This window comes from Triturus cristatus, chromosome 6, assembly GCF_964204655.1.
Source record: "Triturus cristatus chromosome 6, aTriCri1.1, whole genome shotgun sequence".
In the NCBI taxonomy this organism is placed as follows: domain Eukaryota; kingdom Metazoa; phylum Chordata; class Amphibia; order Caudata; family Salamandridae; genus Triturus; species Triturus cristatus.
In genome coordinates this window covers 1,146,699,636-1,146,771,724 of record NC_140589.1, presented here as the reverse complement: position 1 = coordinate 1,146,771,724, position 72,089 = coordinate 1,146,699,636, and positions in this window count along the sequence as shown.

Genomic DNA, 72,089 nt, shown 5'->3' with positions numbered 1-72,089 from the left:
GAATCGGTAAATACCGAATCCTGAATGTAGGGAGTACTCTAAAGAGTGCAAATTAGAATTAAGTATTCGTTATTTACCACCAAATACAGGTTGGTGATAAATAACGAATACCTTGCAAAACGCAATATTTTGCAGATGTAAGAGTGCCATGTGGCAGACATACATGCCCTTAGGGCATGTATGTGCGCCACATGTGCACACATGCAAGAATCAGGGGTGCAACAGGGTGTCAATGTGACACCCTGCCACCCTTGTATATGCTCCCCCCATTACCGAATCGGTATTTACCGAATCGGTAATGGTGACTGGCCTCCAGGCCCATAGGAATCAATGGGAAGGTATGCCCCATTACCGAATCGGTAAATACCGATTCATATTTACCGATTTTTTCCGAATCGGTAAAATTTACCGATTCATTACCTACATCACATTTACCGATTCATAAATACCGAATCGGTAAAATTCGGTATTTATGAATCGTAAATGTGTTGCTACCTACATATGGCCCTAAGTGTTATGACTGTTACAAGTCAGGGCACAAACAGGAGGAATCTGCCTCCCCAGCAAACCACCCACAAATGAGCATCCCTCACGGGAACAAGGTTGGCCCAGTAGGAGAGGTCTTGGTGTCCCTTAAATGGGAGGTGGACCTAGAAGGTTAGCTGGTGAATATAGAGTTAGAGTTATCCATTCCACAAGACCCCAGTGAATGGGGTCCTTATCGCTGCTCGGAAGGATGCCTATGCTAGTCAGACCATGGTAGTAGCCAGCTGGTTTCTCTAGAGCAATGTCTCCAAGGACAAATATGGAAAGTAAGTAAGGTCCATGGGCAGGACCTTTTACACCCCCATGGCCCTAGTGTCCCCGAAATGCGGAGGGGTAATGGCTTAGTGAGGAGTCATTGTAAGCCCTCAGATGTCCATCAACTTTATCCTTGGCAATGAACTTCAACCCATGAGAACAGAGGGGCAGCTGTCCGGGGTATCCACAAAATACAGATTTCTGAGGGTGCTTCTCCCAAGCAGAGAGTACAGAGGCTTACATTTAGAGTAAAGGGGAGGAGGTAGACGCCATCCTCGGTGGGAGGATTAGTGGGTCAGGGGTTACCTTCTCTGAGAGAAGAGGACCCCACGGCTGACAATGATGAGGCCACCTCTGACCCGGAGGTGCGCTCGGTGCAGTCACAGAGATAGAGATCAGGAGACCTGCACCAGGCAAACCCCTACATGAAAAATACACTGTGTTACTTTATAGGGGGATAATTGCCTCCCTGGAAGTCCTGAACTGCTAGGCACCTGTTCATTCTGAAGGTACAGAACCTGAATGAGAAACCAGTCTCAGGGTACCACCCCTGTGGTTGCAGAAACCATGGCTGAAGGAGGGTGCCCATCTTCTGAGAATATAACCTCCTATTCTAAAAAACCTAAGTGGCCACTGAGACCTCACAAGCAAGTAGAGCACTCTTTACCAGCCCTACGACAGGAAGTGAGGCCCACATCTAGCAGTGGATGACAGTGAACAATGGGCTATAGAAAATAGGGGTCCTGAAGAAAGCCCAATGACCCAGATGTGCAATGAGTCGGGCTGAAACATGTCAAACGATGATGTTTAAGTCATAATACACCCTAACAATGTCACCTTTTAAACCTGTTTTTAATCTTGCCAAAAGTACTCCTAATAATGAATAGATTAGAGGAACCCACAGGCAATTTTAATTATAGATCCCTTAGATTAAGTGTTTCTCTTACAAACTTCTTTGAGTCCACCCACTTACATTAGTTGCCTTGGGTTAGGATCCAACGATAAAGCATGCCACAGGTGGTACCTGTGGGTCAGGATCCTTAAAAAATATATATATATTCCTAGGGTCTCTCATACAACCACCCATCAGGGCAGGTACAAGGTAGGATAACCCCATAATTTTGATAAGAACTATATAGATTGTGAAGCCAAATGCATCCTTGTTTATACTGTTTTTTCTCCCTCTTAGTGAAAACTAACCTACACATAGAGGCAACCCAAAAGATGAGTAGTTCCACCATGACTAACAAAGTCAGGTGGCCCAGCTTGCCTCCCAGGTCATACAGTGGTCCCCAAAAGAGGGTCAGTGCTTCCCCAGAAGCAAGCAACCTACAAAGGCCACTGACAGTTGTCAGTGTTTGTAACAAGACCCCTAGTTTCCCAGAACAAGTGGAAGTGCTAGTCTTGGTCAATAAATAGGCCTTACTTTTATCCCAGGGGCTGGCAAGGAGTCACATATGTGCTCCTGAGGTTCCTTGTATCTCTTTGAATATTTGTAGTGGGTATACACCACCTCAGATGGTAGACAGCCTACTTCCACATTCTCTTCTGTCAGCTCAAGGGTGAAGCCCTGGGGCTAACCAGAGGCCTGGCAGTCCAGGGCATCTAGGTAGGACAAACAGTCCCCCTTAAGAGTGACACTATCTTGGGGATTCTTGGAGGAGACTGTCTAGGTAAGTTCTCCTGTCTCCTGTTGCTGTGACAGGGCAGGTGATACTCCAGGTTTAGCATTGGCCTCTCAGCTCCAGTCTTGGGGCCCTCTCCTACCTGAAAGCTTTATTCATCTCACTTAAACATAGTGCAGGAGTTTTTACATAGTAAAATCTCCTAACTAACTTAAGTATTTCAGAATGATGGACAGCTAAAATTCTTAAATGATAAAGCTTGATCTGGAGCAGTTTCCTTGATAAAAAAAAGCCAGAGAATGTCCCTGTAACTTGGTATATTCACTTATTTTTCATGGATCTAATCCTTACAATGTGTTAATCTTTTGTTTAAGACTTCTATTTGTATATTGCTGTCAAAAATCCTAATATATCAATAGATGCCTATTGAATACAGCAAATATTAGTACAATTCAATTTAAATACAGGAGCCTGTGTACACCTTCCTTGAACTTCTTCAGCTATTACTTCTTCTACATTCCTAGGAACATTTCTCTTTTGGAATGGGTGAACCATCTTTAACCTCATGACTTCAGCTACTAGTTGCAATTGCATGTAGTAATATGTTCCCTTGAAAATAGCTTTCTTCATTAAAGAAAGGCTCAGTGCTGGAAGTGTGTTTCCATTCACCAGTAAACGTTTTACAAAAGTTACTTCTATTAACCAGTCTTTTTTCCATACTTTTTCCCTTCAGGAACACCACTGTTTTATCCAGTGTTCTCAATCTGTTCAATATTAAGATAAATATTTTTTGTTTCACCTCAAAAGCTTTATCTACTACGCTTTTAATCTGTTGCATTTGCTTATAAGCTGCTGATCTTCTCTTATACTGTTTTAAATTCTTTAATACATTTTGAATTACTCTACTTCTAAACATTATTTTCCTTATATCTTTATACTGATTCTGCATTCTTGTCAGATGAGTTGGTCATTTTACAGCTTGAAGTTCTTTCAACATGACTAATCCTTTTTGATTTCTGACTTGTTGTTAAAGTTTTCTTTTTCTTTTGAACATTTTCCACAGTTTTCAATCTTCTTAATACTGTGTTAAGTAACAGTTTAGTTCTCTTACCAGAATATTTTTTTCTCTATAGAATTCTGTGCATCATCAAATTTCTTCTTTTCACTCTTCTTTAAAGTAGTGCTGTTTTTGTGCTCTTTTCTGTTCATGTTTTCTTTCCATCTTTAAGTGTTTTGCGTTGAGTAAAGTAAATATCTAAAAAAGAAAGAACAGTTTTAATAGTTTGTTACATAACTTAATAATTAAGATTGTTCTTATAACTTTATTCATGACAATCACTGCCCTTTTTTTTATTTTCTTTAAAAAGAGGAGGGGGATGGATGGCCCCCTCCACAGGCCGATTTCGCCCCAAGTGACCCCATCCCCAGGCACCAGGCCATAACATTTTTTTTAAAAGGCGTGGCTGCGCGACCCTCCTCATGTGTCATTATCGACACCAGGAGTCCCATCCCCTGAGGCATGGCCACCTCATTGGCACCACAGGGGCCTAAACTTCCCTGCAGTGCCCTGCTGGTTCCTGCCTCCTCCGGGAGCCAGCATTGCTTTTACACAGAGTGAGCAGCTGACATGCAGCTCTCTGTGTGTAAAAGCAAACTGTGCTCCGCTTTGAGCAAGCAAGAACAAAATGTTCTCGCATGCTCAAAGTGGAGAACACTGTTTGCTATGGCATGGTGGGTGCTCCCACCAAGCCATAGCAAACTGCAATGTCCTGGGGGTTGGCCCTGGAACATTGCTGGAGCTGGCCCTGGGGGGTGGCAGTCCCCAGGGCAATCTATGGCTCCATGAGGGAGGGCACGCACCCCCCAACATTAATTAAGCCTCTGGAAGGTGGTGGGCTCCAGGGCTGCAGGGGCCACATGGCCTGTATGTAATTCAATATAAAGTTGCCCTGAAGAGGTGACCCCTGGGGCTGAGTGGGGGATCAGAGCCCCTCACGCATTATTTTTTAATATAGCTCCAGGGAGGTGGCGGTCCCTGGGGCTGAGGGAGCAGCATGGCCTCACGCATTTGAGTGAATTAGCCCGGGGAGGTGGTGGTCCCCTGGGCTGCAAGGGGGGCTGGAGCCCCCTATACATTATTATTTGATATATACCCAGGGAGGTGATGGTCACCAGCGCTGTGGGGGCCTATGTGGGCCCCCATCATTGTTCTATTAATGCCCGATGATCTGGCCCACCCGGGGCCTAATAAAAATGAAATGCGGGAGCCCCTGCTTCATTTATTTTCCATTTTCAGCGGCCAGGGGAGTCCCTGTGGGACCCAACCAAGAGGCCTAGGTGTTGAGAAGTGCTTATTTATCCACCCACAGAAGTAATTAATAGAGAGACGACAGAGTTGTAGCAACGGAGTAGTTTATTCACAGTCCTTACTCCACGAGTGCATCTTATCAATGCCCTCAACTGATTCCAACGTTTTCCTCACCAACCCTCCATTCTTGAATCAATACAACCCCGCGTGATCTCCACGAGCACAAACAACACGCTCGTGAAGGTCACGCTACACTAACAATGCAATTCATACATATACAACACATCTTCCCCCTTTTTTTTTTTTTTTTTTAGCACATAACATAGTCCTTGAATCTCCCTGGGTAATGATGTTCACGTTTCCCCCTTGATTCACCACCCCATTTTGAACAGTGGGGTTGCTGTTCATTGTGATCTTCAATTGAACTTGGACTCACCTCAACACTTTTTTCTAAATGAGCAATCCCTTTAAATAATGAAATCCTGTTCAAATTCCAAACACTTCCTCCCTCAACACGTACAGCATTACTTAACACTTCTATTACCCTCTTAGGATCCGACCAGCACTGTGAACCTTTGGGAACACATTCCTTCCTCTTCACCCGAACAAGATCACCAACACTAATCCTTACTTTGCTACAAGTACCTCTTTTCTTGTCCATTATAGATTTCATTTTCCCCTTCTGCTCACTAACTCTTTGCTTAACAACATCATAATCAACTGCATTAAATTCCTTATCACTCCAATTTTTCTTTAACCACCATGGTACCAAACTAGTACTTGGTTTACGTCCCCTCAACAACTCAAAAGGACTGACAAGAGTTACTGAATTTGGTGACGTCCTATAAGATAAAAGCATAGACTGTAATGCGTTGCTCCAATTCAATCCCCCTTTAAGGGACAACTGTATAGCTTCCTTCACGACACGATTGAATCGTTCCACCTGACCATTTGCCTCTGGATGGAAAACAGCAATCCTTCTGTGTTTTACATTACATTTCTGTAAAAATGCTTCCATCTCTTTACTAATAAATTGTGGTCCATTATCTGTGACTATTTCCTGCGGAATTCCTTCCCTACAAAATGTCTCATCTAAGAATTCAATGACACTTTGTGAAGTAACTTCCTTAACCATCTTAACTTCTGGCCACTTAGAAAAATAATCAATGAGTACAATACCAAAACATTTATCCTTTGGCAACACTTGAAAAGGCCCAATGATATCAATACCCAATTTCCTCCACGGATCACTGGGATAAGGAACAGGATGAGACTCTACCCGTAACGGTACAGCAGATTTATCACTGCTAGCACACATACTACATTTACTCACATATTGCTCAATTGCAGAGTCTATTCCAGGCCACCAAAATGCTTCCCTAACCCTTCTTCTAGTGAATGAAATTCCGAGATGTCCCTCATGAGCAATCTCCATAATTGCATTCCTGAGGCCAAAAGGAGGAACTATTTTGTCACCCCTCATAACTAAACCGTTTTCAAGCGCTAGGTCTTCTTGAATTTTAGCAAAACTCATCATATCACCCGACACCTTCCTTATCTCTGGCCAACCTTGTACAATGTATTCCTTTAAAACCTTCAATTCGTTATCTTTCCCCATTTCCATCATCCAATCTTCCTCTCTTAAATGTTTCCCCGTACCGTGTATTACATTCAAATCATGTGTAGTGAAAGCTACCTCACAGTCATCACATTGGTAATGTTCCTCACCAACAATGGGTAGTCTTGACATACAGTCCGCATGCATGTTTGCTTTACCTTGAACATATTCAATGCTGAATCTAAAAGATTGTAATCTTGATGATAATCTTGCTAATCGTGCTGACATTGATCTTCCACCCCCAGGAGACATTAAGTACACAAGGGGTTTATGGTCAGTTTTGATGATAAATTCGTTCCCCCATAGAAAACTTCTGAAATGTTCTGCACCCCATACGCAGGCAAGAAGTTCTCTCTCAATCACCGAGTAGTTTTTCTCTGCATCCCTTAATGCTCTAGATGCATACGCTACAATCCACTCATTGCAATCGTCCTTTTGTATCAACACACCTCCTAATCCCAGATTGCTAGCATCCACCATGACTATGCACTTTGCCCCTGGAACAAACGGTTTCAAACAGGGTGCATTTACTATGAATTCTTTGAGGTTCTCAAATGCCTGAGTCATGTTCTCTGTCCACACAAATTTTGCATTCTTTTTCATTAAACATCTAAAAGGATCAACCTTGACTGAGTAATTTGGAATGAACTTAGCGTAAAATTCGGTGAGCCCCAGAAAAGCAACTAACTGTTCTTTTGATGATGGTACTGGAGCCTTAACAACACTTTGAATATGTTTTTGCTTTGGTTTAATCCCTTTACCGCTAATCGTATGCCCTAAGTACTCTACTTCCTTGGCCTTCAATTTGCATTTGTCCAATCGCAGAGTAAGACCCTTCTTAGCTAATGCTGCTATAACATTGTAAAGATTTCTATCATGCTCCTCATCGTCCTTCCCATAAACCAAGATATCATCCTGAAAAGCTATTGCCCCAGATAATCCCTCCAAGGTTTCCTTCATTAATCTCTGAAATACAGAGGCTGCACTAGCAAGTCCAAATGGCATGCGACAGTATCTAAATAACCCATCTGGGGTTATAAAAGCTGTGAAATTCTTAGAGTCCTCTGCCAGAACTACCTGATGGTACGCGCTTGCTAAGTCAATGCATGAAAAAACCTGTGCATTGCCTAGACTGGATACCATTTCATGTAAATTGGGAAGAGGATGAGCGTCTACCCAGATTACACGATTCAGATTGCGTAAGTCAACACATAAACGAAGTTCTCCTGAAGATTTTAGCGAAATAACTATGGGAGAAACCCATGGAGAAGACTCTATGGGTTCTATAATACCCTCATTACATAAATTTTTCAACATGTCACTCAATTTATTCCTGTAAGAGAGAGGAACATTCCTTACCTTATGTCGAATGGGAACTGTATTCTCATGGAGTTTGATCACGTGTTCAAACCCCACGTATTTCCCCAGTTTTCCACTAAAAACCCCTGGAAATTCACTAATCAATTTATCTACAAAATTTGACCCTTGCCTGGAACTAGAGTCTATTGCAAACACAGGAGGATTTGCTCTCGGGTCAAGTTTAATGCCCAATTCATATTGATGTGGCCACCCTAGTAAAGACTCTCCTGACTTTGCTACATAAATCTTCCCTACAGTACCTTGGCCAGAGAACGCTAAGTCAGCATTAAAGTAACCTATTAGGTCAATTTTATGACCGGTGTAACCCCCTGGAGAAACATCAGGATTAATTAGTGGTCTGTTGGGCCAATTCTCATTGAAAACCTTAGCTGAAATAATAGAATACAGAGCGCATGAGTCCACAAGGAATCTCAAATCTTTCCCATCAACCTTAATTATACCTGATGGAAATGTTGATTTCCCGACCTCATTACACATATTGATCACAGTATTTATCTCATTTTCACTTTCATCATTACTATTGTGCTCATCATCTAACCACTGTATATGGTTTACTTTCTTCATGACAGTTTTACAATATTTACTAAAATGTCCCTTCTTATTACACTTTGAACACACTTTGTCAAAAGCTGGACACCCCTTAAAATTCGCTAAATGGTTTGAGCTACCACACCTAAAACATAGTAATGAATAGCTCTTTTTTTCTTGACTGGTGCCTTGACTCTTATTCTTGTTCTCATATTTACTTGTATTAACTGGCCTTTGACTTATTTCTTTTTTTTCCCTGACATGTTCTTTTTGATTTTTGTTTATGCTGAAAACATCTCCCTTTTCATTCCCTCTGATCTCCTTTACAAATTCTTCTGAATGTTCAATAGATTTCGCAATGTCAATGGCAGCATTCAACGATAAGTCAGAGGTAGACCATAACTTCTCTTGGACTTTTTTACTGTTTGTTCGCATTAATATTTGGTCTCTTAAAACTTGCTCATATGAGATTCGTTCAAAAGCACATGAACTCGCCAATGACCTTAAAGCAGATACATAATCTTCAATTTACTCATCTTGGCGTTGTTTCCGTGAATAAAAGATGAATCTTTCCATTACTACATTCTTTTTCTTCCCAAAACGAATATTCAATTGCGATGAAGCATACTGGTATGCATTTATTCTGCCAGGATTTATTAAGGCTGGAAGTGTTGCAAACTCCTTCAAACCAAAACCCCCAAGACAATGTTTTAACAATGACAATTTCCTCTCAGGTTCACAGTCATCTCCTTCAAGAACCTCTACATAGGCCAAAAACACAGGCTCCCACACCTCCCATGGCATAGGGGGGTCACCTGATGATGACAGAAAGGAAGGGGGCGGAACAATTCCTGACATTTTTAAATCAAGTCGCTTTTCCTCTCACACGCTGTACAATCACTTTAATTTTATTTTACCTCGATTCTCCAAGTGTGAAGACTACTCCCCGTTTGTTCTATGTAAAGCGGTGGTTTCCTTCTTTCACTCCTCGGATTTCAGATGTTGCAGATAACGCGAGATGACCTTGTGCATGACTGAATTTAATCGCAATAACCAGAACAGAAAAAACAAGGACGTATGAAATCAGACCCCTATCCCATCCTCGTCGCCAGTGTTGAGAAGTGCTTATTTATCCACCCACAGAAGTAATTAATAGAGAGACGACAGAGTTGTAGCAACGGAGTAGTTTATTCACAGTCCTTACTCCACGAGTGCATCTTATCAATGCCCTCAACTGATTCCAACGTTTTCCTCACCAACCCTCCATTCTTGAATCAATACAACCCCGCGTGATCTCCACGAGCACAAACAACACGCTCGTGAAGGTCACGCTACACTAACAATGCAATTCATACATATACAACACTAGGGGTCAGGGTGTTTCTACCCTGCCCCTTATCTTCCCCCTTATCTTTTTTAAATATTTTTGCTTGTGACTCAGTTCAACGAAGTCACAAGATGGATGTCAACACTTTGGTTTGAAGTATTGGGATCACTTGTATATCTCGCCACCCATGGTACAATAAATGCTGTGGTGCAACTAAGTCTGCTCTTATTGCCACCATTAAAGCCAATGACAGGTCATTATTCAAGGTAGCAAGAGCAGTCTCTAAAAATGCCATTGCAAAGGCAAAAAGTAGCTGGGAGTGCCAAAAATGGAATTCTCTTAGAAGTGCCCTTAATAATCATGACGTGAGGGCATTTTGGAATGTGATTTACTCCAGATCCCTAGAAGGTAAATCAGCTAATAAACCAAATATTGGGGAGGCTGTATGGAGAGCACATTTTTAATCGTTAAACCTAAGGGCAGAGGATGATGATGGGCCAGTGCCTAACACTCCTACCCCCCAGAGCCAACTCCTTTAGTCATCCCTTTGTTCTCCCTTAAGGAGATCACTGATGCATTGGGCAAGATAGCTCTAGCCAAGGCGCCAGGGCTAGATAAGATCCCTTGGGGAACTCTTTCATTCTGAGCCCACCGTCGGGGCTTCCTATTTGGGGTCCTTATTTAATGCCATCTTACAGGGCATAGAGATTCCCACCACCTGAGCTTGGGGCCAAAATCATTCCAATTTTGAAAAAGGGCTCCCCGCTCATCCCTGCCAACTATCGCCCTATTAGCCTCATAGATGTAAGCCAAAAAATATTTGCTCGTGTACTACTAGGGTGACAACAGACCTGGAAGGAGGAGCATAATGTTCTTGTGCCCCTCCAAGCCGGGTTTAGAGCGAAGATCTCAACAACCGATCAAGTCTTTAGGCTGCAATTATTATAACGGAAAACTGTGTGTATAGAGGGTGGCAGCCTCTATCTAATATTTGTGGAACTTAAATCCTCATTTGATCTGGTCCTGACGGTTAAACTATGGGCAATTTTATTGGATATGGGAGTCCCCGAGTATCTTTGTCATCAGTTGAAACGCCTACATGAAGACAACTTCGCACAAATTAGGTACGGCAAAAATGGTGAACTTTCAGCTGCTTTGTTAGTAGAGAGAGGTGTTCGCCAAGGCTGCATCTTGGCGCTGACCCTTTTCACCCTTTTCATCAATGGCCTAATTAGTCATTGATTGCTCGGAAGGACATTGATGCCCGCAAGCAAGCGAACCGCATAATACCAGCCATGATGTTCGTAGATGACACCCTCATGCTCTCAAAATCCCCTAGGCCCTTGACATCTTTAGTGTTTTCTGTAGAAATCGGGGTTTGGAGATCAATCTCCAAAAAACAAAGCATATGGTATTAAATGTGAATAATAGCACCTGCTCAAATCCCCGCTTAGATGGAAGGTCATTAGAAAGGGTATCCATTTTTGAGTATTTGGGTTTCGAGCTTACTGAAAAGATGGACTGGGGTGCACAAATAAAGAAAGCAAGTATGAAGTTGACCCAGACAGCAGGGGGCATCTCAAAGGTATATGGGAGCTGTACCCATAAATTGGTTGGCCCAGCGGTGTAAATCTATAAAGTACAGGCTAGGAGCACTGTGTTACATGGAGTTGAAATTTGGGGCCATTGTTCACTAGGCTCTCTATTGCATACTGAGAATTCCTTCGCTAGGCAACTTATGGGTCTTCCCTCTAGCTCCCCATTAAATCCTCATAGGCTAGACCTCGGGATTAAACCGATCGCAGAAGAATTAGCCCTCAGACCTCTTTTATTTTGGCGACACCTGTGGAGCACTCCTTACTTGGTCCTATGTTGGGAAGAGCTGGGTGAAGTTATGGGCCATCAAGGTGCGAGAAAACTGCCATGGTTGGCATACATTAGGAATATCTGTGAGGCCATGGGGAGGGGTAAACTGTGGAACAATGCAGAAGAAACCTGCCACACGACTCTAGAAATGTCTTGATGGAGAGCTATTGAGAACATCAACTCGTGCAGCTACAGAGGAGGCCCATGACTGGCCGATTGACCCTTAGGTTTCTCGAAGTAAAAGACCAATACAGGTTAGAATTGGTTCTGGATGACATTTAGCTGCTCCTCGCCAAGAAGTTATATTGGCAATTCAGACATGCGGTTCTCCCGCTGCGTACATTTACTAATAAGTGGACAGGCTATCCCAGTCCGGCTTGCCCAGCTTGTGAGAATGCACATGAGACCGAAATACATGTTATTTTTCTGTCAAGGTTTTAGGAGGGCAAAGATCCATTGGCTGTTACAGCTATGTAGAAACTTGGGGTCCAGACATTGCAGTGAGGTTTTTAGGCTATTTAAAGATGTTACTGATATGCCCATTGTGTTCTCTATCTCACGCTTTTTATTCTCCATGTGGACTACTCGCAGAGCTAACCTAAAGAAGAACTCATAGGTCTGCCCAGCTCATTTTTTTCCATCACGTAAATTGGACCCCATTCTTTCTGTTTTCAAATTGAATGAAGTATTATTTTATTTAACAAGAGTTCCATCAATCGCTGGTCTCATTTTTAACTAGTTTTTTTTGTGTTAAGAATGCTGGCTGGTGTGGGTTACCTACTCAGTTTTAAAATATCTTGGTTCCTCTTTGTAATTGCACTGACCTCTGCCCCACCCAAGTAAATGCATTTTAGAATGTTTGGCTCAAATTAAAAGCAAAAAGTTTCACGATGCTGAAGCTTAGCACATCCACTTTCTTCTCCGCAGGAACTGTAAGCCAAGCTAGTGGTTCCATTGAATTATATTGGATTAATGTAAAGGTTATCTCCTTGCCGAGATACAACTTATGTATTTTAATTATTTTATTGACATTTCCTTTTTAAACATTACAACTGACACTATGCTGTTTAAAGGTTTGCACATGCATTTTTTAATCAGATTCATATTCGAGTGAAGATCACTTTTTGCTAAAGCAACCCCACTGTCTTTGCACATGCACTTTATAGATCTCTATTGTTTGGCTAATATAAAGACCCCACTTGGAATGTATACTGTATAAGCATCTTACGTCTCTTATAATTGTGGTAAGGCTAGTGAGAGGGGGAGTCGGTCTTGCTAACTAAAAACCAGAATGGAATTTCATTTTATTAATGTATTATTCGGCATCACACAGCCCAATGGATTTCTTGTATGAGCTGTATGTAATATATTGTATTTTTATTTGCGCTTTTATGGCCAAACAGGCCGTAATAAAGTTTTATGATGGTGATGATGATGATATATATATATATATATATATATATATATATATATATGAAGATGAACGATCACAAGAAAACAACATCCAGCCATGGCAAAAATCTGGGTCCCGAAGGATACAGTGAGTCAGAAAGAAATAAAATATCCAAGTAGGAAGTGACTCAAACAGATGGACTCACCGAAGATCAAAAATATATTTCCACTAAAACATTTCAGCTTCCGCCTTCCTCAGGTAGTACAGGATGGTTTGCTCAGCGGCTGCACAGATGACACTGTTAAATGTTCAAAAGCATCATGAGGGAAGGCTGCATTTGGAATGTGGAATCAATGCAGTCCTGAGATCTAGGATGAAAAGTAAATGTAATATATTTTTGTTTAACTTAAGTATGTGTAGAAAACATTTTATTTGAATTTTAAGTAACTGTCTTATGTTAAAAGTGTTTTTTACAATATGTATAATGATTATTTAATTATTTTGTTGACAAATGTTGTTACTGATATTGTGTTCATTGGTGTTCTTGACATATTATATTTATATTTCAAGATAACAGTTTTGTGTCCGATATTTTTGTTTTCAGTATTGATAAAAATCAATAGTTTTAGATCAATATTTTTTGTCTCAATATTTGTGGTTTTAATAATGAAATATAGGAAGTCAATATTTTTGTGATTGATATTTAATTTCCAATGTTTTTGTGTTTCTATATTGTATGGATCAATATTATGTCAGTGATCCTCCAAAGCTTGGCGGAGAGCCAACTGAGAGCTCAGCCTCTGCACCTTTTTTACTTTAAAAGGGGCAGTACCAGAATATTCTGTGCTTTTGAGCGGAGAACCTGGGAAGTAGAATAAAAATGGAACTAGGGGCACCTTGGGACAAGTCGCTCAGGGCCAGATTACAAGTTTGGTGGTCTTGCAGCGGGTCGCCACTCCAGCACCCCATTGCAAAATCGCCAAACCCATTGTCAGACCACCTGCCAGATTACAATATATAATCCTGTGCGAACAATCCTGCTGTGGCAGTGCCACGGTGGTACGTATCTAAGGCACACAGGTGTGCCTTAGACATGCACTGCAGTGAGACCGCATTAGCCCGTTCCTGCATGGAAAGAAATGCAAAATGTTATGCATTTCTTTCCATGCAGGAACAGGGAGTGCAAAATTAATGGGGTCACATCATGTGCCCCTGCATGCACCCCGTGTAGAGAGGCAACAGGTGGCCCTGCTAGGGCCCCCTTCGTTTCCTCACTGCCACCCTCTTTAATGAGGGCTCACCACCATGAAAAGGAAGGCCGTAAGGAAACTCGTAATATGCTTGGCTGTGCTGCAGAGGCACCGCCAGCATATTACTTCCTTGGACCGCTGTGCCACAGCCGTGAGATTGCGGATCCCTGGCGGTAGCAGCGGTCCAGTGGCGGTCAAACCCCCAAAGTCATAATACAGTGGATGGACTGCCAGTCTGGCGGTCCACGGACTGCCACTGTGGCTACGCCAGTCCAAAGGACCACTGCAGTTGTAATCAGGCCCTTGTACCGGATCCACTATTTCACTTCAAGTGTATGCCTATAAGCTGCAGTATAATTTTGAGGGACTTTTGGGCCATGGGCAAGACATGCTTTGGGGGCCCCTGTATGAAAAAACTTTGATTTTACTTTACCAATTTCTTTCTAGTTCAAGCCCAGACGATGCCAACAATACTAAATTATATGCTTAACTTTGTTGAATTGTTTCTTGTTTGGGATCCAATGATTCCAATGATTACATTGGGTAGAGAGACAGAGTGAGACGGGAGGCCCTTGGAAAGCGGGGGCCTGGGCAATTGCCCACTTTGCGCATGCCTTAAAATATCTCCGAAACGGGGTAACATGAATGCTTCTTCCTAGTCAATTGATAAAGTCCCTACCTATGGCCCCCTAGAAAAAGACTGTTATAATAGTCAGGCCTTGCAAGAATAGCTTGGATCACCCATCTTACGACAGTCAGCAGCTAGATATGGAAAGATTTGTTTAAGGATCTTAAACAGGAAGAACAAGAAGAAATAGGCTTTTGACTTTAGTGGAAAAAGAGAGCTTGTCATTAAGCTGAAAGCCAGGGTTCTTAACAAACGTCACAGGGGGAACGGACAGGGGCTGGAGGTAAGCTTGAAGTCCAGAAGCTAACTGTCCACGCGGAGCTGGAAGTCTCAGTCGTTGCCGAATTAATTTTAAGAGCATTATAATGCATTCAGTCGGTCACTGCTGAAATGCTATTAAATAGTGAAGAAGTCTTCTGGTCTCGAGTCTTGTCGTGTCAGATACCCAGCTGGGAGTCAAACGCATACATCATGAAAAAATTATCAAAGATGCGAATTAGTTATCCAAAAGGTCCAACATAGACACTGAATAGAGTGGGGCTCATTGAGGAGCACTGAGGCAACCCATATGGGACAGGACAGAATTTAGACATGAATTGAATCTTAACCACCTGACTCAGTGCTGTATAAAATTCAAGATAATTGAGCACTGTGTTGATAGAACTAGGATAGAATGTCAAAATGTTGTTGACAGAAAAGGGATGACAAGGAAGACAGTTAAAAAAACAATTATGAAGGGAGAAAGTGGAGATGAGAAAGAAACTACAAGAGTGACAGAAATAAACAGAAAGTGTAGGATGGTAGGAGAAAAAGACACGAGGTGGAATCATGAGAAGAGATCCTTGGTATTCAGCAATCCCGTCATTTAGTCAGCTCCTGAAAAGCATTGGGATTCCTGCTTTAAGGTTTATTTTTCATCTTTTTTTGTTTTTCTTTAACAAATTAAGCACTGACATTCTCCAAAAACGATGGAACTTTATTTTTTGTGTCTCTCTTCTCATGAACACAATAGGAATGACTGCGTAGTTTAAAATTACATTTAGGTACTGTTTATATCGAAGTAATTCATGCATCTGGAATATTTATATCACAGGCGAGTTGCTGGCTTTTATTAGCTAACTACTGTTGAGGTAATAGGTTCTACTTTTTTTCCTCTTTTCCTGGATACAGAACGTCGGCAACAAATCAGGTCTAGTCATTTTATTTAGTTGTTTTATAACATGAAAAGCTTGTTATTCTTATCGGAATTCCAAAACTTGTAAACTGGAAAGCAATGTCTGAACTGTCTCCTCTAATTATTCACTTCACGGTGGGGAGCACACAATCAATAAAGTTCTATGCATACATGAAGAGTTAGAAGAAGAGAAAAGGGAAAGTGTAACTCATAAAATAAGGGATTCATGAAACCATGTCTTAATAACAGACTCGCTGCCTGGAAGCCTCGTACAGTACATATGCCTCCATCAATTGAAATGTATTCCATTTCCATTTTCTGCCAGGCACTAGTGGATCGGCTGCTTATATTGATGTGTTTTTCAATTGAAGTTCGTGCTGACAAGGTGCCAAACTGACAGCACAACAAAGACTTCAGTGGGGTGGTGCACCCTCAGCTCAATTACATCTGTAAGAAATCCGACTTCATTCTTTGTCAGAGTATGTTTATTGGAACTTGACTAAGGTCTGTACTTCATGTCAGCTGTAGAATTTGATATATTTAGGTCACCTGGTGCAATAATTTCTGAAAGAACGATACCCCACAGATACCCCCACAGACATCCTTTCTTAAATGCTCTTCATAGAAGTTAGATGTGGTGTGAATGCTGATGTATTTGCACTAAGTCATGCACCAAATCAAATGAAACAGTATGGTTGACCCGGTATTCTTGACCTTTCCCAAGTTACCAAAGGAGTAGCCCTACTGATTTAATTTGCTGTTGTTTTTATTTTCCCTATTAATATATCAATCAATCAGTAGTTCTTTATTTTGGTCAGACAGGCCATAAAAGACAAAAAAAGACAACATTGCACTGCATAATAATACAACAATGTATAAAGAAAGTTCCATTATTGAAACATCAAATGAAAAAAATCCCTTAAATCAGCAAAATATCCCTATCAATGAATATCAGCAACTAAAAATAAATACATAAGGTGCGCATCTAAATAATTAAATGTGCAAATTGTCAATAGTGAAACCGCTAAAAACAAGATTAAAACGATGAAAGAAAATTTGCATGAAACAAGTGTGCCAATTTTAGAAAAGAAGTCCATTACAACCTTAAGCAATAAGTTAACTCTCCATCCTTCGCCATGCCCAGGTAGCAGCTTTTAAAAAAGAGCATATTCTAAAACAGATTTTTGGAGTGTTCCACAATTGCAGATGATGTAGTGCTTCATTGCTTCTGCGATAGCCGAGGGTTTTTAACGAAGGCTGGAGAAAATGCATTTGTGCATACATATAGGGAAGCGATGCATTCGTGCATACATATAGGGAAGCGCAGAATTGAACTGTTTTTAACTTCTTTAACTCCTGCAATGGGAATCTCAAGCCGGTAAACTTTGCTTTAATGCAGATTATTTTAACTGTCAGTCCACACTTACCTACTGCCTGCTGCACTTGCGCCGCTCTCCGCATTTCTTCCCGGTCCACCGCGGGTTTTTCCTGTTTCAGTGGAGGGAGATTGTGCAAAAACTGAAGCAGTTACCAGTACTTCCGGGCGTAATAGAGGTTAGGGGTCTAGCTACTGGCCTCCCCTATTTAATCCCATGCCTGGCACGAAGCGCAGTGGGTGCGCCGCTGGCACGCTGAAGGCATGCCAAAGGCCAGGTTGTCTACGCCTATCCGCGCCTGGGCATTGCCAGGAGCCAGGACCCATGCATGTTTTACGCCAGAATCAGGAACCATGCTGAAGTGCACATACACCAACCAGGAACTCCTCGAGATCAGACGAGGTAGTTCAAACAAATGTACCCATCATGCAAATGCTACGCCTAGAGCTCACCCGGTTATGGAGGGGCCCTTCACGTGCAGGTAATGCAAATTTTGGAGCCCAAATTTGGAAAAGCACTTCACTGATAGCACGACATCTGACCTAGGCAAAAGTCAGCACAGCCCCTGTGTAGAGGTATATTAAGCAATGTTAGATCTCTGCCTAAACATGCAGTTGAAATCTGGGACTTATTTTTTTTCAAGCACCCCAACATTGGATTCCTGACCGAAACCTGGATTAAACCCAGCTGTACCCTGCCACAGTGGTGGCACTCACGGGGGGTTACCGCATCCAAAAGCTGGATAGACAGTCCAAGGTGGGGGGGTATAGCCACCATTCATAAGGAATCCATCAAAGTCTTATTACTTGAGCAACTAAGCAATGAAAATTGGAATCCTAGTCTTCAGAATTGACTTGCTTCCTCAACACAGCTAGAAAGGTGCCCTTGTATACGGGCCCCCAGGTCCCCGATTAGACTTCTCGCTTCAACTAAAGGAATTCATTTCCTCTGATGTCATTTCAACAAAAAATGTCTTGCTCCTGGAAGTCTTTAACGTTCTCAGTGAAAACACTGCAAATCAGGATTCTTCGATGCTCCTGGCAGACTTAGCCACGCTAGAACTAAGTAAGATCAACTTCGGCCCCACCCACTCAGCTGGATACACATTAGATCGTATTTTTACTAACTCTACTTACATTTTCTGCAGAGCTCCCTGTCCACTTCCACGGACGGACCATACACTAATAGATTTTCAAACTAGTGGTCCCAGGGTACATGATGTTCCCCCCATAAACCCCCCTAGCTTTCTCAGACAGTGGCAAAAAATCACTCCTGCCCACTTCCAGGATATAATTCCAGCACTATGGAACCTTGATTCAGATAATGTGGAGGAATGCCTGGCCCGCTATAATTCTATAGGTAAAACTGCCATTGATCACCTGGCGCCTCTGAAACAATGCCCAAGTTTGGTTAGGCACCCTCAGACAGCGTGGTTCTCCTCCAACCATTGGATGGAAAAGAATCTCTGTAAAAAACTGGAACGGTGCTGGCGCCTTTACCATGATACACAGGATAAAGAAAAATAAAAGACCGCTCTGGCTCAATATTATAAAAATATAAAAACTGCTTGGAGAGCCCATATTGTGCTGCAACTTGATTAGGCAGGTAATGACCCCAAAACTCCCTACCAAATCCTAAAATCCTCCCTAATCCGACGGAAAGCAACAATGAAAAAGCTCCCTCCCAAGCTCTATGTGATAACATAGCAACTCACTTTACTCAGAAAATTGAACTTATCTACAATATAATCACCACAGTCTGAAGCTCTGAGCAGGATCCTACAGCAGACCACTCTGACGCTAGAAATTTCCCCACGCTCCCGCCCGGTGATGTAGAGTCTTTACTGAACACAGGAAAATCAGGTTCCCCTTTGGATATTATTCTGGCTAAGACCACCTCACAGCTCTCCAAACAGCTAGCCACCCCAATTTGCTGAATCCTCAATCTCTTGATGAGAGAAGGTCAACTCATCTCTGAATGGAAGGTGGCACAAATAATCCCCATCCTTAAGAACCTTAAGGCCCCCATGGAAGACCTATCCAACTATCGCCCAATTTCACTGCTACCTCTCCTGAGCAAGATATTAGAAAAACACTTCAACAAACACTTGTCTGACTATGTCGGAAGCCTCTAGCTGCCTTGATCCATCCCAGTCGGGCTTCAGACCCAGGCACAGCACTGAGTCAGCTTTGATCACTGTCACCAACAATATTAGACAGTCCCTGGATAACGGACAAGCAGTACTTCTCGTACTGCTCGATCTGTTGGCGGCCTTCAACACGATCTCTCATCAGACTCTGCTCAGGAGACTCAGGGAAACTGGAATTCAAGGGACAGCCTCACAATGAATGTCAACTTTTCTCTCTCATAGAACTCAGACTGGCAATCTAGGCCCTTTCTGCTCAAAGACTACGTGACTGACTAAGGGAGTACCACAGGGATCCTGGCTCAGTCCCACCTAATTCAACATTTAAGTTGCTCCCTCAGTGGGATTACTCAGGAATTTAGGTTTTGTACCAATCTCATATGCTGATGATACTCACTCCTCCTTTTCTTTGACAAAAACAATCCCAACGCTCAGTCTACCTTTTCAGAGGGCATGATGGCTATCGCTTGCTGGATGAGGAACAATCTCCTCCAGCTCATGCGGGGAAAAACTGAGATCATGTTGCTCAGAGATGCATCTGTGATGTAGTCCCCAAGCTGGTGGTCAGTGGAGTTGGGCAACGCTCCGGCTCCTAAGACTGTACTCAAAAACCTGGGCATCCGCCTGGGCCAGAAACTGATAATGAAGGAGCACGTTGCAACTACGGCCGGCGTGTGCTTCCATTTGATAAGCCCCCTTCGTAGGGTATTTCCGTTCCTCCCTCTGACCACCCGGAAAACCATCATCCAGGCATTGGTGCTAAGCCACCTGGACTACTGCAATGCTCTTCTGATCTCAGCTAGCGAAGCTTCACTGAACAGATTGCAAGAAGTCCAGAACACCGCGGCTCGCCTGGTCTCTAATGCTCCCCCCGCACTGCCTCCCTCTCTTGCAGCAACTGCATTGGCTCCCAGTGTGTAAGCGGATCAGATTCAAGATTTACGGCATTGTGCATAAATCCTTGAATGGCAAAGTTCCTAGCTACCTGGCAGAACAATTGACTAAATATCAGCCATCTAGGTCCCTAAGTTCAGGGACCAAGTCTCTACTCCTTGTTCCACGTTACAAAAAAGCACGTTTGGGTGGGGAACGCCTTCCTCTACCTTGCCCTCTTCTACTGGAACCAACTCCCTATCCATCTTCAGCAATGCCCAGATCACTTACAGTTCAGCAGGCTCCTCAAAACTGTAATGTTTTAATCTGTTTCCCTTCTCTGGCCGGCCACAGCAGTTCCATAGCATGGAGATACCCCTTGGGGGGTGATTCAGGTGCTTTATAAACTAATAAATATCAAATATAGTAAGAGAAAAAAACATGTAGTGCAACAAGGTCTGTTCAGAGATGTTATAACGGGGGCAAAGTGTTGTGGAGCTCCCCAAGTTGGCATAAGCTCCAGCAAAACACAATAGACACCATGCAGTGTTAGATCTGAACTGAAAGAGCATGGATCTCTACCAATTAGATAATTCAGGTACACGATAAAAAACTGGCTCAGGGGAAGGAAGCAGCTTTTAATAAAGTAACACTATGGTTCTTGTACTCTCCAATGCAAATCTCCTTTCTTCACAGAACTAAAGATATAAATGTTTAACCGTTAATTTATCCTCATTCTTTATAGCTGTAGGTAGAGAAAAGAGAGAGGACAACCTTAAGGCTTTCAAAGAATTAGATATATAGCCCAGCCATATATATATATATATATAGCCCAGTGAATTCTTTATCCAGGCCGAGACAGCCCAAAATAATATCCCTGGATAGCTAGGCATAGGGATTCACCCAGGTACTGTTCCAAAGCAAATGGGGTGCCAAGTGGACTATGTCATCAATGTATTGCTGATCAAGCTCTGCATGGATGATATAGCTCGAGGCAGTTGGAGGCAGGTAAAAAACCTTCAGCAAATATGTTTTTCTTCAGATTGAAGTGAAGTGGCATTATGGTAGCGCCAAACCCCTGCCCCATAGACTGCACCAGGAAAACATTGAGTGCTATACACTTAACAAGGGAGAAATATTACCTCTGAGTGAGGGGCTGGAAAGATAAAAAATATCTCCCGCTGATCTGCTGAGCTTCAAGCAGCATGAAGGCACCTGTGAGTGCCAAGTGCCTGCAGAGTTAAATGTACTTACTAAGTATAAACACTTTAACACCAGCCAAAGACTGTCTGTTAGAAATAAGTCTGCTTAACCCCTTCGGTGCTCATGACAGAATGGTTCCGTCATGAGCATCAGTGCTCCAGTGCTCGTGACGGAACCATTCCGTCATGAGGACACGGGCATGAAATCCCTCTGCTGCAAACAGCAGAGGGATTTCCATTTTTTGGGGGGGTCTCGGGAGGTGAGGAAGAGCTTCCCCAACCTCCTGAGGCCCTTCCCTGGTTTTAATCTAATGACGATCGTGCGCATGGTGCGCTATCGACAGATTGAAAACAAAACTGAAACTTAGTTTCAGTTATAGTGTTTCAGTGCTCATGGGGCTATCTCGTGTTGAGTATAAAGGGGGCAACCCATAAATACTACCCGACCTGGGTCAATAGATACAGTACAAAAAATGTGGTCTCAGTAGCAAACTTATTTAGGTAAAAAAGTAATAGTAGCAAGACATACAACTAATTCATTATGGCATGAATCCAATTTATTTGGTTTTACGGAGGGATACAATCCCTAATGCGATTAAGTCCAAAGCATGTAGCAAACAAAGGCAACCCTGTTGCTCAATAACGTTTTCAGTGCAATATATTACAGTGCTCTGAGTGTAGAAGGAGAAGATGGGGGATATAGAGTGATAATGTGCAGGTAGGGGACAGGAAAAAGGTATTAGTGACATATATACATCAACATTTCTTGGTTTCAGATTTTCCAGCCTCGAATCGGTCAAGAGTTCCAAACGTAACACATAACTCTTATGGACAAGTAATTATTTGTAAACTGTGTCGCCGGAGTTTGTGTTGTATGGGTGTTGTCGACGTTTCGACCCCCTAAGGCAGGACTGAATAGTGTCCTTGCGGTGGGGTCTTCATCAGGACTGAAGGGAGCACCTAGAAAAATGATTTAAAAAATGGGTGTAAGGATATATGGTTATGGTCGTGTGCGCTACTAGTATAATGAGGTGAATGCTACCTACTAGGTACAAAATGACGGGCTGCCTCCGCCGTATTAATGGATGATACTGGGCTCTAAATCTCAAAGTAGGAGCTCGTCTAAATGGTGAGTACAATGCTACTTACTCATAAAATGAGTGGCAATTGCAGCAGTGTCAGCTTGCAAGGTGTAGAAGATAAATCGAATAATTCTATAAGAAAAGAGAAGGGGAGTTTCTCATTGAGACATCCAGAATGACTGGAGAGGAACGATACAAAAGAAAACAGCCACAAGATAACAAGGTCACCCCCTGGATAATGTCATGGGCCGGGGCACTTTATTAAAAGCAGAGCAGGCGCCGTGCTGAGCTACCTGTTGAAAGGTACGTGGCGTCTCATAGGAGGCGGATGGCATGATGCCCGGTATTGTAGTAGACAGTCATATGCAAACTAGATGGTTCACTAAGTGATTAGCGTACACATGAATTTCTGAATGATAGAAACCTAAATTTAGAGTAAATCCGTTACATAAAATCTCAACCATGCGTCTGGATACAACCGGTGGTGGTGATTCGGTACAGGAGATCCACCATAGGTCGGTAAAATATTAAAGGCCTTAGTGCGGAAACTAAATAGCAAGTGTAAGGGCAGGCTTGCTAACAAGGAGTGGTTTTAGGGCGCGCTGCTAAAAACATATAAGCTTGTCTTGGCTCAAAGTGCAGTGTGTCCCAATGTAATAAGGGAAAGAGGAAACATTAAAACAGGGACCAGTGGTTTATAAGTACAGGTGAGTTACCGTGGGTCGATAAAATATCAAAGACCCGTGTACGGAAACAGAGTCGCTGGCGCTGCGATGCGTTTGGTAAATACAAGCGAGTAAGGGGTCGCGCAGCTTAAATAAACACGTCTAGATGTCTTGGCTTGAAACACAATGTGCCATAAACCCTAATGAAGGAATGGGTAGTACGCTTACCTTACTGGCTCGGCATGATGCTCTTGAGGCAGGGTGGCATCTGAGAGGTACCAGGATATATAACATCTGGAGCGTGCGCGAGGACGCGCTGACGCGCTGACGCTACTCGTCACTATCTCCCGGTGGGGAAGAGTCAGCACATACTCAAATTGTCCCCGGGAACTGTCTGAGTTGGACGGCGGCCCTTGTCTAAGGGATTTTGTGAAAAGATGTTGAATGCATAAAATGTGTGTGGCAGTGGAGGTCATCACCATATAGGGACTTGTTCAAGTGATATAACATCCAGTTGGAAACACATATCTAAGTGTTGGTATTGGCGATGATTACATTAGGACAGTTGTTTATATCTGCTATGTTGCAAAGGCACACAGTACATGTTCAAACAACAATATAGACTGGGCAGACATTACCGATATATTGATAGTGTGTTCAAACATAGTGGCTAATTGTTTATATTACATTAATTTGTCAAAATTGTGAAACACTTAACAATCAGCGGTGTATGTCATCATATATTGCGGTTGAATTTCAATGTAACAAGGAACAAGAAACAATGCATTGTGTTGCAAAAAGCATTCCGTTTCGTGGTCAATGATCTATGAAAAAATAAAGTCTGTGTGTTTGCCGTAATGGACAGTCAAATATCACAAATGAGTAATGGGTCTAAAGGCACATATCACTGTATGGTCCGATGGTCAATATACAAATGAGACATGTCTGATAAATGCCACAGTCTGAATACCTCCTATTCTGTTGTGAGGCCCGCCATTTACTTAGCACTCAAGAGCAATCTTTTTCACAAAATACAGACATTTGCGCACTCCCCTTAGGTTATATCTATAAACCACCAGTTATATTGTTTAGGGATGCTCACGTAATACCCTTGGCAGCCAATAGGTTCCAATAGGTTCCATGCACTTTCCAATTTGGACGCACAGGATTGACAACCACCTTTGTTGACCAATTTACAGGTCCATGTGGAGGATCATTTAGATATCGCACTCCCACTCTCTAATGATGAATCAGTTCCAACTATGGTAAATATGGGAGCTAACCTGAGCGTCCTAAGCTGGAACGTGGTGGGCTCGGACACCAAGATTGGTTGCGCCTTGTAAAGGAACAAGATGTAGTCATGTTCCAGGAGACCTGGGCCACTGATGATCTTTATATCGAAGGGTTTCATTGTTTTAGTGTAGTAGCCCCCAGCCCTAAATTGGGAAGACCATCGAGGGGCTATTTATTGGGATTCACGTGGCTGCTGGCGGCAGTCTTAAGGTTCTTTCAACAAATAGTATAACCAAATGCGAAGAGGGAGAAGGCTATATCACCGCACCTGACAAGTGAATAGTGTCGTTCAGTGTAAACTAGAATAGTGCAAGGAACCAAGGAACACTTCCCTCTGAGCTCCTTAAATCAGGACGTGAGTCCTTTTCAAACATACATGCAAAATAGGTTCAGCACTATTTAAAAGAGTCCATGATATTTAAAGGATTTTCCACGAAGTCACTTTGATTTTCTTAATCAGCCTTCTCTTTATTACATCATATCACAGGTATGTAGTATCACAATCTTGTTAGCAAAAGAAAGCCATAGCCGACGCGTTTCGTCTCCTAAAAGGAAACTTCTTCAGGGCTATAGAAAAATACATACAAAATACACTTTAATTCTCAAAAGAAAACACCAACATATTTATACATTTAAGATATATAATCATTCTATGCACGTACATGTATAAAGCAAAATTAATAACAGTTCATCTTATTTGGAACATCAAAAATGCGTTATTTAAAAAGGAATTCGATCATACTGAATGGAAGAGGGCCTAAGAACAAGACAAAACAAAACATGACATTATATCACATTTATTTGATTGTGGTTTCTAACATTCAAAATTAGAATAAGAATAATCCTATATTTGAATACTAACAGACCTTAGTAAATGAGCTCATATTAGGCATATCATCTCATTAACCATTCGTGTCAGGAAAAATTCCTTCACAAACATGTGCACCAAACTCCTTAAGATGGACTTATGGAATATAAGAAAAAACCTTTGTGATGAAAAGAGGGGAGAAGAGAAGCATGTGAACCCTAAATGACCGTCAGACACCTAGGTCAAATAAAGATGAGTAAAGACCTGTTTACTAATACATAGGTGATCATAGCCTCAATATAAATCAGGAAAAGATATTATTAGCCATATATCACTTACCAGAGAAAGATTTATTGCATAGAATTGCATCAGTCCGGGAAACGTTATATAGAGACCTTCAGTAAATGAGGGATAATGCCTATGAAAAAATACACATGAAAGAAGATTTTATTGATAAACCAATTCAAAGTTAGAATTGCGAGAGAAAATAATCTCACATATGGTTAGTATATCAGGAGACTCCATTCAAGTTTAGCAGAGAAAAGAGACCTGTTAATATAAACCAGAGCAGTGCCCATGGATCAGTGCCCATAAGGTCAAATATTCCCAATCACTGTCCTTCAAAGAAATAATATTCCGAGAAAGATAAAGCATCTGACCAAAATTAAAAACAAGCTAGAGACACTTCCGTATTTTTAGAGAAATAATAAAATGTCCTAAAGACAACTCACCCAATAGATATGTATATCTCTGAGTGTGGTAACAGGAGCACTCGTAAAATAATTTAATGTAAGGGCGAAAGCTGCTTAAAGTCATCCGCTAGACTCAGTACCTAAAAGAGAGATATGAATTAAAAATACCTGGCTGACAAATCACGCAACCAAATTGAAACGATATTAACTCTTATCAAAAATAATTGTTCAACGATACTATAGCATGAAAGAGTGTTGCGTACTAGTGTACCCAAGGTGCTAAGTTCCACAACGTGAATGGCATGAGCGATGTGAATTTAAAGCATTTTACGACAGAGTAATCACAGTAAATGCTCCGAACATAAGAGGAAATCCTACGTGTGAAGAGATCTCCTTAGAGAAGTCAAACATTCAAAACAGCGGCCATCTTATAAGGGCAAAGTAAGCTGATAATAATTTATGAGGGAAATGAACAAATAATACTAAAACGTCAGTAAAGCGACCACTAACAGAAAAAAACGTATAAAGACCAAGAAATAAAATCTATATGAAATAATTACTTTAAATGGAAGGATATATGGCGTGTACAGAAAAACCCTAAAAAAAATAATTACTTTGTTATTTTCAACAAATAGTAGAAATTATCAAGGTGTTCTTTTTAAAAGGAGGATCTGTTTATATTTGGTGAATTTTTACAACAATGATTTTTATTCCGTTCCTAACAGGAACTTCATTGGGCTTTTTGATTTCATTTCTAACTTGGATAGTCAGCGAAACATGGAGGGATCTACTGGGATTCTCTTGGGAGGAGATTTTAATGCTACAATCAATGGCGTGGCGCATGGGGAAGGACTAAGCAATAGTGGGCCCTCGTCTTGTAGGGGAGTAGAGTTAACATTGTTTTTAAAATCAAACAACCTGACTAACGTTATGGATTTGCTGAGCAGCCCTAATACCACTAATACAAAATTACCAACATTTAGGGGAAGGGGTTGCTCGTCAACCATTGATTTTATTTTTATTTCTCCCTGCCTTGAAGATCAACTATTGGCCGCTGAAGTAATTGCAACGGATTATGGGGATCATAACCCCATTAAAATAGTGTTGAGCTCTGCATTCAGGCCTGCGTTTTCCTTCGAATGTGGGGCAAAAAATCTCATGCCCTCAACTGATAATTTGAGATTAGTTTGGAAGGGCGTTGACAGTGGCAAACTTTTTAAAACGTTAGTTAGAGGCAATATGCACCTTATTAATTCCTGCTTGTCACTACAGACTGCACACATTGAGGTAGTTCAGGATTTCTCTAAACTGTGCCTAGCTATTAAAACACTCCTGTCGAAACCTGCCTCTTTGGCAGGAAACAATCCTAGATGGTTCGACCGTGAGTGCACATTGGCCAATAGGAATCTTCGTAGGGCACTGTCACTTAACCCGAGATGTGCCACAGACGTACAATCGGCAAGGAGGGAATATAACATAGCAATCCGGAAAAGGAAGGGAATCCTCTTAAATGACCGCTGGGAAACTTTATCCCAGGCCGCAAGCACAAAAAAGGGCAACATTTTTTGGTCCGCAGTAAGGGAGCTTCGATCGTTGGGTCAGTAATTAACTCCCATTAGTTGCAATATTTCAAGCGAGACCTGGGAAAATCATTTCTCAAAAATCTATGCTACCCCGCAACCAGAGCTTGACCAATACGATTATGGCCCCTTTACCACCATTGAGTTAACTATTTTTGAAGTAGAAGAGGCTATCCAACAGAGCTTTGGGAACAAAGCACCTGTCCCAGATGGGTTACCAATTGATCTAATAACATGGAAACCAGAATTCTGGGCCCCACTACTCTTAAATGTCTTTAATAGTTTAACTCACACTATGTTACCAGATACATGGGCCAAGAGTATTATAGTCCCAATTTTTAAAAAAGGAGATAGGTCACAGCCTAGTAACTATAGGCCGATCTCACTAATTGACAATACCTTAAAAATATTGGGAAGAGTCCTGTACAATAAAATTTTAACCTGGACAGAGGAAAATAGTATCTTAGAGCACTGTCAGCTAGGCTTCCGTAGCAAGGTGGGTACCAACGAGCAATGTCTCAATCTCAATTTAGTTATTGGGAAATACACCATTGCACGGAAGTCCACGGTTTATATGGCATTTATGGACTCTGGGCAATTCTTTTGGCATATGGTTTGGACGAACCTCTGGTACATTTCCTAGCGTACCTCCATAAAGACCTTCAGGCGCAGGTGCGGATCGGCACGGGTGGCGAGGTCTCGGGGGCCATCAAGGTAGGAAGGGGGGTCAGACAGGGTTGTGTCTTGGCCCCCCTCCTTTTTATTATTTACATTAATGGGCTGAACAATCTGCTTAAAACCTCAACCCATGACGTCCCCATGATTAATGGTAAAACTCTCCCCGTTCTATTATACGCAGATAATGCGGTCCTTATAGGCCGCATGCCGAACTCTCTGCGTAATTTAGTTCGGACTTTTGTTGAATACATGGATAGCCTGGACCTATGTGTCAATTTTAATAAGTCATTTTTAATGTCCTGTGGTCCTGGGAAGCGACAGTTAAGTTCTATTGTAGTGGGTAGCCAGAAATTGACAAGTACACGTACATTTCCTTATCTTGTTTTGGTCTTTGCTGCGAACGGCTCCTGGACTGAGCATCTTGCTCACTCCAGGAGCAAGTTCTCAAAGGCCCCCAACTCAATCCTTAGTCTTCCCCGTCCAAAGACCACTGGTGCTATACCGGCCATTTTAAACATTTTTAAATTACAGTGCTTCCCTGTGGCCACCTACGGGGCTGAGATTTGGGGCATTGCAAATTGTTCCTGCATTCAGCAGGAAGAAAATAGATTCTGCAGGAAACTTTTGGGCATCCCAATATCTACCCCGCAATACATTTGCCACAAAAAACTCAATCTTAATTTTATATCGGATTTTATACGTGCCCGTCCTGCTCTTTTTTGGCTATCGGTATGGAAGAACCAGGCTGCCTCCCTCACTAGAGAGATTATTAATGACTGCCTTATGTGTGATAAAGGGATGGAAATTCCTTGGCTGAGGGGAGTACATCAAAGCCTGTGTAGTGTTAATAAAGAAAGTATCTTCCAAAATTCAAATATAGCTGACACCGTGCCAAAAAAGGAGCTCAGAGATGCCCTTTACTTTTTCTATAACACAGAAAGGATTCGCCTGGAATCCAAGAAATCTTCAGTTCTTAGTTACATGTCAATAGAACAGCATTATCATTCTCTACCTATATATCTCACCCTGCGCATGAGCTACTGGGAAAGGAGTCTATTATTCCGCCTTAGAGCAGGAACTGTCAGATTTGCATTGTGTTTTCCTCTCGGCTATCACCATAATCTTGATCATGTACCATGCCCTTTTGACGGGGTAAGCGGCCAATCAATTTTACATTTTTTATTTTTTTGTAAGTATTACACAAAATATACTAAGTGGTTTTTAAATTCATTTTTCAAAAAGAGAAGACCTATGAGTTTGGATAATGCTTACACATGCTTAGTTTCCCTGGCTGATGACGAGCTGATCCTTCGCATAAGCACCTTTTTGAGAATTGCCACCAGAGCACGTAAGACTATGGCTGATCCCTGAGTTTTTACCCGATTGACTATCTCTGTGTAATTGCTAGGTGATATAATGTTTTATTAACAGCAAATTATTTATTCATTACCAATGAAGTTCTTTTTTAATTTGTCATAAAAACTTATCAAATGTTATAGTTATATTATTACAAAAGTTTGATTATTGTGTACTGTCATCCTCCATTTTGCTATTTATTTTTTGTTATGATGTTGTGCTTTTATGGGTATTAAGTTACCCGAATAAAGTTTATGAACTGAACTGAACTGACTGTCTACTACAATACCGGGCATCATGCCATCCGCCTCCTATGAGATGCCACGTACCTTTCAACAGGTAGCTCAGAACGCTTGCTCTGCTTTTAATAAAGTGCCCCAACCCGTGACATTATCCAGGGGGTGACCTTGTTATCTTGTGGCTGACTGTTTTCTTTTGTATCGTTCCTCTCCAGTCATTCTGGATGCCTCAATGAGAAACTCCCTTTCTCTTTTCTTATAGAATTATTCGATTTATCTTCTACACCTTGCAAGCTGACACTGCTGCAATTGCCACTCATTTTATGAGTAAGTAGCATTGTACTCACCATTTAGACGAGCTCCTCCTGTGAGATTTAGAGCCCAGTATCAGAGCTATGACTGTTTTCCTTCTCCCTATAGGAGCTTCTCCAGGCCCATACCATCCATTAATATGGCGGAGGCTGCCCGTCGTTTTGTACCTAGTAGGTAGTATTCACCTCATTATACTAGTAGCGCACACGACCATAACCATATATCATTACACCCATTTTTTAAATCATTTTTCTAGGTGCTCCCTTCAGTCCTGATGAAGACCCCACCGCAAGGACACTATTCAGTCCTGTCATAGGGGGTCGAAACATCGACAACACCCATCCAACACAAACTTTGGCGACACTGTTTACAAATAATTACTTGTCCATAAGAGTTATGTGTTACGTTTGGAACTCTTGACCGATTTGAGGCTGGCAAATCTGATGCCAAGAAATGTTGATGTATATATGTCACTAATACCTTTTTCCTGTCCCCTACCTACACATTATCACTCTATATCTCCCATCTTCTCCTTCTACACTCAGAGCACTGTAATATATTGCACTGAAAACGTTATTGAGCAACAGGGTTGCCTTTGTTTGCTACATGCTTTGAACTTAATCGCATTAGGGATTGTATCCCTCCTTAAAACCAAATAAATTGGATTCATGCCATAATGAATTAGTTGTTTGTCTTGCTACTATTACTTTTTTACCTAAATAAGTTTGCTACCAAGACCACATTTTTTGTACTGCATGGGGCTATCTCAGCCCCCCGAGCACCGAAACACTTGGGAGAGGTATCGTTGGAAAGGGGAGAATCTCCCCTGTCCAATGGTACCCTTCCCTAGTGGATCCCTGCTTGAAGATCACCCCATGAGGGCGATCCCCAAGCAGGGATCCACCCACTAGCACCAGCAAGGGGGGAGCGGCCCCTTGGACAAGGGCCTTTGCTCGCCCCATATTTTTTTAGGCACAACAGTCTTTCTGCCAGGTATTTTTTTAAATTGACGTTGGGGGGGAGGCTGACCAAAAAGGGCATGGCAAAATGTCAGTCTTTTTGCCCACTCCGGAGGGGCAGAAAGCCCACTAGAAACCTGGGATTTTTTCCTTTATTCACATTGGGGTTGGGGCTGCCCAAGAACGGCATGGCAATCCCCCCCACCCCCAAGAAATGCCAGTATTTCTGCTCCCCGGGCAGGAAAACGTTGGGGGATCCACTCAAGCCATACCTCCCTGGACTCCCCCGGGTGTCTAGTTTTCAGAAGTTTGTGGGTTTGGTAGTTTCCCAAGATGGCCGCCGAGCCTGGGGCCAGAAACCCAGCTGTGCCCCCTTGCAAAACCAGGTTGTTTTGTGATAAGTAATTTTGATGTCTCCTCAATACGTTTTTGGCCCTTGCCTATCATGGGTACTTGACCCACCCACGCGATTGAGGTACCATTTTTATTGGGAGACCAGGGGAAACGCTGGGTGGTAGGAAATTTGTGGATCCACATAGATTCCAGAACTTTCCCACACAGAACTTTGAGAAAAAAGTCATTTTTTGATCTAAATATGAGGTTGGTAGGGGATTCCGGATAGGGAAATGTTGGGGGACCCACGCAATCCATACCTTGCTGGTCTCCCACAAGCCCAGGGCCAAAATCTCATGGGACCCCCCCTTGCAAAACCAGGTTGGTTTGTGATAGGTAATTTTGATGTCGCCTACATAGGTTTTGGGCCCTTGCCTATCGCGGGTACTTGACCCACCCACACAAGAGAGGTACCATTTTTCTCGGAAGACTTTGGAGAATGCGGGGTAGGTGGAATTTTGTGGATCCACACAGATTCCAGAACTTTCCACTTCAGAAATGTGAGGAAAAAGTGTTTTCTTTGACAAATTTTGAGGTTTACAAGGGATCCTGGGTAACAGAACCTGTTGATCACCCCATCTTGGATTCCCTGGGGTGACTAGTTTTCACAAATGAATAGGTTTGCTAGGTTTCCCTAGGTGCCAGCAGAGCTACCATTCAAAATCAACAGCTAGTCACATTGCAAAAAAAGGGTACGTTTTCATGGTGAAAATGTAGTGTGTCCACGTTGCGTTTTGGGCCATTTCCTGTTGTGGGCACTAGGCCTGCCCACACAATTGAGGTACCATTTTTCTTGTAAGACTTTGGGGAATGCGGGTAGGTGGAACTTTGTGGATCCACGCAGATTCCAGAACTTTCCACCACAGAAATGTAAGGAAAATGTGTTTTTTTGGACACATTTTTAGGTTTGCAAGGGATTCTGGGTAACAGAACCTGGTGAGACCCAGTCAAGTCACCCCATCTTGGATTTCGCTGGGTGTCTAGTTTTCAAAAATGTATATATTTGCTAGGTTTCCTTAGGTGCAGGCAGAGCTAGGTTTCAAAATCTAGGCACTTTGCAAAAAAAGGGTCAGTTTTCACTGTAAAAATAGATAGATAGACAGACAGACAGACAGACAGACATATAGACAGACAGATAGGTAGATAGATAGATAGATAGATAGATAGATAGATAGATAGATAGATAGATAGATAGATAGATAGATAGATAGATAGATAGATAGATAGATAGATAGATAGATAGATAGATAGCTAGATAGATAGATAGATAGATAGATAGATAGATAGATAGATAGATAGATAGATAGATAGATAGATAGATAGATAGATAGATAGATAGATAGATAGATAGATAGATAGATAGATAGATAGATAGATAGATAGATAGATAGATAGATAGATAGATAGATAGATAGATAGATGATAGATGCCATGTCACCTTTCGGACTGATACGCACCTTAGCTTTCAAATCACTGGTTAAAAACATTTAACCAGTGAAGCCTCAATCCGAAGATCCTACATCATTAACCACAGTTTTGACCTGCTCACTGAGTTGAAGGCCGTGGACAGGTTCATAAACCAAGGGGCAGTGCTTGGTCATAGCGTACTTTTGAATATTTAAGCTGCAAAATGCGATGCAGCGCGCGCTACGAAATTCGTTTTATTTATTTGATTGTTTACTTACCTGCAATTATCCATATTCCGTTTTATAGAAACCCCCACCCTGCCCCTCCCCTCCCCCGCCCCGCCTTACCGCCCCACGGAACTCCCTCCACGGGCCGCGGCTGCCTGCCAGTGAAAAACCGTCGGCCCAGCGGGATCCTTGATCCTGTCAGTGCTGGCCATCTTGTGGCAGTCCACTGTCATAACACTGCGGTCCAGCAGTGTGGCGGTGGCCAGACAGCCGCCACGAGTTTAACAGACTTGTAATAATGCCCATCATCTATTGGACATTGAGAAGAACCTGCTAAAAAAGATTTCTGGTTGTCTTATTCACTTCAATGTGCTCATTTAAGCTTATTCAGTCATTTTTAATAAGCCAGTTACCCGTAACATTAATTTCTGTTGGGCGTGCCCCTGATGGCAATACAGCATTCGTAATATTATACAAGTCAAGGATATAAAATAGTGCTTCATCAACTCTTATTTGGTCAATTTTTACATTAAATGAACCCTCTATATTCAATATACAACCTAGGTGTTCTGCCCTTAGCTCAAGTAAATGATGTGTAAATGTCTCCAAGAAAGCTATCAGACTTAATATTGCTACATTATGGAGATAAATGTCCACCAATATCAGTTTTACTCTCCCCTCCACATTAGCTTGTATTTCAGCTATTGTTGTTTTTACAAACTCACATTCCCAGTCAATCTTTCTCGTCTTGTATATTATCCTAGTGGAGATTAGCATGAGGAGATCCCGACTCAATCTTTAGTCTTCACGGGTGTTATATGCTTAATCAATAGACATAAAACTATCAATATTCGGGTTCTGTCGCAACCAGGTCTCCTGTAGAAGAATAAAGTCAAATTTGCATAACAAATGCTCAAAATTCCCCGTTCTCACACACAATTCTTATTACCATGTATTTTGGAACTGAATCATAATTAATTCCACATTAATCATCAGCTAAATGGTTTCGGGGAGGTGCCTGAACCCAGGGATTGCCCACTCCCAGGAACTTTGGGGCAGGTGATATGCAGAGCCCTAGGATAATTTTGGGTTACATTATGCAGCCTAAAACTGCTCAGTATATATGAAGCCATTCCCTCCCTCCAGCCACCGTTTTCTTTCAAATGTGACCCGGAGGCTAGAGGAGCGTCTACAAAAGAGTTTAGTTATCTCTCCCTCCCATCTCTCAGTGATGTTTTTTCTGGGTCACATTAATTCTTCCTCCTTTTTCTTCCTCACCTTTTTGCGCCCGGGCTCGTGTTTTTGTTCTGGTAGTCTGGTTCTCTGTCAACCCCTCTCTGTTTAGTTTGGGTTTTCTCTTTTCGGACCTCGTTTCAGTAGGTGGCTTTGTGCAGCCAGGTGCCCAGGGTTTTTGGGATATATGCCCTGTACGTTCGTTGTCGCTGGAAACAGGTGCAAGGAGGTTGGCCTAAAGAATGGAATTGTTTTTCTGGAATTTACTTTATTGTTGTTGCCAAAGGCAAGTAGCTAGTGGGGAGGGTGTCGAAGGGCAACACCAGGATGAGAAAAGACTTTGGATGGTTACACTGTAGGATATTAGTTAGGCAGGTGTTATTAGAGACTAGTTTAAGAGTTAGGGGACGTTTAAAATTAGCATTCATGTTATGCAACAGGGTTTTGTGTAAGTAGGAAGGATGATATGTGGGGGAGGGAATGTTAGGGAAGGGGGTATTAAGTTTAGGTAATTTTATATATAGCAAGGATTATAGATTTGTAAGGCAAAGGCCTAGGTTGGATGTTGTAATGTGCACCTGTTTTCAATATAGTGGTCTTCTCACACCCAAACAAGTTGTCTTTGGTATTCAAGCAATGATAATGATTGGTTAGTTCAAGTCTATTTTGGTGAGCTTCATACAGAACTCGGGGGCATATCAGCAACAACCGGCGATAATTATCGCTCAGCGCTCTTAGCGTGAGGATAATTATCGCCGGGTAACGTGGATTTTTATCGCTGAGATAGCTTGCTATTAGCAACACTTATCTCCTCAGCTATAAAAATCCGAGCGCTAACTGCCTAACGTGAGATTATCGCTGGAAACCCAGCGATAATCTCACGTAGTGTGGCGTTAGCTTGCTGATAGGGACTCTCAAACTTAGCCATGATATCCACCTTCCATAGGTTATCATGGCTAAGTCAGTCCTGAAGCAGGCGTAAGGAAAGTAGCGATAACAGGGGTTATCGCTACTTTTCCTGCCGCTATGCTTCATAGCGTGGGGCTTGATGATAGGAGAAATTTCGCTTAGCGACATTTCTCCTGTCATGTTAGGTCAGGAACGCCCACTTTGCATCTCATTAGAGATGCCAAGCTGGGCGTTAGGAATCTCCACGCTAAAGCAAGTTTTTACACGTTAGCGTGGCCTTGCTAATTAGGCGATAATATTATCGCCGCTTTTCGTCCGAAAACGGCCGCAAAAGCTGCGATAATTTTTTATCGCCATCTTGTAAATATGCCCCTCTATCAGTTGCAAAAACTATGGACAGGTTTCCTTCCTTGCTTCTTGAATGTGACCCCGGGTATTCTTGTTGTTCACCTCTAAAATAGGCAGTATCTAATCCTGTGTGATGCCATGGGGGCACCTGGTTTTCCACTAAACCACTATTGGTGATGTAACCTCTTGCCCCTGTTTTTTTGTGTGTGAAACTCTGATCTGGGCTTGCACAGAGTCCAAGGGCTCTCTGCATTTTGATTTGTACATTACTTTAGAATGTACATAATAATATTTTCTCTGGAATGCATATCTTTGAATATAATTCTTTTGGGTGGCTTAGTTTACTTCATTATTGTTCTTGACAAGTTGTGTTGTGTATAATGCGATAGAACGTGCCCAGTCCACATCGCAAAGAAACTCTTGAATACCAGATTTGTCGATGTCTCCCATGTAAGAGCACGTGTTCTTCAAATGCAAATTAACCTCCATGTCCGCTTTCTCTACTAAACTGGTCAGGTATTATCCATTATCTCCCAAAGTTCTAGAGAACAAATCCGCCTTCGGGAATTGGACATCATAAAATTACCAAGAGCATTCGTGATAAAAACATCCGTGAAATAGTGTTGTCTAAAAAAAATCAAGATTTAATGCTGCTTAATCTTTTAAACCAATGGGGTTGAGTGTAGCAAGGAATACACCTGAATCTGTATTTTAACACATAATATATATTTATTTTTCACCATATGTACACTTGCCATCACTGAAAATCTATACGAACGCCATGCCTCTGGTGTTGATGCGGACACTTCAGAAGCAGAGGAAAATGTCCCTTTAATTACATTGTCTTAAAGTATCTCAAGTAGAGTGGGGGTCAAAGGGACAAAAAGTTTTTAGACTCTAGTAGTTGTGGTATCCCCAAATCAACATCATAACATACTAGAACAACTATGAGTCTCAAAAAATAGAAGACCTAGACACAAGGATAAAGGTAATGCTAGAGTTTAGGAAAGCTGTGGATTCATTTATGCATATATGTGTGTATGCACTGGAAATAAAATTCCCATCATCAACCTCAAGAGGTTAGCTTCATCATCTGGGAATGGAGGACGGCAAGAGTACCATATTCTACTTAGCAGTTAGTAGATTTTGGTCTCTTATGTGTCCCAGACCAGTGGATGATATATTAGTTGTTAATCGATGATGGATAGATATGTGAATTGCAGTGCTCGTGAAACGTGATGTTGTGGGGGTGCTCGATAAAAATTGTCTAGCAAGGCACTAAACACATTTTATTAAATCGCTGCCTTGTTAGCAATGACTAAAAACAGTGCTATAACAGTTTCAACAAATAACTGTGATGACAAAATAGGTCTACATGTTTCTGCTACCGGGCGGAATTCACCCAAGCATTCTTCAGGACCAAATAAGCTACTGCAGAAATTGAACGGTGCTCAAGTGAGCAGTAAAGTGAATGATACAACCTGGACCCAAACGAAGGGCCAAGGAACTCTGTGGGAGGTAATTTTCCTCCGTTGACCTACAGAGATACAAACACAAAAAAGGGGGGAAGAAAACACAGCATGGCACAAACCTTTTAGAAAGTGAAATTCATAAGGTCAACCTTTTAGCATCCAGTAATTCATCAAGTATGCAAATACTCTTAAATATATCAAGACTATATTAAGTCTATGTTAATTAGATGAAGTAAGTAAAGGTTATGGCACTTACCCAAAATGTTGTGGGTGTGCGCCTCACCTCGCCTGGCTACTGCTCAGGTTAGGGGAGGCCCCGCTCTGTAAAGGAATCAGAGGGTTCACAATGTATTATTGCTCAAAATATGAGCTCCTTTATAAAAACCGCAGACGCTCACTCCGCGAATTGCCAGAAACGACTAACCCCACATGATGACATTCGAGGGCTACATAGTGTCAAAACAGTAGTACCTGCAGGTTATGCTAAGTGGTCGCCATGGTAACAGTTGAGGAGAAAGGCTCCACTACCAAAGGTAACTTACTCGATATTATCAAACATAGCCGTGTCTCCGCTCTAGTTTCTTGAAAAAAACGAACGGAGACAGCGATATACTTCCTTCTTACAAAATAAACCAAAAGGGAATTCCTGCTCACCTCTCCGTCGGTACCTCGGAGTGGAGCTGAGCTCGTAGGGGAGGCAACCAGCGGGGTGGAAAACTCGGCTAAAGTAAAGAAAGCCGGTGTTGGTTGTCATGGAAACCCTGTGAGTAAGACGCAGGGGAGTTGCGTCATCGCATCGCGCCAAGCGAGTATGGGAAATGTAGTTTGTATGAGAAGGCGTCATAGATAGATCGTTAGAGAAACAAATATCGTACAAATTGCCCGAATAGAACGATGGCATAATACGGCGATATTCTGTATTGTCCATGAAGGTAACAAGAGTGTCAGAAAGAATGTGTATGTATACACATAAAGAAGGCAGCCGCTCGGGTGGATGTAACCAAACACAAGCCTGAATGAATGGTGGTGTACAGGCGCATGCTAACTGGATCATATCGACCTGAGCCACAATATTCCGTAAGACACGAGTGTGTATCTACCTAGATTGTTGCCCAAGGAATATCATCATTAAGCCCATCTTGGTCACTATGTAGTCTAAACACCCATCTCTGTTCCTTTCGGAATAGGTAGTTCGTGACATCTGTGATGTGTGGTGGAATAAAAGGTTGTTCCAGGATGAGCCATTGCATGTCTTCTGGTTTGTGGTTTGATGTCAAGAAATGTGTGGTCATTTTTGTTGACTGTTTCTTACGCCTGATTGTGCTCTTGTGCTCACTTATTCTTATTTTAATTTTGCGGGTGGTCATCCCTACATATTTAAGTGAGCACGGGCAGGTGATAAGGTAAATAACTTTTTCTGAGTTGCAGTTGGTATGTTTATGAAGCAACCATGGTCTTGAGGTGCCAATGTCTACTGATTTAGTATGGATTGTCTGTGGGCACACTGAGCAGCTGCCACAGGGATAATGCCCTTGTACAGGTGGCAGGTCCCAGAGTGTTGAGTTAGCAGGGTTCTTCATAGTTTTTGGTCGTGTATGTACCAGACTGTCTTTCAAGTTCGTACCCCTCTTAAAAGAGAAAAGTGGGGGAGGAATTTCTTCATTGTTGAGATTCAAGATGCGCCAGTGTTTACGTACTACTTTCTGCACCTGATTGGAAAGTGTGCTGAAAGTATTGACAAAGGTTAGTCTTGTTAGTGGCAGTTTTGGTATTGGAGGTGCAATGAGAGCGTCTCTGTTGTTATTTGCCGCTCTTTTCTTAGCTTGTCTTATCAAGAAAGGAGGATACTCTTTGGCTTTCAGTTGATGGGACAAGGCCGCTGCATGCTTTTCAAAAGTCTCCTTAGTGGAACAATTTCTGCGTATCCGCAGAAATTGTCCAACAGGCAAGTTCTGTCTGAGAGACTTAGGATGGTGACTTTGAAAGTTCAGTAATGAGTTTTTTGCTTGGGGTTTTCTGTATAATTCACACCCCAGAGTGCCTTCTATGGGATAGATGACAATATCTAAAAAAGGCAACCTTGTCTTGTCATGTGTCACTGTGAATTTCAAAAATCTGTTTTGTGCATTGAGCCATGTGTGAAAATCAAGCAGAGTAGTCACATTACCGCGCCATATGACCAGAATGTCATCAATATATCTCTTCCAGACGACAATCCTGTCGTGGAAAGGATTGGTGTTGTTCAGTACTGTGTCCTGTTCAAAAAGATGTACGTAAAGGTTCGCCAGGCTCGGCGCAAAAATGCTGCCCATTGATGTTCCTGAGGTCTGAAGGTAGATGGTATCCTCAAACTTAAAGAAGTTCTCTTTCATTGCTAGTCTGGCGCACTCCATGATGAAATTGATAGGCGTGCTTGTATCTAGATCTGTGGTATCAAGTAAACCCCTGATGGACTCCAGGGTTTCGTCCTGGGGAATACAGGTGTAGAGGGATTCAACATCGAAACTCACCAGAAGGTCTGTTTCGGTGTCGAAAGTGGTCTCTGGTAACAGTCTCAGGACGTCTTTGGTGTCTTGTAAAAATGTTGGCATCTTTTTGACCAACGGACGTAAGAAGAAATCCACAAAGGTAGACAAAGGTTCAAGGATTGATCCTATCCCCGATATGATGGGGCGTCCTGGTGGTGGTCTAGTGGCTTTGTGAATTTTAGGGAGGACATAGAAATAGGGCATCACCGGAAACTTCGTGATCAGGAAGTCAGACTCTTGTGGTGTGATCCAGCCTGATTCTTTCGCTTCATAGACCAGATCATTTATTTCTTTGGACAGTCTGGCTGTCGGGTCTTCTGACAGAACCTGGTAAGATTTGCCATCATTTAGCTGTCTAAGACATTCATTTCGATATGCTGTCGAATCCATTATGACAATAGCGCCCCCCTTATCAGCGGGCTTGATGGTGATAGTGTTGTCATTGGAAAGAGTCGTTAAGGCTTTTCTTTGTAAGAGGGAAAAGTTTGAATATCTTTTCTCGCTGGTAGAGCAAAGCGTGGTGACATCGTTGGTAACAGCTTGTTCAAACACCTTTACATGGTCTGGCACCAAATGCACTGGTGGGTTGAAGTTGGAAACTGGTTTGAGACCTGTGTTAGATTCTAGAGGTAAGTCATCTAGACTCATCATGTTAGTTCCCTTGTCTTTGCCTTTAAAAAAGAAATGAAGGCGAACTTTTCGAAAAAAAATTCCGAGTTCGCACCTTAATGATGATATTCCTTGGGCAACAATCTAGGTAGATACACACTCGTGTCTTACGGAATATTGTGGCTCAGGTCGATATGATCCAGTTAGCATGCGCCTGTACACCACCATTCATTCAGGCTTGTGTTTGGTTACATCCACCCGAGCGGCTGCCTTCTTTATGTGTATACATACACATTCTTTCTGACACTCTTGTTACCTTCATGGACAATACAGAATATCGCCGTATTATGCCATCGTTCTATTCGGGCAATTTGTACGATATTTGTTTCTCTAACGATCTATCTATGACGCCTTCTCATACAAACTACATTTCCCATACTCGCTTGGCGCGATGCGATGACGCAACTCCCCTGCGTCTTACTCACAGGGTTTCCATGACAACCAACACCGGCTTTCTTTACTTTAGCCGAGTTTTCCACCCCGCTGGTTGCCTCCCCTACGAGCTCAGCTCCACTCCGAGGTACCGACGGAGAGGTGAGCAGGAATTCCCTTTTGGTTTATTTTGTAAGAAGGAAGTATATCGCTGTCTCCGTTCGTTTTTTTCAAGAAACTAGAGCGGAGACACGGCTATGTTTGATAATATCGAGTAAGTTACCTTTGGTAGTGGAGCCTTTCTCCTCAACTGTTACCATGGCGACCACTTAGCATAACCTGCAGGTACTACTGTTTTGACACTATGTAGCCCTCGAATGTCATCATGTGGGGTTAGTCGTTTCTGGCAATTCGCGGAGTGAGCGTCTGCGGTTTTTATAAAGGAGCTCATATTTTGAGCAATAATACATTGTGAACCCTCTGATTCCTTTACAGAGCGGGGCCTCCCCTAACCTGAGCAGTAGCCAGGCGAGGTGAGGCGCACACCCACAACATTTTGGGTAAGTGCCATAACCTTTACTTACTTCATCTAATTAACATAGACTTAATATAGTCTTGATATATTTAAGAGTATTTGCATACTTGATGAATTACTGGATGCTAAAAGGTTGACCTTATGAATTTCACTTTCTAAAAGGTTTGTGCCATGCTGTGTTTTCTTCCCCCCTTTTTTGTGTTTGTATCTCTGTAGGTCAACGGAGGAAAATTACCTCCCACAGAGTTCCTTGGCCCTTCGTTTGGGTCCAGGTTGTATCATTCACTTTACTGCTCACTTGAGCACCGTTCAATTTCTGCAGTAGCTTATTTGGTCCTGAAGAATGCTTGGGTGAATTCCGCCCGGTAGCAGAAACATGTAGACCTATTTTGTCATCACAGTTATTTGTTGAAACTGTTATAGCACTGTTTTTAGTCATTGCTAACAAGGCAGCGATTTAATAAAATGTGTTTAGTGCCTTGCTAGACAATTTTTATCGAGCACCCCCACAACATCACGTTTCACGAGCACTGCAATTCACATATCTATCCATCATCGATTAACAACTAATATATCATCCACTGGTCTGGGACACATAAGAGACCAAAATCTACTAACTGCTAAGTAGAATATGGTACTCTTGCCGTCCTCCATTCCCAGATGATGAAGCTAACCTCTTGAGGTTGATGATGGGAATTTTATTTCCAGTGCATACACACATATATGCATAAATGAATCCACAGCTTTCCTAAACTCTAGCATTACCTTTATCCTTGTGTCTAGGTCTTCTATCCTTTAATTACATTCCCATACTCTCTAGCCAATGCAGACCGAAACCGTCCAGTTTCCACATCTCCTTGACATACGACTCACGTACATTAGCTTTTACGTGTTCACTAATGTGAAATAAGTGTGTTGTGGTCTTGTTTACCTTAAAATCTGGTACTGCATCAATAAAGTCAACTCCTGCTTGGCTGAGAATCTGGGTTAAGGTAACGATCCAATGGCAAAAGAAAGTGTTGCATGCTCCTTCTTTACATAACAGACAGAGTCACCTAAATTGCTTTTACTTTCTGCCACTTACAAATGCACAATTACAAGAACAAATTGGATTGGTGCTATGGCCTGATAACCCTTTCTAGGACCTAGAATGGAGACACCTATACAAACCAAGAAGGCCAATTCAAGGTTAACACTAGACACCGTAAACATCAGACCTCCATGTATGGTTTATATTTATCCCCAGCACGTGCCAAACCCCAGCCACCAACATCCCCATTGTACTCAACTTTCTGGTTTGCCCCACTGAAAGCAGTTAGACTTCCAGATGAGGTCCAAAGTCCAAACATGGAGGATTTCACTAGGACCAAAGCAGAACAGCACCCTGCCATCGTGAAGCTGATAAAACAATACGCAGCTGTGTGTCCCAGAATTCCCAGGGGGATGATTCCATGAAAAGGGGCTAGGCCCTCAGAAGTGAAAGGAGGGGAGTAACAAGACTCAACAAGAGACCTCCCAAGTACCCAAAGGACCTAAAGTAGGGAAAGAGTCCTGCATCTCTTTTTCTCCACGATCTGTCTGCAGCCTTTGATACTGTCGATCATAAGATTCTGATCAATTGTTTGGCCAAGCTAGCAGTCAAGGACAAGGCATTGTCCCTTCTGGCATCCTTTCTATCAAACAGACAACAAACAGTTGCCTTAGGCCAGTATAAATCCTCCCCTTTCTTCCTTCCACACCGGGCCCCCCAGGGACCTTCACTGAGTCCAACACTATTTAACATATATATTGCAGAACTTGCCACCCTAATCACGACTTGGATTTCTCTCTTACATCCTACGCTGGCAACACTCATATAGTAGTGTCAGTGCTTAATAATGATCCCAAAGTCTCCACCCAACACCATGACTCTATGCACGCCGTCAGCTTTTGGATGAATAGACACTGCCTGAAGCTCAATCAGGGAAAACTGATGTCGTAATGTTGGGAAGCCTCTCCCCAGCCTGGGCCCCCTCCCGGTGGCAAGAAGAACTATGTCCCCTTTCCACCCCCGTGTCCAAAGCCAAAATTCTGGGAGTTCAAACTGACAACAAGCTCAATTATGGCAACCAGATTAATGCCGTTTTCTCCTCCTTCTACTCACTTGGGATGATCAAAAATATTCTCTCTTACATTACAGCTAAAAGTCTTCACCACCTTAGTTCTATCAAAAATATACTATTGCAATGGCCTCCACATGAATTTACAGGAAAAACACAATAACAGACACCAGATGGTACAGAAAGCTGATGCTAGGATTCTATTAGGCATACCTTCATTTCAATCAGTTTCCCACGAAATCGATAAGTTACACTGGCTTCCAGTGAGAAGTCGTATAAAGTTTAAAACCCTCTGCATGTCATGGGTCTGGAGTTTTTGAGGCACATTTTCCAATGGTATACACCAAGCAGACGTCTGCTCTCCTTAGGAGCCAAGACACTTATGGTTCTCATATTCAGGAAAATGAACTGGGCGGAAGAAGTTTCATCACCGGGACAGCTAAGCTCTGGAACAGCCTTCCTCCCATATCAGGGCCTTGCCCACCCTGCTTTCCTTCAGAAAGGAGCGTAAAACTTGGGTTGTAAAGGTAAGGGCTTTATACTCATTTTCTAGTGCAATCAGTGTAGGCCTGGGCCAAAATTCCGTTCCGTTCGCGGAAATTGTGATAATTTGGCATTTTCGCGTTCCGCGGAAAGCGTGAAAATGTTAAAATTGCCGCATTCCGCAGCTTAGCGATAATTTGTTTCTTGCTCGCGCTGTAAAATAATACATTCTCGCGTGCGCGCGATCGCCTTACCTGAATCCCCGCGCTCGCCGACAAGTTTTCCCGATCCGGTTGCGTTCTCCACGAGATGTTGGATTGTTGGTAGCCATTTGCGCTGTCGCGCGACAGTTCGCACCCGCAGTAACGTCATGCGAGCCGCGACCACGCAGAAAATACCGCGAATGGGCGGGAAAAAAACTTCTGCACCTTTGCGATATTTCCTCGTGTTTGCGGAGATTTTTAACATTTTCGCGATAATTTGCGAAAGTGAATTTCGCAAATTCCGCCCACCCCTAAATCAGTGCTGGACACCTCAGGGTAGACGAGCGTTCTACAAATGTTATTACCGAAATATAACCTATTCCTAACAAGCTGGAGAGTTAGAACACAAAGCGATGGAACCTCTTTTAGAAAGGAAGGTGTTTTGACTGCAAGCACAAGAAGGGAGATGCTTCATGCCCACAAAGGAAGGTTTTTCACTGGGGTAACAAGTGTAGCCTGCGAGGAGGAGTCCACAAATGCAGAAATGTAGTAGCCTTAATTAGTAAGTTGGCCCACATAGTGAACTGGTGATCCCTGAGGGTGATGGAAATTTCTTACACTAGATCATACTAAATGGGGACCTGCCACTGCACTGAAGGATAGAAGTACCAGCTAGACCTTGGTGATTGACAGGCAGGCTTCCTCCGAGTAATATCTGCTAGGAGGTGGTGTTAGGATGTATTATGCCCATGGGAGGAAAACTGTCCACTCTGTTGCCTTGGTGTCCCTAGAATGTGATGGAGTCCTTAAACAGAGAGACCCAGTGGTCAATCTGACCCCCTGAGACTGTATGCTAGACAGCAAGCGCTCACAGGTGAAAGGATCCAGGTAAGGCTGTTGCCCTAGATGCACCACAAGCTCAACATTCTGGCGTACTCTCCCCCTTAAACCCAGGAGGCAGAGGCCCTGGAAGAGAGGAAAGGGAAGGTTAAAGGAGGCCACTCTTAGTAAATGGCCCAGACATCCACAGGCTTTCATGGTACAGTAGTAGATGTACAGAAAGTTTTGTTTATGTAGATTTTCATTTTTGTTGGTTCTGAAGATGAGTATAGACAAAATGAGGACTTAATATCTGTATCTGTAGTAGAAGAAAATAGAGAAATTAGTACTGATAATTTTGCAGAAGAGATTGCAAAGTTTAACACTGGTTCGTCTGAGAAACCAAACTATATTTGTGTATGTTGGCAAAGCAGTCACTTCACTACAAAAGTCAAACTAGGAACGTAGATTTATATTTTATAAGCGAAAAAGAAAAAAATTATGAGTAGCAATAGTTTGCTGCTTATTTATCTGTAGAAGAACCAGCTGTGGCCCATGCAGGTAAGAGCAGTGGGGTGGTTGGGGGGAATTTCGACAGACAGACGATGAGGGAATATTAATTATTTACTTAATTTTCCCTTGTTGTAGTTTATTGAAATCCCCCACACCCAGCCCCACCGGCCCACAGCTCTTACCTTCATGGGCCATGGCTGAACGTTTTGAGTTGCCCATTATATAAGTAATATGCAACTTCTATTACAACAAATTAGAACAAAACAAAATGCTAGCTAGAGCTGTATAAAACAACTTAGAGTTGGTACCCATTCCTAAACAACTAGAATATTTAAATGTTTATGAATCTTGTTCTTTTTCAGTCTGTACATCCATGCCAGGCAATAGTTTGTATGGAACCTAACACACGCAAGTGGCCAACAACAGATTTACAAAAAGGTCTAAAAGGAAGAGTTGTGTACTAACCTTTAGATTTTAACACAAATAAACCTATAGATATAGACATAGAGGAAAAGGATCCAGTAGGTATTTTTGTAAATGGTGTTCTAACTGAGAGTACAACAATCTGGCAAGAGTTAGTAGATATTAGTAAAGTACGAAATGCAACCTTATACCTGGTATAGAATAATATTTATTATAAGAATGTTAATGTTGATGAAGAAACAAGATACATTCAAGATAAAACAGTAGTTTCAACTGGCCAAATTGAAAAAGTGGATCAATGCAGAGGTGAAGTTATTTATGAAACTTATACCATACATCCTCTCCATTCAAAAGAAATCATTGGTAACACTATTGAATTATTTGAAATGAAAGAAGAAAAATGAGCTCCCATGAGTATATGGGAAAAAAGTTTAGAAGCTCACTGTTTTCCAAAGCTGTTCCCTATTGGAGTTGGTGGATGATTTAATGACCTGCCTATACAGATTCAAGCATCTAAAAATCAGTCATTAAGATTATATTGTAAATATTCAGGATCTCGGCATTGCATTCCCTATCTATTTCATTTTCTCTTTGAGAGAGGTTTGTCTGGACTTTCATATGCACTGAACCATATATTAAAATTAGGAATTATTCTACAAAATTGTTCTGCAAGGCAATTGATGGACAAATTGAACAATGGGATGAAAACTTGAAATGCCACATAGTAAATTTAATGTAATGCCTACGTGGTACCAATGAATATTGGTATCATCATCAAGGTGTACTAAAATGCATGTTGAGAGACCTAGGTACACCTACTTGGTTTCTAACACATAGGGCCGATTACAATGTCAGGTGGAAAGCCCCTCCCTGACATTCGAAATTTCCTCGAACGGGTCGGAACCCTTCCGGTCGGTTTACATTCCGATCAACCGATTACGATGTTCACGGTTGCAAAGTAAACCGCGCAGTCATTACAAATCGGTTCCAACCGGCTCTCGGAGTATCCTTGTTGGTCGGAACTGCATCATACACCCCTATGGACAGCATTTCTGTCCTCGAGAAACAGTTTGAGACAACAAGTTTTACAGTTTTAAAGTCATAAATGTACTGCAGACGGAAATACAAATGTAAAGAAAAAATATATACAAAATGTCTTTTTGGATTCCCCCGACCTATAGTTTCTAAAGAAGGAGTAAACAGCTTTTTGTCAACAGTAAGACATATAATAACTCAGAATCTCCCAAGAATACATACAACTTAAGAAGAATGGAAGCTTTAAAGTATATTAATGACTATAGTAAGGTCCTTTTGAAAATGTGGAATGCAAACATGGATATTCAGCTTGTTGAAGACAACTCAATATCTGTTACTCATTATGTCACACTGTATATTACAAAATCTGAGAAGTCAGAGATTAAAGAAATGTGCTAAGAAATCTCTGTAGAAAATTTCCACAGAATAGAGTCGCAGCAAGGAATTGTACAGCTTCAGTTTGAAGATGCTTTCCCGTGGAAAGATAGGAGGTTATTAGTGTTTGAATTGCTTGAGTTCAGCCAGTTTGTATTCAAAGTCAAGAGGAAGCCTAGACCTAGCCTCCACATGGAAAAGAGTATTGAAATATTTTCCAGAAATCCAATACTTGGCAGAGTATGAATCAAAAAGCAAAGATATTATGAAAACTAGTATGCTGGATACACACTATCCAGAAAGGAGTCCACATCTTGAAAACTTATGTCTTTGTGAAATACTTCAAAACTACATATTTAAAAAGAATGTTACAGAAAATATAAAAGAAGAAAATATGCAGTAATTGGATGTGATAGATGTTTAGTGAAACATGCCAAAGGAAATATTAGTAACCAGAGAAAACTCAGTTGCAAAACTCCAGATAAGAGAGAATTTTTATATTTAGTACTTCTGCAACTGGTCAAGCCTTGGTGTAGTGAAACTGAATTACTTGGAGATTTTGCCTGCTATGAAGATTCTTTTAATGTAACAACATATACGATTGAGTGTACGGTATTTCCTTCATATTTAAAAATGATAAAAGATGAGGTTAAACATGAAGGAACTATTGCAGCAGAAATACCTGAAGAAAGTTCACGAAGCAATTATAGTTCTGGTACATAGACTCAAGATCCACTTGGATAGCCAATTATTGAAAATGAAGCCGCAATTGCTATGAATGAGTTAGAAACTGCAATGGAGCAAGCACAACAGGATATTATAGAGTTTGAACAGTTAAATGAACAATTGATCATTGAACACAAAGAAATAATTCTGCAAGTGAAATAACAAGTTGAACATGGCATCCTGCATGAAAAAAAGAATGTCAATGTTCATCTTTTCCACTTTTTCTATTATACTTTAGTGGTCAAGTGTTGCAGGAAAATGTTTCTTAATTAAAGTTCTGACAAGTTATGTACACAGGACTACAGAATTATCTTGTGTCGTAATAGCATCAACTGGATTAGCAGCACACAACATTAAAGGCATTACTTTACATCAATTACTTATGCTACCTTGTTATGAAGTCTCAAGAGTACTGAAGAAACAGAAACGTTTAATCATTGAGGAATGCTTGCCGTTGTACAGTTGAGAATGCAACAGATTTAAAAAACAGAGTATGATATGCTGTTTGGAGGGAAGCATTTAATTGTATTTGGAGACCTACTATAAATTACTCCTGTTAAAGGACAACCTGTTTTTAAAACAATTCTCCCTGATGAGACAAGGACATCATTGGGAAGTATCCAAAATGTAAATATTTGGTTTAACCTTGAATATAAGGAACTTCTTAAAAATATGCGCCAAGCAGCTGATGAAGAACATGGGAATATTTTTAAAGACATAATAATTGGTGTGTTAACAAAACATGGTAAAAAAGCTTTAGAAAGTCACTAATAAAGAATTTGTTTACAGCTGAAAAACACAAGTGGAACTAATGTAAAATGAAGCTCACAGAAAACAAATCCATAGTTGGTTTAATGCCTACATTACAAAAGGTTTTGAACTTTAATAAACAACTATTGAATTTTGAAAAAGAACAATCACTAGAAATTAAAGCCATTGACAAAATAAAACACCAGGGAATAACAATTCTACTAACTGAAAAACAACAAGGTACATTGTATTCTTTGTTAAAGTCCGTATCTAGGATTAGTAAATGGAGCGTGGGGGAAAGTTTTGATTTTGTACATTTTCAAAAGAGAGATGGAAAAGAATTTTTGATTGTGAAATTTGACCAGAGTAATGATGTAAAACAGATTGGCCGCTGTGTCATACATTTTTTGCTTGTAAAGGACTTGTATGTTCGAAGACAACAGTATCCTATGTCACTAGCATATGCAGTAACTCTTCACAAATCTCAAGGTTTACGTATAGACAGAGCTTCAGCAAATATTGGAAGTACTGTGTTTAAAGAGGGAATGGCATACGCTGCATTGCATTGAGTAAAAACATTGTCCAGTTTTTATTTGCTAGAATTTGATGAGAAAATGTTAGTGCTGAAGCAAGTTGTGCAAAAAAGTACGATCGGTTAAGGAGACATTATGCTCCTCATTTAGGTCAATATTCAGTATATGATAAAGGTATACTATGTCCAAAAGAGAAATATATGAAACATTCAAATGAATTTCAAGATAAAAAAGTATTCGAGAGAAAGTTAAAGGTGTAAAGAAAAAAAATGTAAACTGTTGGTGATATTCTAGGATACCAGTTAGAAAACAGTTCAGGTATCAACTGTAAAGCTAATTGTGTTCTGAATGTAATCTTTCATTTACCACATCTTTTTAATGACATCATGGAAAAGGGGTCTGCACCACATCATTTATTTTAACAGTTGCTTACTGACAGAAGTAAAATAGTGGAATTCAACATATTTTGGATATATTTAATGAATCAGTGACATTTCCTTTCAACACACACCTAGATGCACAGTAATGGTTATGCTTGCAGTATTTGAAGGCGAAGAAGCAAATATTGATATTGGACTAAGTTACAAATGGGATCATGGCTGTGAAGATTGTTTATTTACCTCTACTACTGAAATACATACAGAATGATTCCTAGACTTACCACTACCAGATTGCAAATCAGTATCTTTTAACAAATTGATTAAAACACCATATCAAAATATGATGTGCTCAAATTGTAGAGCAGACTTGTTGCGTATATTGCACATTAAAAGATTTGGAAAATATCTAATTTCAATGCTACAGCATTGTAGATCAGATAAAACAAAATTACAAACCGAAATTACAAACTTCAAAGCAGGTAAAGTATCTATTTGAGGAAGAACTTATACAACACTGTCTATTATTTTTAATGAAGGAGCTATTACATCACCTGGATGCTACACTGTGTTTTTAAAATGTAACAGTGGATGGAAACATTTCAATGATAGCAACCTGGAATTCAAATCTAGATTAACTTCTCAGGTAACAAATTCTTACATGTTATTTCTGCAGCTAAAGTACTAAGAACGTCATTCGGACTATTGGGGGTGTTGTTGTTAAAAAACACAATGGATTGGATTCCATGAATATTCTTAATCAATATTATCAATATTATTTTGCCTAATGGACAAAACATTTTGAAGAATAACTTTAAAATGCAAATAGAAAATATATATGTTGTCAGAACTGTACCACGTACTATATTAATAGTTAATGTTGTATATTCCATTTATGTTATGTAGTAGAGTTAATATTCATGAAATAAATGATTAAGACTTTGTAGTTCTGGAAGGCATAGTTACATATATTTATAATGATGTACTATGTGCTTTTTTTTTTAACAAACCGGTCAATTGTTTTTTTACCCACTGTTCAATGATGATGCTACGTTCAAATCACCATGCATGGTGAACTTATATAAAATCTGAAAACAGTAAAAAAAGGAAACTCATACTGCTATTTAATTATAATACAATGTGATTTGTTTTAAAAAAATGCCATATTGATATTTTTTGTCATATAATGTAATTATATTTTTGTTTTTCTTCTAAATAACAGTTATACTGCAAGATTGAAAACAACTTTACTATTGTTTAGGCCAATACTACTCCAAAAATGTCTTTACTAGATTATCTATCTAATTTCCTTTAAAGGTAACAATATGAGATGTAATGTTGGTGAAGAACTGTATATTAATTAGAAATATGTTACTTATCCACTGGGCAAACATTCAACATGTTCAGACATTTTATCGGTGTGAAATAAAAAAAAGTGGTGTCCGGAGCGTGCGGAATTCTACTCTGTGGAATTACGCGGTGTTATCCAAAAACTCTGTGAAATTCCGCGGAGTTTCCGATGGGGCGGAATGAGGCAGCACAATCCTAAGTCTGTAGCGTAGGATGGTTGCAGCCCTTTAAGGAAGTCACCAGATCACGTAGAATTGGAGCAAACTGAAATGAATGTGCATTCTACAGACCATGCTGTTGAAATTAAAGATCTACAATACAAACCAGCAAGAAATCCGTAGAGCCTGAATGATGATATTGCAGTCTTCGGCATCGTTTTACACCAATGAAATTCTAGGACAGTTTCCTTTATGACATGCATATACCAAATAAACATCTGCAAGAGTTGGGGCAGAAAAAAGAGTCGGAAAATCGTAGGCAGTCGGCAATGATGCATCTGGTGTGTTCTGAATGGAACACGGCTACTCGTTGCTAGTAAAAACATGCTCACTGTCATGACATTAGGGTGAGTAAAATATATTTAACATTCAAGTATACGACCAAAAAATGGAAACACTACATTCTCTTACATTATAGTAAGACTCAAGACTATCTATTCCCCCTCCTTTAAGGTGTTAGTCATACATTTGAAAGCAGCCAGGGCTCTGGGTAATGAATGCGCATGCCTGTTCCCGGACGGAAACTTTCATCTATTGTCTGCCACTGAACCGCACAAATTACATCATTTAAATACCCAAACCAGCACATCAATTTTAAAAAAGGACATTAGAAAAATATGATTACGTATACCAGAAACATGCCTCATACCCCAGTCCCCACCCAGTCCCCACCCACTGCAGTCAACGGGGTACATGAGGCCGTGCTGCATGATGCCAGCCATGGCCCCAGCCAGCAAGTGCCCTTGGGCAGTGCTCAGTACTCCAGTCGGTCCTCTTGGTCATCCTGCTGCTGCTGGGCTTTTGTTTGGACCTGAGTGAGCTTCTGGGTTTTGCAACCATCGGCATACCTGACCTCTCCCAACTTTCCAGGCACCATTTTCTTTCAGGCCACCTTGCCTCGGACCTGTGACCACCGTGCCGCCTTCCGTTCCCTGGGGTCTGGCTAGTAATACTAACTGAGGCATTGACATGCACATCATGGCGTCCTTTCACAGCCAAGGCATAGCCCACTTGAGCAACAAAAGGGCTGATTGGTTGTATCTGCTGCTGCTCAGAGGATTGGTCGCAGGAAAACTCTAATCTCTACCCTGCATCCTTCTTGGTTGGGGGAGCTGTCAATTAGCAGAATGCCAAGCCTTAGAAGTTGGCACGGGAAATTCTGCTGCGTAGTGGGTACAGCGGAAGTTTTTATTGAACTCCACACTTCAAGCGGAGCACCGAGTGATAAAAACTCTGCAAACAAAATTTGCCACCCACCCTTATATTTTCCATCTCACCCCTAAAAAGGATCTGACACATTCACTGATGTATCTAGAAATATGCTGACAACAACAAGAATGGCATCACAGGAGTCGGTCTTTCATTTTGGGTTAGGCTTGACATTGCAAGTTTTGTCCCTCTAATAAAACTGGTAGAAAAAAATTAACATTAAAACATGTTGCTAGATGTATTAACATCTATCCTTGTCCATATAACTCTCTGCAGTGGTACACTTTAAGTAGGCTGTATTTAGTGAGGTGTGTGGTTTAAACTAAATGCGTATTATCTTAATGTCGGAGTGCTACCATGTCTTACATATATCTTAACCTCTAAGTGTAGTATGAGTAGTGTGGTACAGCTGATGACCCTAACTTAAAAACTATACAATCTATCATACCCTTGCAAAATGTTTCTCACAGCTATGTTAGTATTGAGTCCCAAAAGCACTGATCTGTTGGTTAGACAGGTATCGCAGAAGCACATGAACACAAAGATTCACACGTGGCTGCCCTGTATTAAGAGGACAAAGTTACCAATATAGGTTTTACCACACACACACGGATGCAATCAAGTAGGGTGAAACATAAGCAGTTTATTATCTATAGGCTTGTGACGTGCCATCATGCCCTAAAAACTGACACACTCATTGAGGTCTCTAGAAAGAAGCTGACACAAAAGTGGTACGACAGGAGTCAGCCTCTCATTTTGGGTTAGGCCTGGCATTGTGCACTTTGCCTCTCCAATGAATCTGGGAGAGAAAAGTGAGGTTTAACACATATTTCTAGATGTATTAATGTGGTATCCTGGTCCATATAAGTCACTGCAACGCTACACTGCAAGTACTTTGTACATAATCAGGTGTGTGCTTTAAACTGACAGCATAGTGTGTGAAATTCCAATATATGACTCCTACCATCTCTCAAGTATGTCTACACTTCTACATATAGTCTGATAGATGTTGTACAGATGATGTCCCTAACTTAAAAACTATTCAGTCTATCATACCCCTGCACAAATCTTGTCATAGTAACTTCAGACTTCAGTTCCAAAAGCACAGATCTCTTAACTAGGCAGGAGTTACAGAAGCACTTGAACACACAGCTTTATATGTGGCTGCCCTGTATAATCAATATCAAATGATGCATTCATCTTCTACTACACGCATTTAGAGAGCATGCAATGTCAAACAGAGGTAGTCTACTACTACAGGCTTCTTTATATGTGTTATCTTGCCCTTAAAAAGGCACTTACACACTCTTTGAGATCGCCACTTAGATGGTGACACTTTTAAAAGTGGCATGACAAGAGTCGGTCTTTGGTTTTGGGCCGGGCCTGGCATTTGGAGCTCTGCCACTCTAATGAAACCGAAAATTAATACGTTTACCTAAGCAGTAATTTCTGCCTTTTATTTATTTTTTAATTTTTTAATTAATATCTTTGATCACAAAAAGAACACATAATGAACTACACGAAATACTACATTAGTACTTACACAATGAAAATGAACAACGTGAAAAATGTGTTTTGACATACAATTACAAATAAACTCATAATAATCAAACATTGAAACAACCAAATGAAATGTCACAAAGAACAATCATTATATACACAATCCGAAATACAAAGTTGTCATACAAATTGATGAATTAGACAACTAACACCCTTATATTTGGAATAAATCAAATCCTCTGAAATATCAGGGACACAAGGGGGTATATTTGCAATATTCAACCAAGGAGTTGAGTTCCTTTGTCTGCCGACGCGTTTCGAGTGCCGGTTAAATCAATTGCCGCACTTTCATCAGGGCTGGATTAGTCTTTCTCACGAACAGACTGATTGTGACAAAAAGGGGGGGGGGGGTTGGGGAAAAAACAGAGTTTAAGTTTTTATTAAAAAAGGCGCTTCCCAAAGCCCTAATCCTTTCTCGCCGAGCTGATTGACACATCATGTGATGGTGCATCAGTGTCACATGATGCGTTTCTGACCAATCACAGAAGGGGATGATCTAAATGATGTGTCAATCAGCTCGGCGAGCTGCTAGCAATAATGGAGACAAATCCCCACTTGAAACCTCGAGCCTGAAGCTTCATTAGGTGAGCAAAACATAGTTCTTTTTGTGATCAAAGATATTAATTAAAAAATAAAAAAATAAATAAAAGGCAGAAATTACTGCTTAGGTAAACGTATTAATTTTCGTTTATCTTACTTCATATGAATAAGTGTTGAAGTCACTAGAGGTATAGGTAATTTTTTTCTTATGTAGTATAACTGGCCCTACCTACCCTCTAATCCTTTGGGCCAAACCCCTCCTTTTTTGATAACTCTAATGAAACCGGCAGAGAATTAAAATCCATTCTATTTTATATAGGTCTCTGCGAAAGTACACTGCAAGCAGGCCATAGATAGTGAGGTGTATGCTTACAACTGAAAGCATACTCTGTCAATTTTGATTGTCTGACTGCTAATATGACTCAGATATGTCTGCACTTCTATGTCTGACAAGTATGTTGCAGTTGATGACTCTAATTCTAGAAACATGCTGATGCTCACAACAGTAGCATAATAGAAGTTGGGCTTTCATTTTGGCTTAGGCCTGACATTGATAGCTCTGACTCTATAATAAAACTGGTAGAGAAAAGCGAGGTATAAAAGATGTTGCCACATGTATTAACCTGTATCCTATTCCATATAAGTCTGTCCAAAGGTACACTGCATGTACGCTATAGGTGGTGAGGTGTATGCGTTAAACTGTTAGCATACTCTGTCAAATTTGAATGTCTGACTCCTACCATTTCTCAAGTATGTCTGCACCGCTACATGCAGTCTGATAGATGTGGTGCAACTGATGTCCCAACTTAAAAACTATACAGTCTATCATACCCCTGCGCAAATCTTGTCAGAGCTACTGTAGCATTCCGTTACAGCAGCAGAAATCTCTGAGGTAGGCAGGCATCATGAAGGCACTTGAACACACAGCTACATACTCAGCTGCCCTGTATAATGAGTAGAAAGTGATCCATGCAGCTTCTCCTACACACATTTAGAGAGCATGCGGTATGAAACAGAGCTGATCTAGTACTTGAAGGCTACTTTATATTTCCAAAGAGTCATTTACATGTGCTGTCTTGCCCCTAAAAATGATCTGACTCACTTATTCAGATCTGTAGAAATATGCTGACACTGACAAGAGTGGCAGGACTTAAGTCAGCCTTTAATTTTGGCTTAGGCCTGTCATTGTGAGGTCTGACGCGCTAAGGAAACTGGTACAGAGAAGCGAGCTTGAAAACATGTTGTGAGATGTACTGAATTGCAGAAGTTCAAAGCAGCAACAGAAATATGTTTTTTTTTCCTTTCAGAGCTGTTCCTCTGATCGAAGGCCTTTTGGACTCCAAGGGGATTCAAACCTCCTTAGGCTCTGAGAGGCCTTTGTTTGTAGTAATTAAAGCAGTCTGCCTACTACAAGGAGAATGTTCTAATAGCCTTAGTGCCCTCTGAAGAGGGTTCTACCAGTCATTTAAAGCCCACTCCCTTGTTAAACACCTTGACATTTGGTTCAGGCCTTTAATGGCTGATGAGCCTACTACGTTGGGTTCTAAGACTATGTTAATTTTTTACTGGAAGGGACATCTTCTTGAACACAATCAATCAATTCAGACAATTTCCTTTTTCTATATATAGTGCACAATACAGCACACATGGAAAAAGGAAATACTAAAGAAAAATAAAAACTTTTCTTCTTGTTTTGCCTTTCTTACGTTACCATTGAGGTGGTGTTAGATTCTGACATAGGGAAAGCAATCTAAAGTGGCTTTGCCTAGCCTTGTAAATACGCTGGTGTCCTTTTAAACTTCCAAGGATGAAATATTTACACTTTGGTGGTGGAAAGGTGCCACCAGGACCCTTACAAATGAGCCCACAGTCCCTGTGGGACCCCCTGGGCGTTTCTACCCTGCTACCCTGCCCCCCTTCTTCTTTTTTTAAAAAAAATGTTTTTATTGAGCATGGCATGCAATAAAATATATATTTCTTTTTACAATCAGATGTTAAAATACGATTAGATGTTTAAAATACAATTAATAATACAGACAAAAACGACGAAGAAGAGGGACTCTCAGTAATATTCAATAACCTCTATATTGCCATATTCAATTTTCCTTGTTGACAAAAGTGTACAGTAATCTCAACTAAAGTGCAATAGCCATAGAAAGTGCAAGGTGCTTATTAACTCCTCATATATAATGAATACTATTTCCACTCCTGCCCCCCTTCTTGATTTTTAACTTTTTTTGACCTTTTTTCTTGTGACTCGGTTCAACCCGAGTCACAAGATGGCTGCCAACACATCCTGGTTAGAAGTTTTGGCAGCCAATCAGATCGCAGGCTCGACATCAGGAGGGTTTGCGGATCCTCCGCTGCCACAATTGTATATGTGATAAATCTTTACATTTCTAAGGAACTACTGAACGGATTTACACAATTTAACAAAAAGAGAGCACTCTTTGCCGAGAGCTACCATTCTGCCAAATTTGGTGTAATTTCGTTCAGCAGTGCTGGCTGTAGTGCATTTTTTCAAAGTTTTTTGCAAATTACCGACCAGTTCAATTGCTTGGTAATTTGCGGCCCCAAATAGCGATATCGCTATTTAAAAGTGGTTATTGCATTGCATTTAAGGATTCGCAAATTGCAATTCCTTAAATGCAATCGCAATTTAAGAAATCGCAATAAATTGCGATTTCTTAAATTGCGGGTGCCTTACACCCTGATGCATCAAAATAGCCCTTTGTGAAGGTGCTAACGTCCGATTTTTGTGATTCTCACTGTTTGCGCTCGCAAAAAACATTGATGCATGTGCCTGAAAAACCTGTCTGGAAATAGCAACTATCAAAAAACCATCACAAAAAAATAAGAAAGTAGGTATACATTAGGCCTGGGCGATAAATTCCGTTCCGCTCGAGGAATTTGCAGAATTTGGGTAATTTCGCTTTCCACGGAGAATGCGGAATTGCCCAAAATTCTACGTTCTGCGGCTTTGCAGGGTTTTTTGCTTGTTCGCGTTATCAAAATGCGTGTTCACAAGACATTTCCCCCGGAGCACTCAAACAGCGATCGCGAACAGGAAAAAAGCATTGCGAACAAGCAATTCCGCATTTTCGTGGAATTTCTGCATGTTCGCAATGCAAAAGTATTAAATCACCCAAATTATACCTAATGACCTCAACATCTACAAACTAACAACAAATTCACATTTAAAGTGAAATTTATCATTTTATTTCATACAGCAGAAAGAAAGCACCTGCTCCACATAAGGACACCCCCAAAGGAAATGCTGCAAAATTGAGAGCATTTATACACAACATACAAGTAAGTATACAAGATAGAATTGATTGCATAATTTTAAATGTAAATAATATTCAAACGTTAAAATATTCTATATATGTATGATATTACACTACTTTCAGATACAATGACTGAAGCTGCAAAACATATCCCTATGCAGAAAGGAAAGCAGTTACTAAATCACATTGGCTACACCTATTGCCAAGAAACTGCACACCGGAAATGTTAGCTTTAAGCTAGGCGGGCAAATATGGAAATTCAGTGCTCAAAAACACAGTACAAAATTATTAAAGCTTACATACAAATTTATGCGGTGCTTGAAAGAGTAGGAATGTCAGGCCTGCATCCTTTAAACCCGAGGGTTATAACAATTGAGAAAAGATACTATGGTCCTGCTAGAAATCCTGAATGATTTCGGTCTCCCCAGCTAGTATAAATGCCCCCCACATAGCTGGCCAAAACTAGATGCCATTTTTTCAAACAAGAAATCCATTGCTGGTCTAAGTCTTCTACCGCTCTCCTTGTCTTACCACTCTGCTTTCTTCTTTGAGCTAAGAGGCACGAGGCCAATCTCAGATCTAAATAAGAACTTTTGGAAACCCTGACTCCCCCCTTGTATGATCCTTAGTTAGCCATGCAGTGTTACTTAAACTGGCTAGACACTGCTCTTTGTCAAATAGTCCTCACTAAAAAGGTAAAAAAAGGCAGAAAATAGCCCTCAGCACCTTGGTATTCAGAGACCCTTCGGTTAGAAAAACAAAGCTGCAGGCGACAAGAGAGGAAATGGAGACTTAATTATGAATCCCATGAAAAGGGAGCATTTAGACTTTCTTTATCTAAATACAAAGCCCTTCTGACAAAAAAAAACAACAGCATGTTTTACCTCCCAGATTGACTCCTCTACAAACTCAGCCAGGGAACTTTTCCAGCTGATAAACAATCTAACTAAACAACCAGAAGGCAAAGGGACTTATAACAGTCAAAGCTTTTGCAATACATTTGCCCGACATTTCAGGAATAAAGTCAATCAAATTTGCAACTTATACAACTATTCTAAAAACCTAATTTCTCAAGTGGTTGAGCGCATTTGGGACCAATATGACAAACAAGAACTCCCTGGTCTCTCTGACTAATTTCACCCCAGGTAAAGAGCCTCAACCAGACCACTAAATCAGGGTCTCTGGATGATCCTTGCCCCTTGTCAGTGTTAAAATGAACACCAGAACTTATAGAATATGTTTTGCCAGGTATCTTCAACTCTATGTTTAGTACAGGATGGATTGATGCCCTGGAAGAGGGCATCCATTCTTCCTCTTTTAAAAAAATCCAGCCTTATCCCAGAAGTTCACTCCAACTACCGACCCATTTCAAGACTCTCCTTCCCAGCTAAAATAAAAGAAAAATTCATGAATAATAACTAACTCAAGTCATTAAAGATAACAAACTATTGGACCATACACAATTTGGGTTCAGATCAGAACATAGCACAGAGACAGCTCTGATTAAAGCCTCAGAAGAACTTGAGATAATCTTAGACAGAGGAGGAACTGTGGCTTTGACCCTGTTAGATATGTCCACAACTTTTAAAACTGTGGCCACCCAACACTGATTCTTCACCTGGAGGCCTTAGGCATAAAAAGCCTAGCCTTGGAGCTACTTAAATCCTTTTTACAAAACTGGTAAAACATGGTGAAGCTGGACAATTTCAACTAAAACACCTTCTCTCTGCCTTGTGGAGTACCTCAAGGATCTTCACTTATATGTAACACAACTCACCCCTCTGATTCAATCCTTTGGCTTCTCTCTCACCTCTTACACAGATGATACTCAGATTGTACTATCTGCCACCAATGATGCTAATTATACCAGCTTCACAATTGTATGAGAAAAACTGACTCATAGATGGGCAAGCTTTGCCTTAAATTGGATTCTGGTAAAACAGAGGTGATCCTCCAGGGAAACTATCCCTAATTCTGGACTCCTGCTAGCTGTCCATAAGGAATGGGCCCACTTCCTTTGCTCACCTCCAAAGCCAAGAGTCTCAGTGTGATACTCAATGATAAATTCAATTTCAACAAGCAACTCAGTGCGGTCAACACTCTCAGAATCATAAAAACAATCCTTTAAATTCTGCCCATCAACTCCAGAAAAACAGTTCTTTCTTCTTTAATCTTTTCCAAAATGAATTACTGTAATGGCCTATACATTAATCTTCAGGCACATATTAAGAAACTACAGGTACTACAGAACTCTGCCACTAGATTACTTCTTGGCTTCTCCAAACATCACTTAGTCTCCCAAGCCATTAAGAATTTGCACTGCCTGACAGTTAGAAACCATATTAAATTCAAAGCACTCTACCATACATTTTAGGCTTGCACAATACAGGACCAGAATTTCTGAAACAAGCCATTCTTTGGTATGTCCCTAAAAGAAACCTCAGATCAAAGGGATCCTACAAAGTCACCACCTTCAGATTCAATAAAACTAAATGGGGTGGAAGCAGCTTTCTCGCTGGAGCAACCAACCAGTGGAATATTTTGCAGATACCCATTAGTTTGGCTTCCTCTCTACAGGTCTTCAGAAAGCTCCTAAAAACCTTTCTTTTCAATCTTTAATCCTCTTTCAGCTTCTCAGGAGCTCTCTGCTAAACTAGTGCCAAGACACCCTAGGGTATACGCCGTGCTCTACAACTTTTCTAACATATCATAACAAGCCTCTAAGCACACGCAAATATGGACAAGTACAGTAGTGTAAATCATCCAGAAGCCCTTGTAGTCCAAAGTTCTTTCTTTATTAATTCCAAATTTTCTGCCAGCCAACACTTGTTTTGTCATTGAGAATTCATCCCATGACTTCCTCAGGGCTGTTACGTTTTGGATAAATCTCTAATTGGGATACAATCTGCTCCCAGATGAGGTCGAATGCTAGTGACACACTCTACTTTTTAGAGTCAAGACTCTACCCAATCAGGAAAACTAAAGCAAGTCTAATCCATATGTATTGGTCTTTGAGTCTTGTAGGGATAGGTACGGCTGAGCTCCAAACTAAATAACAAAATATGTGATAAGGGAAAGATCAATCAACAAAATGTCGGAGAGTCTGCCTGGTACTCAAAGTCTTCCTCACTCTCAGTCAAAATTTCCTAGTATGCTAAAGTATGCAAGATTATCAACTATCCTATAATGGACATAATCAGATTCTTTTTCTCCATATACTTAAGAAAGAGAGGATAATATTAATGTCCGAATTACATACGTGAGGTGTGTGATGCAGTATCTTATTTATTATTCAACTGCCTCTTTGGAGTCAGGGTAGAAAGAATAATGGATTTGGAAAACAGTAGGGCCATTGGAATTAAAAATAGATAATTGTCAACTATAGATGCCCCAGTTGCAATCAGTTGCGAACTAAACAACGCGCTTGCTAGCAATGAGCATGGCTTCATTATTTTAACACAACACACAACTTGTACTCCATAGTGCATAATGCCGTACTCATTAATGAGAGGTAAGTTACTCTTCAATGCAAAGTGGCTATTTATAGTTACTTAAAAAGCCTTTAGAAAATAATCAAATCACTTTTTTAATCATCCAGTGTTATTCTGCCTTTTAATACTTTTCTGCCACATGGTCAGTGCTTTGTGTGCAAGGTATGTGTGGGTAAAACATAAAATTGGCCTTGTGACTCTCCTAATCTTAATCACATCAAATTCCAAGGGCCCTAGGGGACCAGCAATGTGCTATTACTGTGCCACCCAGTAATTTAAAACAATTGTTTGCACAGAGCATTATTTGCAATCTGTTTTTTTTGTTTTTCTCAATAGCTGCTCCTGCTGGTCCAGCCGGGCTTCCCAGCAGGCAGGAGACAGTGGCCCGTTTGTGGTGCAGAGGCTGGAGCGAATCCAGCAAGAGTAATGGCGGCTGGTGCTCCTGGAAGAGGAGGAGGAAATAAACACCTTTCAGTCGGGCCCCAGTGAGCCGGTCCCCCTCAGCCTCCAGACTCCCAGGAATCCCATTGCTAGCATTACCGTCAGCTTCCATCAACTGCTGCCACCCCCTCCCACAATGTCAACAGCACCAGGTAATTGCTTGCCGCATTTTTGCAGCGGATGGACTGTAAAAAAGAAAGTGCATTTTAGAGTCAAGGAGAAGGAAAGAAGGAAGGTAAGCTTTATGAGAAGTGTATCAAGAAGACTCAGAGGCACAGCAAAAAAAAACAAGAGGGGGACTCAGAGTTCCACTTTTGCCACAAGTACAACACACACACACATCACACAGCAGCATATCATAAACAAACCTCTCTCCATTCCACATAGCTGAGTACTAGGCCTCAGACTCTTATTTACATTTGAACTGAAGTTGATAATGTCTTGTTTATAGATGTTGATGAGGTAGTCCCGCAGCTCTTGCCTGGAGTTCTTCCATCTTCCTCCTGAGCCCTGACTCTGAGTAACTCTGTTCCAGACCAGTCATCATCATAACTCAAGCAAGATAGACTTGCAGTACACTGCTGTTGAAGAAGAGGTAGAGAAACAGAATTGCAGTATTTTGCATAGGTTTTTGTTTGCTAACTAAAGTGCCTGTGCTGTTCTAGGAAGAACCGGAAAAAAGGAGAGGACCTTGCAATTAAAGCACACTAAGTGTGAAAGAGTCAATCACAACCAGGGAAAAAAAGAATTCGCCCACCACTGAGGCCCCAAACAATGCAAATCAATAATCATCTCCAGAAGTGCCCAGTATTTCAGTTCAACACACCATCCTTCACTGTCAGCCTCCACTTCAATCATCACTCACAGTAACTCAATAATCTGATCATTTATTGGTTCAAGGGTTACCTCTCCCAATCCAAGCACGGTGGTAGGTAAAAAAACTAGAAGGATCATAGCAGTGGACCGTACAGGTTAAATAATATTCACTAGGTAGGTTTCTAAAGCTCAATCACCTCCAGGGGAAAAATGATCGTCCATGACTTAGGCCTCAAACATTGAAAGCCAATTATCTGAGGCAAGTTTCTACATTACAGTTCAACACCCTCTCTCACTGTCTGCCACAATATGAATTACCAATCCTCATCATCGCTTACACAATCACTCACTCACCATTACAATTTATCTATTTATTTATTAAGGAGTTTTATATAGCGCTAGCCAGACTTGAAGGTATCGGGCGCTTTACAACACTTTGTAAAGAGGAAAACAAAATATTATAGCAGTAGTGAACAGGAAGCCACAGGGTGCAGTAGAGGAATTGGCGCGTTGTATAACGATAGAGGGAAAGTTACATAGTCTTGTTATAGTGAACACAGTAGTTCAAGCCGCACATTCTTCCGATCCAGGGGGATAGTGGGGAGGAGTCGAGCGAGGTGGAGGTCTTGGTTTTAAAGTGTCAAAGTGCCGTACTGTGCACGCTTGTGAGTTTTGGTTGCAATCTATCCATTTGGGAGGTACAATTGAGGTAGAGGTCTTTGAGCTGCCTTTTGAATTTTAGAAAGGAGGGGATAGTTCTGATATGGACTGGGATGGAGTTCCATATTTTGGGTGCATTTCCAGAGAAGGATCGGACTGCGGTTTTTTGTTTGTGGGTTTTCAGCTGGATGAGGAGTAGAGTATTGGAGCTCCTGAGGCTCCTTGTCTGACTGGCCTTCGTGAGTTTGGAGGCCAGGTAGGCGGGTTTCCCTGTGTGGAGGGCTTTGTGCATGAGGCAGGCAGTTCTGAAACTGGCTCGCAATTCAACTGAGAGCCATTTCAACTCTCTGAGTGCGGGCGAGATATGGTCATATTTTTTTACTCCCGTGACCATTCTTGCAGCTGCATTAAGAGTTGATCGGAGGGGAGCTAGATGTGATTTTGCTGTGCCTGTGAGGGTTGCATTCCCGTAGTCTAATCTGGAAAGTACCAGGGATTGAGATGAAGCTTTTTATCTTGTTGAGTAGTTTCAGGTTGACGAAAGCGCTCGTAGCAGTGTTCTTGATGTGTTTGTCCATGCTTAGTTTAGGGTCCAGGGTGATTCACAGCGATTTGACGGAGTCAGCCAGGGAGAGATTTTCTTTGTGACCATCAATTGCACTTTTCCATAGTTTTGGCCAGGAGAGGGAGATTGGAGACGGGTCTGTAGTTGTTCAAATCCTTGGTGTCCAGGCCTGGCTTTTTCAGTAGAGCAGTGACCTGGCCAACTTTGAGGCAATCCGGAATGACTCCAGAGCTCAGGGAGCTGTTTATGATCCTGGTCCAGAGTGGTGCTAGGTAGAATTTTAGCTTCTTGGCCAGTTGGGCAGGAATAGGGTCCAAGGCGTGTGCGGAGGGTTTAGAGGTGGAGATCAGTTTGACCATCTATTTCTGATATGGGGTTGCTTGTATGATTTCCACTGAATGGGGGGGTGCTTGGTTGTGTTGCCCACTGCTCTTAGGGCCGGGCTCCTATGGACGAGATCGCGGTTGATGACTAGGCCTGGGCGAAAATTCCGTTCCGCTTGCGGAAATTGTGATAATTTGACATTTTCACGTTCCGCGGAGAGCGCAAAAATGTCAAAATTTCTGCAATCTGCATCTTACCGGAATTTTTTTTCTTGTTCGCGCTGTAAAAAAATACATTCTCACGTGCGTGCGATCGCCTTACCTGAATCCCCGCGTTCGCCGACAAGTTTTCCCGATCCGGTCGTGTTCTCCACAAGATGTTGGATTGTTGGTAGCCATTTGCGCTGTCTCGCGACAGTTCGCGCCCGCATTAACGTCATTTGTCGCGCGATCATGTCATTCGTCGCGCGATCACGTCTTTCTTCTCGCGATCATGCACCACGAGAGTATGAGATGATTGAGATCTTGAACACGTCATTCTCCACTGCGAGCGAGAGCATGAGGACACGGGCACGTCATATTGAACGCGAGAGGGCGGGACAAGTGAAAACAAGATGGCCGCGCTTGTGAGCAACCGCATGGGTAAGTTGGCGAGCCGCGATTACGCAGAAAATACCACGAACGGGCAGGAAAAAAACGTCTGCGTCTTCGCGATATTTCCGCGTGTTTGTGGAGATTTTTAACATTTTCGCAATAGTTTGCGAAAGTGAATTTCGCAAATTCCGCCCACCCCTATTGATGACCAAGGAGAGCACAATCTTGGAGATTTTGCCGTTAAAGAAGTTGGCAAAGTTCTCGCACAGGGCATTAGAGGCCTGTGTTGAGGATACAGGGGGCTTGAAAGTTTGTTGCCTGATGAGGGTGAAGAGCTCTTTGGGTCTGTTTTTAGTGTTTTCAAGGGCGTTGCGAAAGAAGGAAGTTTTTTTCACGATTGATATGGATTTTGAATTTCTTGCGCTTTGCTTTGAGTTGGTCCAGGAGGACTGGGGACGGATTGTTCTGCCAGAGTCTTTCTGCTGCTCTGAGTTGTCAACTTTCGGCGTTTATGTCTGTGTTAAACCAGGATCTGGAGGGAGTGGTCCTGGCTCTTTTTCGTTTTAATGGGGCTAATTGGTCCAGAATGTTGATCATAGTGGAGTTGTAGTGAGAGGAGAGTTCTGTAGTGGATAAGGCGCCAGAGGAGATGGGGAGGAGAGAGCTAATCCGTTCTTCCAAAACATCCATGGGAATCTGTTTTAGATTTCTTGCCCAGTGGGGGTGTTCCTAATTGGGGGGTAGTCGTAGGATCGATTGGTTGATGTGGAATAGGATGATGTGATGGTCAGACCAGTCGACGGGCATGGTGCGGTCGATCGCGACTGCGTCAGGTTGGGCAATGATGGCTTCCAGGATTGATCCTTTGTTGTGGGTTTCCTCTAAGCAGTAATGGGTGAGGTTGTTGTTATGTAGGAGTTCGTTCAGTTATGAATGAGCAGGTTGTTTTCCTCGTTCCAGTGAAGGTTGAGGTCTCCTAGAATTAGGTTACTGGAGTCCCGGAGTGCGCAGTTAGATATCAGATCAGATAGGTGTTCTCCAAAGGAAGTGTTGTTGCCTGGCGGATGGTAGAGGAGATGACAGGATAGAGTTTTGTTTTCCCTCATCTTGATATTGGCGGTAAGATATTCAAAAGTGTCGTACTTGAGGGCTTCGGTTTCCATCAGGGAGATGGTGTTCTTGTGTATGATTGCTATGCCCCCTCCGCGGTGGATTTTTCTGTCTTTGTTGATGATTGCAAAGCCTGGGGTCACAAGCATGTCCATGATTGGAGAGGAGAACTCGTTTAGCTAAGTTTCGGTGATGAACGCGATGTCTATGTCGTGGGTCAGGATGGTTTCAGCGTGCTCTGTGGCATGTATGATGGCTAATCTGCAGTCAATAAGCATGCAGTTGGTGTTGGGCTCTCTGTTTTTGAGTTTCTTTGTTGTGGGGGCCCTCGGAATGGTCGTGAGGCATGTTGGGGGTCCTGGAGATCTAGGTGGAGAGCGATCTCTTCTATATCCATTGATGACCTGGATCTGTGGGTTTGGGGTGACAGTCGGGGAAGTATCGTAGGAGGAGGCAAGGTCTAAAGCTTTGCACAAGGACACTGCAGCAATTGTTCTTTTGTATCTTTGTGCTGGGTCAAGGAGTGGGGTTGTGTTCCAACAGGGCCATGAAGCTCTAGAGTGCCTTAGGGGCCTACTGTTGGTAGTGGTGGGGGTCTGGAGCGGGTGTTGGCTGGGCCTACGGAGTGAGGAGAGGTTCAGTGTGATTTCTTTGAGGCCTAATAGTGCCTTTTTTAGCTGGCTTTCTAGCAGGGCAAGACGTAGCGCCATCTCCTCAGTAGAGGAAATGAGAGAGTTCTGGGGAGAGACGTCTCGAGATGGCGGGAGCTTGTCATTTGTTAGACGGACCGGGAGGGTCGGCCGAGGACAAGGGGAGAGGTCTCCGGGGAGAGCCGTCTCCAGCGATCGTACAGATAAATAACTCCCCCCCCCCACAGACAGATACCACACAAGGAGAAGATTTAGCGTTCTTTATAGGCAATTTCTTAAGGTACGATGAAATGGTACAAGGAGGTCTCGACTCAGGGGTCCCCTCGATTCAAGTCTCTCAAGATGGGGAAAAGGGGGTAGCGGGACAGTCTGGTTACCAGTCTGGTAATTGAGATGGTATGGTGGATAGCTCACAATCCTCGAGCTTGGTGTTCCAGCTGGGACGGGCCGCGGCAGCGCCAGCAGGTCCCGGTGAAGATGGTCGATACACGGTCCGCGGCAGCGCCAGCAGGTCCCGGTGAAGATGGTCGTTACAACGGGCCGCGGCAGCGCCAGCAGGTCCCGACGAGGATGGATGTTGCAGAAGGCCGCGGCAGCGCCAGCAGGCAGGACGATAGTTCACAAGGTAGGGCTACTGCAGCGCCAGTAGTCCGTCAAGGCTGAGTTCTCTCGGTGTCTCTCGACTCCAGGATACAACTGCCTTCCTGCTCCAGAGCTGCTCCAGTTATAGGGCTGGCGCCCTTTGATGTCCGGACCCTCGCACTTGGAGGTCGGAGGGTCCGGGATGAAGGCGTCCAGACACCCAGCAGGGGGTGGAGCCAGCGCCTGGGGGAGCTGGAGGCGATCGGCACCTGGCGGGGGAGAGCCCTTGGCGCTTCGTTCTCCCATTGACCTGCCAAGTGGTCCGCTCACCTCCTGGGTGGATGGTGGTGCCGGGATGTCGGGGCCGGCCAGGCCCAGGGTTAGGGTCGGGTGGAGGCCACGCGGCCTCGTGGCGCAGGGCCCAAGATGGCGGCTTGATCCGGCCGGGGGAGCCGGTGGTGGCTTGGTCCCGTGATACATGGAGGTCCGGGGGCAGGAGTTCCGTCGGGAGACGGGGTGCGGGTGATTCTTGTGGGTCACGCCTGGCGGGCCGGGGCTTGGGCCCTGTCATGTGGGGAGGGAGCAAGCCCTTCGTGTGGCCTGTCCAACATGCGTCCCCCCCAGCTGAAGGCGGGGAGAGTCATCCATCTTCCTGGGGACTCTCCTCGTCGAGGCGGAAAAAGCGTGACAGGCCATCTGCGTTGGCGTGGTCTTGGCCCGGTCGATGTTCCACGGTGAAGTCCATTCCCTGCAGGGAGATGGACCAGCGCAATAGTTTTGGGTTCTCCCCCCGCATCTGCATCAGCCACTGCAGGGGTCGATGGTCGGTTTGTACCCGGAAGTGGGTACCGAAGAGATAGGGCCGGAGCTTTTTGAGGGCCCACACCACTGTGAAGGCCTCCCTCTCGATTGTGCTCCAGCGCTGTTCTCGGGCCAGGAGACGTCTGCTGATGAAGGCCACCGGCTGGTCATGACCCTCGGGGTTCAGTTGGGAAAGAACCGCTCCGATGCCGTGGTCGGAGGCGTCTGTCTGTACAATGAATTCCCGACTGTAATCGGGGGCCTGGAGCACAGGGGCGGTGCACAGGGCGGCCTTCAGCTTTTCGAAGGCCGCTTGACAGTCGGGGGTCCAGTTAATCCGCTTCGGCTGGTTTTTGGACGTGAGACCCGTGAGGGGCCCCACAATGCTGCCGTAGTCCCTCACGAACCGCCGGTAGTAGCCGGTGAGCCCCAAGAAGGCTCGGACCTCGGTCTGGGTGACGGGGGGCTGCCAGGACTGGATGGCAGCAATTTTAAGTTGCAGCGGGGCCACCAGCCCGCTTCCCACCTGGTGCCCGAGGTAGGTCACGGACCCTTGACCAATTTGGCATTTGCCGGCCTTAATCGTGAGGCCGGCCCGCTGGAGGGCCTGCAGGACCTCTTGGAGGTGGAGGAGGTGGTCGGACCAGTGGCGGCTGTACACAGCGATATCGTCCAGGTAGGCGGCGCTGAACTCTTCGAGCCCCGCCAAGACCTGGTTCACTAGACGTTGAAAAGTAGCGGGGGCATTCTTCATGCCGAAGGGCATGACCTTGAAGTGGTAGTGGCCATCGGGGGTAGAGAAGGCGGACCGTTCCTGAGCCCGGGGTGTGAGACCGATCTGCCAGTAGCCCGCTGTTAGGTCAAAGATGCTGAGGTAGCGGGCGGCCCCCAGCCGGTCGATCAATTCATCCGCTCGGGGGATAGGATGAGCGTCGGTCCGGGTGACAGCGTTCAAGCCCCGGTAGTCGACGCAGAATCTCAGTTCAGGTGTGGTGCCGGGGGCAGCGGCTTTGGGGACCAGTACAACCGGGCTGGCCCAGGGGCTGTCCGAGGGCTCGATGACCCCGATCGTGAGCATTTTGGCCACTTCCTCTTGGATGCAGGCCCGTACCCGATCTGGCACGCGGTAGGCCCGGTGTCGGATAGGGGGACTGTCCCCGGTGTCCACGTCGTGCACGCACCAAGGGGTGATCCCGGGGGTGAGGGAGAACAGTGTAGCGAACCGCAGCAGGAGGTCCCGGCAGCCCTGGCGTTGCTCTGGGGTGAGGGCATCGGAGAGCCGGACCCCGTCCATGGAACCGTCGTTCTCCTGAGTCTTCAGGAGATCCGGGAGGGGTTCGGAGTCCTCCTCCGCCCCACTGTCCGTAGCCATCAGGAGGCTGAGTTCTGAGCGCACAAAGTGTGGTTTGAGTCTGTTGGTGTGGAGGACCCGAAGGGGGTTCCGGGGGGTCCCCATGTCGATGAGGTAAGTGACGGGGCTTTTGCGCTCGACCACTTTGAAGGGCCCCGTCCACTTATCTTGCAAGGCACATGGTTCGGTGGGGGACATCACCCACACTTGTTGACCAGGTTCGAACTCGACGGAGGAGGCATTGTGATCGTACCATCTTTTCATGTCCTCCTGACTGGCCTCGAGGTTCGCCTTGGCCATCTCCCTGAAGCGCCGGGTCTGATTGCGTAGGGCCAGGAGGTACTTGAAGACGTCTGGAGGGGTCTTTAGGGGGGCCATCTCCCAACCTTCTTTGACTAGGCTGAGGGGCCCTCGCACAGGGTGCCCGTACAGGAGTTCGAAAGGGCTAAAGCCGAGGGACTTCTGGGGAACTTCTCGGTAGGCGAAGAGGAGGCACGGGAGTAGTACATCCCACTGGCGACGGAGGGGCTCTTCCAATCCCCCAATCATCCCCTTGAGGGTGCGGTTGAATCGCTCCACTAGTCCGTTCCCTTGGGGGTGATAGGGGGTCGTGAATCTGTAGGTGACCCTGCACTGTTGCCAGAGGGACTTCATATATTTTGAGATAAAGTTCGTGCCTCGGTCGCTGACGACTTCTCGGGGGAAGCCCACCCGGGAGAAGATCCCCATTAGGGCCCGGCCAACCACCGGAGCTGTTACAGTTCGTAGGGGCACCGCCTCGGGGTAGCGGGTGGCGTGGTCCACCAGTACCAGGATGAACCTATGTCCTTGTGCCGTGCGGGGGTCCAGGGGCCCCACAATGTCTATTCCTACCCTCTCGAACGGGGTGGTGACCACTGGGAAGGGTTGCAGAGGGGCTTTCAGCTTACGGCCGCTCTTCCCGCTGGCCTGGCACGTGGGGCAGGACCGGCAGTGGCTAAGGACGTCGTTCCGCATCTTCGGCCAGAAAAAGTGAGTCACTAGGCGACTGTAAGTTTTGTCCTGGCCCAGGTGTCCAGCCAGGGGGACATCGTGGGCCAGAGTGAGCAGGAAGTCTCTGAAGCGGAGAGGTACCACCAGCACTCGACCGGCCCCTAGCTCTGCGATTCTTTGTTCGCTGTATAGCAGGTCGTTATCCCAGTAGACCCAGTGAGTTCCGGTGGAGTCCCCTGCGCTCTGGGCGCTGGCTTGCTGGCGGAGTCCCTCGAGGGAGGGGCAGGTCTTTTGCTCCTGGCGGAACTGTTCTTGGGTGGGCCCCCCTTCTTGACGCCACTGAGCCAGGCCAGGAAGGTCCTGGGGTTGCGCGTCCCCTTCGGTCGTTGGTTCTGGGGGGTTGGCCTCGTCGTTGTCCTCTACTGGGGCGACCGGGGGCGGAGGTGCTGGCCATTCCGGTTCTTCTGATCGGGGGACGGCACGGGCGGCCATGGACCGGGTGGTTACGCAGGCCCAGTCCGGGAGGCCCAGCATCCCCAGGTGCTCTCTTCTTTCGACGGTGGCCCACGGGGAACTCTCAAGGTCATTCCCCAGGAGGCAGTCCACGGGGGCATCATCCCGGACCGTCACCTTCAACAGGCCGGAGACCCCTCCCCATTCGAAGGGGACGCAGGCCATTTGACACAGACTTTCGGAATTGTCGGCTGAGCGGACGGGGCAGAGAATGTTCGGCAGGATCAGCTCGGGCTTCACCAGGTGACAGCGGACGGCCGTCACACTGGCGCCTGTGTCACGTAAGGCCTCGGCCCGACGCCCATTAATGGTCACCCACTGGCCGTATTTCCGGGTGTTGGCGGGTAGGGGAGCCCGCGGGACCATGTCTTTTCCCCCTAGGCACGCTAGAACCATGGCGGCCGGTTCCCACTCTTGCTGGGCCGGCTCATACTCTTCCTGTTCCTCTGATAGTCGTTCTTCCCCCAGGGCGGCGGCAGCTACCTGGCGGGGCTTTGGTGTTTGGTTCTGCGGGCAGCTCGGGTCATTGGCGTAGTGGCCGACTCGCTGGCATCGGTGGCACGTGACGTTGGCTTGGAACCCCGGGCGCATCGGGGGGTTGCCCCGGCCGGCCGGGGGCGGGGTGCTGGCCACGGGTGTTGCCGGGATGGTGTCTCTCCCTCGCCCCTGGCCTCCTCCTCCTCCCCGGGGACGGTGCTGGCCTTGGTTGTTTCGGTTTTGCTCGTGTGGTCCTCTCCGGCCCACTCGGGTGCTTTCCCATCGGTCAGCTTCAGCGGCGAGTTGCCGGGGGTCAGTCAATTTACTGTTGAGGAGGTGCTGCCTGAGCTCGACGAAACAGTTGTTCGACAGGTGCTCCCATACCATAAGGTTAAAGAGTTGCTCGTAGGTCGTTACATGGCTCCCCTTGATCCAACCCTCGAAGGCTCGGCTGAAATAGTTGACGTACTCCACCCAAGTTGTACCCGGGATCCGGGTGCAGTCTCTGAACCTCTGGTGGTACATCTCGGGTGTGAGGCCGTAGCGGGTGAGGAGGGCAGCCTTCATGTGGTCGTAGGACGACATTTGGTGATCTGGGAGCTGCAATAGGGCATCGCGGCCTTCGTTGACGAACCTCCCCCATAGTCCGGCTCCCCAATCACTCCGGTCGATCCGGTGGGAGATCATGGCGATCTCGTAGGCTTTGAACCACTGTTGTATGTCGTCCTTTCGGACATACTCTCGGACAACATCCTTGGGGATGTGGACTTTTTTCTCGGTTGCTCCCGGGGTGTGCGGTCGCTCAGGCACCCCCGGTTCTTTATTCTGTTTCCGAAGTTCTATTTCCGCCAGTTTGCGCTCGTGTTCGAGTGTTATTCTTTTTTCCTCGAGCTCTCTCTGTCTCTGTTTTTCTTCTCGTTCTTCTCGGAGCCGCAGATGTTCTAGATTTAGTTTCTGCTCGGCTAACTTTAGTTCACCGTCCATCTTGAGT